This window comes from Eucalyptus grandis, chromosome 9, assembly GCF_016545825.1.
Source record: "Eucalyptus grandis isolate ANBG69807.140 chromosome 9, ASM1654582v1, whole genome shotgun sequence".
NCBI lineage: Eukaryota > Viridiplantae > Streptophyta > Magnoliopsida > Myrtales > Myrtaceae > Eucalyptus > Eucalyptus grandis.
In genome coordinates, this window is record NC_052620.1 from 17,457,579 (window position 1) to 17,529,667 (window position 72,089).

The 72,089-nt window shown below is 38.8% G+C and overlaps 4 protein-coding genes across 4 annotated transcripts in view; all 4 read left to right on the top strand.

Annotated features, from left to right (window-relative positions):
* Positions 1-19,113: 19,113 nt before the first annotated feature.
* Positions 19,114-23,624, top strand: LOC104418448 (formin-like protein 6). Its single transcript, XM_010029799.3, has 4 exons — positions 19,114-20,829; positions 20,918-21,117; positions 21,904-22,145; positions 22,264-23,624. The coding sequence occupies exons 1-4, from the start codon at positions 19,271-19,273 to the stop codon at positions 23,056-23,058; spliced, it is 2,796 nt and encodes a 931-aa protein (XP_010028101.2). The 5' UTR covers positions 19,114-19,270; the 3' UTR covers positions 23,059-23,624.
* A 3,406-nt stretch (positions 23,625-27,030) lies between these two features.
* LOC104418449 (casein kinase II subunit alpha) lies at positions 27,031-39,174 on the top strand. The gene is made up of 11 exons (XM_010029800.3): positions 27,031-27,043; positions 27,245-27,662; positions 28,029-28,158; positions 32,751-32,945; positions 34,462-34,619; positions 37,307-37,397; positions 37,838-37,903; positions 37,995-38,077; positions 38,231-38,294; positions 38,389-38,457; positions 38,750-39,174. Exons 1-11 carry the CDS (start codon positions 27,031-27,033, stop codon positions 38,804-38,806), a joined length of 1,344 nt encoding a protein of 447 aa, XP_010028102.2. The 3' UTR covers positions 38,807-39,174.
* A 22,374-nt stretch (positions 39,175-61,548) lies between these two features.
* LOC104418450 (probable N-acetyltransferase HLS1) lies at positions 61,549-64,446 on the top strand. The gene is given in 6 exon segments (XM_039301625.1): positions 61,549-61,674; positions 61,870-62,288; positions 62,430-62,653; positions 62,924-63,510; positions 63,513-63,533; positions 63,536-64,446. Coding segments are annotated over 5 exon segments (1,254 nt in total). The 5' UTR covers positions 61,549-61,674; positions 61,870-62,117; the 3' UTR covers positions 63,787-64,446.
* A 7,604-nt stretch (positions 64,447-72,050) lies between these two features.
* LOC120288168 (ribosomal RNA small subunit methyltransferase E-like) overlaps positions 72,051-72,089 on the top strand; it is a 4,115-nt gene continuing 4,076 nt past the window's right edge. Inside the window, 1 exon segment of the mRNA XM_039301647.1 lies at positions 72,051-72,089. This exon segment is cut by the window's right edge and continues 430 nt beyond it. The gene's annotated coding sequence lies outside the window, so the exon portion shown is untranslated.

Consider the following 72,089-nt stretch of genomic DNA (forward strand, 5'->3'; position numbering starts at 1 on the left):
CCTCGCCGGAGCGTTGCCAACCCTCACTAAGACACACCTCGGCCTCACGGTAACCCAACGAGGTTGAGCCTCACCAATGACTAGGTGAGCTTTGGGCAAGGTCGAGCCATGGCTCGGCCAATCCTCGCCAATCAAGCGAGGCTCACCAGTGGCCGAGGGAGGCCCGCCTGACCGGACCTCGCCATAATGGTCGCCGGTGATTAGCAACGGCGGCGGCAGTGGTTGAAGAAGAGGAGAGTGAAGAACAAGTTGAAATAAGAGAAAAGAGAAAAAAAAAATTGGGAAATTGTTCTCGGGAGTAAACAATCAACTTTTTTTTTATTTCTCGATTTTGTTCCAAATTTACTTTGGAAAAAAAAATTAGAAATTTGTTTCCGGAAGTAAAAAGTTTACCAAACGAATTTCTATTCCAAATCTACTCCCGGGAACAAAACAGAAATTGTTACTATTTGGCAAAATGCCAAACGCATTCTAATTAGCTGTTGGATCATCAAACTATGTGTCTTTTTTGTTTTTCTTTTTTTAAATATTAGTTCTCTGAAAAAAAAAAAAAAAAAAAACCCCATAAAAAATACAGTAGATGTTGACCGATGGATTAGTACTGATTGGACCGATTAAGAATTATGGAATTAAAATAACATACATAAGGAAAAAAAGACGAGTGATCGATCAAGAAAAATTGGATCTTCCTCTTTTTGCACGGGTCATGAAGTTGATATTGTTTTTGAGAGGGACTATCAACTGGGATTTATCTGTGGAAAAATTTGATAGATAGGTATCTATGGATGAATCTTAATTATAGTTTCCTCTTAATAGTTAAAATTCAGGATGTAATATTACCGAAAAAGAATAATTGTTAAAATTTGGGCCATACCGGTAATTAATGGATACGCATAATTAGCGGAAACTGAATAATCCCAAAATAAATAGGAGTCCACCATCATAAACTAAGCTTCTAGCCATCATGCTCTTATCATAAATTTAATCTTCAAGCCATCAGCCAGATGACACATCTCCTAGCGCCATCGAGTATTCACCATGTCCCGGATAAGAGCGTTGTGATGAGCTCCGTCTCACCAAATTGACCAATTTATTGTCCAATTTATCATAAAGATCAATCCTGTTACAAAAAAAAAGAAAATGAAAAGTCGTGTAAGTGAATTTTTCTTTAATGTTGTTAAGGAGCATCATAATAACTTTAGTATGGACTAAGTGAGGCTGAGTATATTTCAGCTGAATCCACCAAAATTTCCACCATTTATAAGAAAACGTGGAGTAAAAATTTGTCATACCATTTCGCCAATTTTGGATTCCACAACAAAATATCTTTCACCAAGTATTACATTTTAATTTTTATTAAAAATGACTTAAGTTCTATGTTAGATTTGGATAGAGAAGGTCAAATGCGAATGAGACTATATGCCATATAATCTTGAATCTAAAGAAGTTGCTTGATATGCTTAACACAAGCTTAATACCAATGATAATGAATGCAGAAATCTACTCAACGATGTCATCTAAACTCACCTTCATATAACAATGAAAGCCCATTAAAATTCAAGTGGTCTGACAACACCGAATACTAACAAATGCTCTTAGAAAGCACTACTTTCTAATTAGTTCAAGGACACAATGTCAAAATTTAATCGACGACGTTGGACAATGAAGATAACAACTAGTAAATACCGCTCTTAGATGGGTATGAGGACATAATGTTGGAATCTAGTTGATGACACTAGACAATAGTAACAACACCTAATAAACACCGATCCTAGTATATAAGGACACAATGTCGAAATTTAATCGACAATGCTGGATAATGGATTAACACTGCAATCTAATCAATAGCACTGTTTGGGATATGGAAACTAGCCAAAATTGAATCAACAATGGGAATCTTAAGTTACAGTTAAGCTAGACTAAGTAAGGATAAAAGCAAGATAAGTGATTTTGTGTGTTGTTTGGGGGGTTCTTTGTTAAATTGCTTGTGGTATTTATAGGCCAATTTAGTAACCGTCAATAGTCAGTTACTTCCTCCTCAAGAGTTGCTCCATGTTCTATGAACTGCCTTATCCACATCTGGTTTCTGACTTATTCAACAATATTCCCATGACTCGTCCAACAAATATCAACTATTCCTCTTGAGTCTGGCTCTCTTTCGACCCTCCTCACCTAAATCCGCTACCAATGTTATGTCTTCAATAGTGTCTCTTGGCTTCAGCACATGGCAACCAACTTGTTTCATCATAGAATCATTTGTCTTTACTTGTATATCCATCAAAATTCAGCCTAAAAATTCTTGAAATCCTTGGCTATCCTTTGTTTTCATAACCACTTATGAGTTGAGCCGATGCAAATTGCAACCCACATACAGCAACAAGGGTGATTTTAAAATTTTCTGCCCCCGTGATCAGCATGTGCTTGCAGAGGTGCTTTTGGGTGTCAACATATAACCTTTTATGCTTTGACATATCTGCAGCCAATATAAATCAACGGCTCTTGTTGCATCTTGACGCGTCGCTTCAACTTTTGGCAGATATCCTTAATTCTGAATTATCATATCCTACTTCAAATAGAATAATACGTCTCATCATCTCCTTTTGTACTTTTGTCTTCTTCCTTAAACCCCAAACCCTTCATACTCTACTTGCAAGTTTTCCATGGCTACTGAAGCCCCCAAATTCGAACCTGAATCTTATATCTCAAACTTTGATCAACTTTCTTGCACCGAAGAAGCCAACTATTGTCGATTTCAATTGTTCAGTGTTATAGAGAAGCATCCGGAATCATTGCTCCTTGGGCCTGCCCTTTTAGATCACGACAATGTTCCATCGCCTCTCAAGTCTTACATTCCAACTAGGAGGAATGAGTCCTGATACAGTATTCTTCTATCAAGGATTTCTAGATGTTTGCTCCTACCAAGTTTTAGAGTTTCCCTCTATTCGAAAAAAACTTCCATACTTGGTGCTTATGATCGCAGGATGATCTACCAACCCGGTTGACATAGATGAATGCGGGCATAGAGATGACACTAGAGGTTAACATGTTGTCCCATGACCTTAGAAGAGGTTTAGTGGGTCATGCTATCTCTACTCTTGGTCCCCATCTACTAATTGTTTCTTTTTCCCTTGGGGACCCATGTCTGTGACCCTTTTCAATATATTCACTACCTCTGGGTTTATTCCAAATGGTATTCCTACAAATGAAATCGCAGCCATCAAGAACTTTTTCATTCCTAATGATGTTCTCGCTTATGGGACTTTTCTTGATGAATACCATAAAAGCTCAAGTCTTGTTCATTTCAAAGAGCTTATCTTTCTTCTTTATTAGCTATTGAAATATGTTTTCTTTCATCCAACTCTTAAAGTCTCAAAGGGTTTATTTGGACTTACTGCCAATCTTGCAAGTGGAAAGAAAGTAGCTCTTAGTCCCCCTGTATTAGCTATCTTGTACAGAAGTCTCACCTATGCTGCCATTTCATTGATGTCTAGAGAAAGAGAAATTCTATGTGGTTCATTTTGGATTTTACAAGCATGGATGGTTCTCTATTTCCGCTTCTTATTCAACAAAATTCCTCGTGCTCTTTCGTATAGTCCGTCATCATGATCCAACCAGCCAAAATCTCAAAGCCTAGGTTGTCATAGTCACCTTACCTCCAAAGAAGGTTCTTGATGACACTTCTCCATTTATTTATTACCTTCAAGAGATTTTAAAATTCGACTGTGCACATGTCGAACTCTTCCTTTATGAGGTAATCGAGTTCTATTACTTTTTCTATGCAGAAACTCAATATCTAGATTATTTCAATGCATTATGGTTGCGTGTACTTACACCAATAGACCTTGTGATACAGCTTTATAAGAAGGGAAGATTCTACCATGGGTTTGAAGCCTATTCTCTGCAATTTTGCATTAGGCAAATTGGTTTTTATTAGCATAGAGTATCCCCTAATGAATAGGCAGGAGTACAAATCCCTGAAAAATGAGCCATTTGTCTACTGCTCTCATATAACTGCCACAATACAGGATCGATTCTCTCTAGACTTTGAATTTTTTCCAATTTTTCCAGGAGTTATAATGGAGTATACTAGCTAATGGGTTTCTGTCACATTTGAGAGCCCATATAAGAAAGCAATCAAGACTGTTTTCGATCAAATAAAGCAATATCATCCCAAGTCGCATGAAGCGACTAATAAAGGCAAAAGTAATGTTGGAATATCCTCTTGAACTTGATCTTCCAATTGTATTGATAGCACTAAGAATTGGGGCCTCATAAAGTACTGATGTTCATATAAAAGCTCCATCACAATAAGAAGATCTAGAGCAAGAAAATCTAGAAGAGGATCCAAAGCTATTATAAGAGAAGACTTTGGGGAAAGGCTAATCAAGCATCAACCTAGAGCTGTTGAAGGTATATCTGATTGCTCTTCTCTAGTCCTGTTGCGTTTTTTACTAACTCTTCTTCCTTTGCTTATTTAGATACATCTGATTCGTCACTACATGTCAAAGATGGAGACACTCTTGGTGTTATAATGTCTCAATTCAAGTGAAAGAAGAATACTTCTCCTCTTTCGATGAAGAAGCAACCTAGATTGACTACTGAGGATTTGGCCTTAGTTCTTGTTGAGGATAGTCCTATGTCTCTGAAATGAGCCTAATGAATTCAACAGTCCACTCAATGCCATAACAAAAGACTTCTAGGGTGCAGAAGCCCATCTTTTGATTCTTGGAAATACTGGAGTTGTGCTTATCCCTGTTCCTCTGGCAATTCATGGCAAGTGTTTTTCTCTTTTCTGTCATGTCATTACTTATTTACTCTACTTTTAAATATTGACATGATTTTAAAATAACAACCGTTGATGCATTAACTAGTGGCAGGGACTCACCCCAGCCTTTGATAAAAAAAAACGTCATTATGCAGCCTACTATATATGAAGACTTGTAACTCGTCTCTCGAAAAGGGAGTCGCACGCCTTCGTTCCGGCGAGATTTCCTCCGATCGGCGTCGCGGCGTGGGTGGTCGGTCGACGTGGCTTCCCGTGCCGTCGGCTAGCCTCCGGGGTGATTTCTCCTTGCCCGTACGGTGGTTGGTGAGAGAGAGAGAGAGAACTCGTCGGAGGTCTCGGCGGCTCGCCGCTTTCCCGCTTGTTCTGCGGAATCCGCTGCCGCTGATTCCATCGATCCGGCCGGCGGTTCGACCCAAATCTTGGTGGCAAGAGGCGCCTCGGGACGCTCTTCAAACCCCGCTAAGCTCTCCCGGTACGTCGCCTATTTCCGGATTAATGTGAGGCCGATGGGTTAAGGTTAGCGTTTTTCTCTCGCATCTTGCCGCTGCGATGGATGAGTCTACGCGGTTCCGGTTAAATGAGAAGGGTTTGAGTTCCCAAGCACCTCTTCTCCTAGAAATGATCGACCCTCTTTGGATGGTCCTTCGTTGGTTGCGGATAAGCGGAATGCTCCGCCCGCTTCGCTGGTTTCGCGGGTCGCGCATCGTTCTCGTAGTGCGCAAAGGTCGACCAGATAATAGGGCGATCCAAGTCCATTCGATCTCGTTCAAGGGGTGGATCGAAGAAGCCTACTCCTCGCACATGGGCGTCGGTTGCTAGTGCAGCCAGAAGGGATATAGTCCGGGTTATAGGCTGGACTACTCCCCTCCTCGATCGTGAACAATGCATCATCATACAAATGGATGAAACCGACATTCAAGCGGCGGATCCAAAGTTATATGATTGTCTTGTTGGCTATTTCATTGTAAAAAACTGCCGTTTAAGCTTGTGGAAGAGTCCCTCAAGAGAGCTTGGGGATTGGTTTTGACTGAAGTTGTCGAATGGAAGAGGATTGTTCCTCCTTCGTTTTTCGACAAAGAATTCGGAGGAAACTCCTAGAGGGCGGCCCTATAACCCCGGCGAGAATTCCTTTTATTTTACAGCAGTGGCAACCGGGTATCGAACTAAAGAGAGACTCATATGTCTGTGCCGATATGGGTGAGATTGAGAAACCTTCCTTTCGAGTACTGGTCTGCTCAGGCGATTAGCAAGGCAGTAAGTTCTCTTGGTAAGCCTTTATATGTTGATCAAAGAACGGAGCAAATGTCTATGATATCGTTTGCCCGTGTTTGTGTTGAAATAACTGCTAGGCAAACTTTATATGATTGTATTGATCTCAGTTACGGATGGGAGAACCGATGTTGTTGAAGTTGAGTATGAATGGAGACCATTAGTTTGCGCCAAATGTGATATGTTCGGCCATAGCCGCCGAATACTGCATTCTGTTCGGTTCTTCGAAATGGGTGGCAAGATGGCTCATAGTCAAGCTACTTCTGTGATGAACCCTGAGTCTGAATCATTGGTGAACAGAGGTAAAGGAGTGGTCGTACCGGCCTCATCCGAATATAATGATAATGATTCACGGGATACTCGGCGGGGTTTAGTTTCTGCAGTATCCTCTACTGATATGAATGCTTCTAGACCTCTGGTTAGGGGTGAATCCAGCTCTCAGCAGATGGCTCCTTATCGCCCAGCTGAACCAATGATTGATCATGACTCCAATGCTGATATAGCTGAGCCTGAGGATACTGAGATGTGGTCGAAACAGACCAAGCGGAAGAATAAAAGACTAAAGAAGAAACAGGCCGCTAGAGAAGCAGCTGCTACTGTTGCTGAAGCTTCTCGGGCGACTGCTGTCTCTAAGGCATCCTTTGGTCTATCACCTATCACGAAGGAGGACCACAAGGCGAGAGGAATCCTTCTAAGGGAGAAGATGATGCATTCTCCATCAAATGTTAAATCGCCCGCTATGGCGTAGAACCTACCGGTTTGGACCCGTCTATGATTGTCCAAGAGTCCTCTCGGGATGTATCCAGCTCAAGCTCGGGAGGAATCCTCTCGATGATGATCTACCGAAAGCTGACGAACGTGTGAGTAAACCAAGTAACCATATGACTGAAAGACTACAAGATCACCTTGCTGACATGCTGGAAGCTTCCCCTCTCCCTGTCGATCCGAAGAAGCCCGCTAAGGGCGCCAAGACCTCTAGGAAGAGGTAAGCCGTTCTCTCCTATGTTTTTGGATGTTTTTGGCTTCTGGAATATCAGGGGCGTCCTTGGTCCGCTAAGGCGCGCTGAAGTTAGGCGTTTTGTTGCGGTTAATAAGTTATGCTATATTGGCTTACTTGAGACTAAAGTTCCCGAAGATAATTTTGAATCTATCTCCTTCACCCTCATCAGGGGTTGGAGTTGGGTTGCAAACTATAGTTGCTCCCCCCGTGGGAGGATTTGGGTTGGGTGGAACCCGGAGCTTGTCTCTTTCCTTCCGATTTCTATCACTGATCAAGCAATTCATGGGTGTCTTAAGTGTAATGATTCTGGTATTACTTGTTCGGTTTCTGCTATATATGGAGAGCACACTTTTGTCCGCCGTAGGCCGCTCCGGCAGACTTGCAGCATTATAATGAGATATTTCAAGATACGGCGTGGGTGGTTGGAGGCGATTTTAATGCAATTAAGGACCCTTCCGACCGTGTTGGTAGCTCCACCAACCGGATCCCCGTTTTGATGAATTTGCTCAATGTTTGGAGCGGATCGACTTGGCGGACCTCAGATTTGTTGGCCTTCGATATACGTGGTCTACATCGGCGGCGGGAATTCCGAAAGATGAGAAAGATTGATCGTGTGTTGGTAAATAGCAAGTGGAATGAGGACTTCTCCTTCTCTGAGGCGACGTTCCTTAGTCCGGGCATATCTGACCATTCACCGGCCGTCGTTAAAGTTATTCATCCGCCTCGCACTTTGAAGCCTTTCAAATACTTCCATTTCTGGGAGGACCACCCTGATTTCAAATCCATTGTCTCACAGGCTTGGAGCACATTGGTGTATGGAGTTCCTATGTTTCAATTAGTCTCTAAACTCAAGCTCGTGAAAGCCCGTCTTAAGCTTCTAAACCGAGAAGAGTTTTCTGAGATCTCGGGGAGAGTTTCAGAGGCAAGAGAGAACCTTAGTTCCATTCAGACTGACCTTCAAGCTGACCCGTTGAATCTCCATCTTGCTGAAAGGGAGATGGTTTGTCGTCGAGAGTTTGTTGTTTTGAGGAATCAAGAGGAGGCCTTTTTCCGTCAGAAGTCCAGAATTTTGTGGCTGAAAGAAGGGGATAAAAACACGAGATTCTTTCATCACTCGGTGAAGAGAAGGCAGCTAAACAATAGAATTCTTTCGATTAAAGACCCCTTTGGAATAGTTATATCCGATCCTTCTTTACGCCGCAGTATTCATCAATTTTTCTCTAACTTGCTATCCCCTCATGAGACGTTCTCTAAACCGTCTTGTGAAGAGTTAAAGAGTTACATCCGTCGCCCTCTCAACGAAGAGCAGATTGCTGCCTGCAATGTTCCGGTTTCGGATGACGAGATCAAGTCCACGGTATTCTCATTAGCTAAGGAAAAAGCCCCGGGCCCAGACGGGTTCTCTGTGGAATTCTTCAAATCTAATTGGGAAATCGTTGGTCCCTTGGTCTTATTGGCTGTTCGGGATTTCTTCCAATACGGGAGGATGCTCAAAGAGGTAAACGCGACAATCCTTACGCTTGTGCCCAAGATTTCCAATGCTAGTCTTTGTTTGGATTTCAGGCCGATCGCGTGCTGCAATACCATTTATAAAGTTATTACTAAGATCCTAGCTAATCGTATAGCGGGTGTGTTACATGATGTTGTGAGTCGTTCTCAAAACGCATTTGTTAAGGGAAGGAGAATTAGAGATAACATTCTCATTGCCCAAGAGCTTTTTGCGGGTTTTCATCTTCATCCGTATCTCCCCAAGTGTGCGGTGAAGGTAGACTTTTCACAAAGCTTATGACACCGTTGATTGGGATTTTTGGAAAAGGTTCTCCTTGCTTTCGAGTTCGGTTGAGCTTACAAGACTAGTGATGGCTTGTGTTCGGTCTCCATCATACTCTATAGCCATTAACGGTGAACTTCATGGTTTCTTTCGCGGAGGACGTGGTCTCGCATGGGGAGATCCCATGTCTCCTTATTTGTTTACTTTAGTTATGGAAGTATTCTCCTGAGTGTTGATATCCCGCACGGCCAGCCGGGACTTTAAATACTTACGGAGGTGTAAACCGGTCCGATTGACTCACTTATTCTTCGCCGACGACGTCTTTCGTTCGTCAGCGGACCGGTTCTCGGTGTCCACTCTAAAGAAAGGCCTCGACATCTTTTCCTCATGGAGCGGACTCTACCCGAATAAGAGTAAGAGTGAGATCTTTATTTCTCGGAGGTGACCAATCCATTCGGAATAGAATTCTCTCGGGCATTCGGTTTTCGGGAAGGTAAACTCCCGTCCGGTACTTGGGAGTCCCTATCATTTCCTCTAGACTGAATAAGGCTGATTGCATTGCTTTGACGAATCGCATTACGTTGCTAGAATTCAATCGTGGGCGCATCGGTTTCTATCGTTCGCGGTAGATTACAGCTCATCCGTTCGGTGCTTCACGCCATTCAATCCTTTTGGTCGAGTGTTTTCACTCTTCCTTCCTCTCGTGGTAACTAACATTGAACGTATTACGAGACGGTTCTTATGGAAAGGTACGGCCTTGGGTCGGGAGGCGCTAAGGTTGCGTGGGAAGACGTTTGTCTTCCAAAAAGCGAAGGTGGTTTGGGGATCCGAAACCCGAGGGAATGCAACAAAGCTTCAATGGTAAAATTTATTTGGATCCTTTTCTCCGACAAGGAATCTCGTGGTGCCGTTGGATCTACTCCATCTTCTTATCCAAGAGGAACTTTTGAATGCACCTCAACCCGAGCATGCTCCGGGTCTTGGAAGAAAATTCTCCAGCTTAGAGGTAACTTTCGAAGCTCCTTTAGATGGAAGGTTGGTAATGGTTTCGTGTCCTCTGTGTCCCTTTGGCATGACTATTGGTTGTCGTGTGGCCCTCTTGATTCATTTGTGCCGCCATCGTTCGAACCGCTCTTCATATTCCCGATAATGCGGTGGTTGCTGATTTATTTTTTTTAGTTCTTAATGAGAATATCCCTCCCGAACTTGTCTTTTAATGACAGATTTGACCTTCACTTCTTTGAATATGGCAGCATCTGGGACAATGCCATTGTTCACCCGATTCATCCCCACTTATCGTGAAGAATCACTTCGCACCTTGGGCGATAAAGTATGTGATAGCGAAGTCCCCGATTCTAGAGACCACCATATCTTGAGTTTCTTTTTCCTTGGAGAAATACCGGAGTGAGGTCTTGCCGGAAAGTCATCCATTGTCATCTCAAAGGAATGAACATGACTTCTCAAAAACCACCTAATTAAGGTGGTTAAGGCAAGGTTAGTATTCAAGAATGTCGAGCTAGCACTATCAATGTTTTGTTCTTTGATAAAGCCACTCGTAGCCTTGTGCTCTTTTACATCGGATCCCCCTCACTTTTTAGTGTGGGTTATGGTTCCGATCTTTTGTGCTTCCCCTCTTTTAATTTAATTATTTGACTTGTAACCTGTTTTTTAGCAAAAATTTGATTCACTTCTTTAATTGGTCAAATTCAATAGATATCACTCCACCATAAAGCTAAGTCATCCATAAACATGAAGCTATTCTAGCTAGCACTATCATGTTTTTTTGTTTTAGCTTGTGATTTGACCCCAAAAATTTATTCATAATTGGTCAAATTCAATAGACTAAAGGATAAGCAACCGGCCTATCATTTTTCAGCTTAAACCACCGATGGGTGAATTGAATGAGGATGATGTTGGTGATCTCCTACCTCCAAACCTTGTAGCAAGAATCAAGAATTTGTACAACAGGTTTTCTTCTATCTTCGATACTTATCATCAAAACCATTCTTAGTTGATAGCCTTAACTATCCTTGAAAAAACTCCTTTTGAGCCAAGTGATCGAGTGAAGAAGGCCAAGCAGCAAGTGAAAGATAGATTATCAATCTCTACAAACTACTTTGAATGAAATAGATAACCTTGAAAACAAGGAGTTTGTTCTCGAGAAACAAAAGGTGGAAATTGAAAGGAGGTTGGAAGTACGCCGGAAGCTAGAAACTAAGTTCAACGGTAGAGCTTAGAGTTAAGATCGACTGTGCAAGTTTGTAACTGTTCTCAGAGGAACAAAGGCAAAAAATTACGCTTGTTGAAATAAGTTAAATTCAGAATATTGTCGTATTTCAAATGAATATTTAAACCAGAATCTTGATTTTGACCAGCTTATATGTAGTCTCTAGCACGATATAAAATCCTTATGTATCTAAAATCACTTGAATGAAATTGTTTGATCACCATACGATATTCCTTATTTCTTTAAAAATTTACTTTGTAGCACATTCATTATTAACTTCCTCAACCGCATGCCAAATAAAATTATGGCAAGACCTTCAAATGTCACGAACTCATCCACATTCCTCAAATGTAGGATAGTATGCTAAGTTAGTTATTCTCGAAGCCTGTTTATACCTAGTGGCCTTGTTCTTGAATGAACACTTCTACTTACACAATGTCAAGTTGCTCTCACAATTCCATGGGTATTGAGGCGACTTCACATTTATTGCACTTAGATGCACTCCATTTCCATGAAGAGAGGGAATGCTTTCCTTAGTGTTTATGGACCAAAGTATTGACACTAGTAAAATTACCTTGGGTCCTTATCTTAAGTTCTTGCCTCTGGATTCTCTTCTTACAGAGTGTTTTCCTCATTATTATAGAGAAATTCTACTCATACACCTCATGTGCCTTCCTCATTCTATATGCATTTTGCCTGGTCAACTCCCAATCATCACTTCACTCCTATCCCCCTTCCAACAATCGATTTTTCAACCGGTATAAGAGACTGCAGAAGGAAGTCTCAAGCATATGGAATGACATCAAGGTCGATGAATGCTTGAAGTTTTGTTGTGCACCTATCAATCCTCTAGTGTACGGACTAAGTAGTAGTCTCTGCTGTTTTTAGTCACCTTCAACTAATTGGTTTTTCCTTCCAACTGGTCCAGTGACCATCACTTTATTGGATATATGGTCTTTGATTAGATTTACGTGTCTATCGATCCTCTAGTGTATGGACTAGTTGTGCTTGTCCGTTCTTCAACAAAATTCCTCACCTGGATTTCTCTTATGATGCATTCATGATAGATTCGTTAGGACTAGCGAACCCATCTTTGCTAAGGAATATGTCGCTTTCTTGTTATGTTGGCTTTGTTGATATAACTTATGTCACCCTTTGCTAACTGTATCCCATGAACTCATTAATATGGCTTACACATTATCGAAAACCATTGACATAGTATTAGGTCGTATGGCTCTAGTGGCATTATATCAAGGTCTTACAGATGCACAAACCTCATTATTTGGAGGTCATCCCGAACCCTTCTTTGGTTCTTTATGGATTCTACAAGGATGGCTACGAGTTTACTTTCTCCCAACTCACAAGAAAAGGCAAATCCCAATTTATTGGTCTAAAGTGCATAAATCATCTATCGAAAGCAAATTTGGGCTCCGGAAATTCTATCGAGCACCTCATCCACTACCTAGTGGCTTCTCCCCATTTGATTCTCAATACATTGCTTTCTTTAACGAACTTTGATTTCTACAAGCTTTGGTTTATGATATAGCTTGTAGCGCTTTGACTACACTGGTCAAGAATTCTAGCTCCATCTAACCTTATGCTGTGACATTCTTAATTCGACTCAATTTTCAGAATGGGTACATTGGCATCCAATCTTTAGACAAGATTACAATGCAGATTGGTAGACCTCAAAAACACCGAAAATGCCACTTTGAGATAAAAATTCGATTATTTTACAATAGTAAGTAAATATTCGGATAATTGGAAATGGATCACAAATGAGGACCCACGTGGGCCCACTGAGCCCTTGGAACCTTGAAGGATGGCCCATTGGGCCTCACGCCCAAGATGGGCGGCCCAATAGACCCCATGGGCCAACTAAGCCCTTTTTGATCATTCAGGTCCCTCATTAGTAATCCATGTGCGTGAACAATATGTGAACAGTACCTAGACCGAGCAAAATTACCATTTTGCCCTCCTAGCGTAATAAAACAAAAGCCTTTTTTAATGCAAATGGTGTGGGGGCGTTCAAAGGGCTAGAGGATAGAGAAAGTGACATCATCCTAGCATAGTCTACCCTATTTCTAGCTTAGGAATGATGGCTGAATTAAATGGAGCTTGGAGGGCGAGTTTTTGCAAGGAGCAATCTTGGCCATCCATTCTAATCTTGGGGAGCAAGGACTCACTTGGCCATCCAATGACCAAGACTTGTGTTGCAATCTTTCTTTCTCTCCCCTAGCTCATTCAGCCCTTCCACTCTCTTTTTCCCTCGTTTCCCTCACTTTTTCTCTCTCTCCCACCCTTTAGCCGAATTTCCTCTCTTTCCCCTCATTCTCTCATTTGGCTCATCTCACACCCATTTCTCTCTTGTTTGCCTCTCTTGAATCTCACTTGCTATCCACCATCCACCGTTCACCATCCAGAGCCGCCAATCCTCAGCCGTGCCGCTGCCTTGCTGCCACCATTCCATCATCGAGGCATGTCCACAATCCTCACCGTGGGTTGGTTAGTGTTGGTGTTGGCCACCACAACCGTTGTGTGGTCTTGCCGCTCCTCCCCCGACGCTTTTTAAAGCTAGGACTTGGGTGTGAGTGGCTTTCTAGCCCTTGAATAGGGTGGTTGTTTCATTTTGGAGTTAGTTTAGCATTACATTAAGGATTAAATGATGTTTTGTTGATGCGATGAGTGGGTTTTGTGTGATAGGTTATCATAGGGTTCCGATAGGTTATCTCGATAGCTTATCATGTTCTAGCAATATTTTCTTATGCGATAGCTTATAATGTTTTTGTCAATAGCTTATTTTATTTTGGGCCATAGCTTATCATGTGTTTGCCGATAGCTTATCAAGTTTTCGCCGATAGGTTGTTGCAGTTTATCGATTAGTTATGCAATAAGCTAGTATGGTGTGATATGTTATATCTATCAATAAGAAAAGAGTTATTGAATAGTCTATGATGGCTTATGATAAGTGAATTTAATGATCTATGTACAAGTGCAATGACTTTTCCTATATCGATGAGTGACCTATATGCCATGAATTTGTGAATTAGATGGTGCGTTTATGTGATATAAAATGAGGTACGCATTTGACATGATGGCATATGGCATCACATTGGCTAATGAGAAAGATATGCAATAAATTGTGTGACGGTATGCCCGTGTGATCACCTAAAGACCCCGATGCATTTACACAGAGTAATGAACCCGTCCTAATGTGTTTACGTCGAATGATACCTGATTAAATTTGGATGCCTCTAAGTCAACGGGATGCCATTCATGGATGGGTTTCGAAATGAAGCTCCTTATAGGAGTACCGTCTTGATGCGTGTTCATGTGGGACGATGCCGTGCTCGACAGGGTGAGATAATGCCCGGTTGCACCAGATGACTGGAAACCTTCAAGTTAGCCTTGGGCCCTAAGTGGCCGTAATAATATGGGCATAATTGTGTGGTAAGTGCATGAGATTCGTATGTGATCATTGCGCATGATTATGGGATAAAAACTGTGAGGCATAGTACGGACGGGCCAAAACTAGTTTTACCTTATAATTGAGACACATGTAAACGCATTGTACATAAGAGTTATCGAAAGTGTTCTAATTCTACTTGATATTGCAGAAAGCTATGGCATGTTATAAATTTGATTGTATGCAATGCATGTGTCAAGGCAAGGTAAGAATGCCTGCAGACTTGGATTTGATAGCTTGGATTGGTTGTAATTTTCATGATGAGAGAGATGAAAACATACATTTATTGATAGCAAAACCTTGAAAGTATTTAATGCAAAAAAAACCAAAGAGATGAAGAAAACTGATTTATCTCCCTTAACCGACACTATTCCTTAACATATTCTATTTGATTGAATACGATGTTCTTTTCACTTTTCACGTCGTCGATATAGAGAAGACCAAATTTTATTTATATATGTTGTCAATAGGTGCCTTTCATCAAAACACGTTCTACAATCGTACATTTTCATAAGAACCATAACTTCTTATGGGTATTGCACCCTTTTCATTCTTTTAATAAGAGTTGCAACCGTAATACATTTTTGCACTTAAACATTTATTAAACTATTAATCAATAATATCATGTGAGCCATAGTAATTTTCACATCTCTCTACGGAATTTTTTGATTTCGTTCACGTCTTATCTTAGATATATCGATATATGGGAATTGATCTATCTTCCATAAAGGAGCCGAATGAAACCAAAGGTTCATGTTCGGTTTTGAATTAGAGACGTTAAAAATGATGAATCAACGTCAACTATAACCCCTAGCCTTCCAGTTAACGATGCGGGTTCGATTCCCACTACTCGCTCTATTCTATGCTCTCTATCTATATTAGATAGACTTGTATTCGAATATATATATATGGGAAAATGTCACAAATGGTTCTTGAATTTTTATCTAATGTTCAATTTCATCCCCGAGCTTTCGATTTGCTCAATTTGGTCCATGAACTACCACTTAATGTGCAATATCATCCCTAGACTTTTAATTTGTTCAATTTGGTCCCTAAATTATTGATAAATGTTTGATCTAGTCCCTGACTATTTGAAAATTGACGAATTTCATCCTTCCGTTAGTTAAAAGTTAACAGAATTGGCTTCCTTGGCTTTTAGTCTCTTAAATATAAAATAAAAAAGGACATCTGGAATATCCGCATCGAAATTACCTTTAAAACAAGTCAAATTTGGCCACCATCCCAAAAAAAAGATATATAACCACTTATTCTCTATGCTTTTGTGATCAGTGCTCTCATCTCTAGCTGACTCCTAATTTATTTTTCTTTTTTAAGATATATATTGACTCATAATTATAGTAATCCAACTTAGTTCCATGTCATCAATTAATGCTTTACGTCATCACTTAACGGTTCGAACAAATAGAAAGACTAGATGGAATATTTGTTAATAGTTCAGGAACCAAATTGAGCAAATCAAAATATCATGGACGAAATTGGTCAATTTTCAAATAGTCAATGACTAGATTGGACATTTATCAATAATTCAGGGACCAAATTGAACAAATTAAAAATCTAGGGACGAGATTGCACATTAAGTAGAAGTTTAGGGACTGTTTGTGACAAATTTCCTATATATATATATATATATATATATATATATATATATATTTAGGAATATATATATATATTCAAATTGAAGTATTTTTCAAATTAATAATTTGAATTGGATTATTTAATATAATTATCACATAAGATAACAACATGGGTTTCCATCAAGGTCGATGTGTTTTTTTATCTAAAGAATGCCTCGAATCTCAATAAGCAGGAGACTTCATGTATGTTTCTTGGAATCTCAGAGCTGCATGGATCAAGTAAAGAAAAAGGGGGTGGCTCGTCTCTACTACATTAATCATTTAATCCCATTATTCTTAATTAATGGTTAAGGAAGGTTTTCTAGGGGACTGGGTAAGATTCCCCGAATGAGAAGATAGCAGCACTGAGCACGGCAGAGTACACACCCTCCACTTGCCAAAAGGAATAAAGCAAGCACCTACTTTTGCAACGTTAAGAAGTAGACAACGAAAGAAAAACTTTGAAAAAAATAAAAAATAAAGGAAAAAGTGGAGAAAAAGGATAGAAATGTCATTACACAGTGGTGATATGCCACTAACAAAGCGGAAAGAAAAAGATGAAAGAAAAGTTTAGAAAGGCATATGCTGTGGGAGAGTCGGTGGATCGACCTGGCATCAGAAAAAGCGGAAAAAGAACGAGAAAAAAAGCGAAAAAAACAAGCGAAGGTGCACTTTTCGTGAAATTACATATTTGCCCTTTTCCCCACCAAATTCCGGTGTATTATTATTATTATGTTAATCCAGCTTGATTGCTGCAATGATAACGCGTCATGATGACATGTCTCTGTCAATCATGACCACTCCTCCAATCAAAATTGAGTGTTTCAAAGCGTGTCGCTCGGGCTAAAACCCTTTCGACCCGATCCATTTCATTTAAATTCATTTCGATTTTTTAAGGAAAAATTAAAGTTCAAAATGGTAACAAGAGGAAAATACAAATCAATATTCACGCTGACTTAGGGAGTGAGGAAATGGAGATAACATAGGATTTTAATTTTTAAGCATTTTTACATCATTCCCTAGTTTAATGCCAAGTCATTTGAACAATGCCAAATTCTTTGAAGTAGTTATATATTATGAGATGGTAACGTTGTCAAATTATAGTCATTTTTTCTTTTAATTGAATTTTTCATTAATATTCCATTTCTAAAGCCTATCCTAATACATTATACAATTACTCTTTTGTCACGAGAGAGTTGAACATTTTGTACTGCATTCTTAATCAATTATGTTGAATGAACTTAAATAGAATTAACAAGCAACAAATCAATACATAAAAGATGTCTACAAAATTTACATCTGCTAACTTTTCCACAACCATTGCAAAACTTTTAGTAGTACTGGAGGAAAATTGATATTAGGATAGAAAGGTGATAAAAATTTTGATATATTCTAATTTTAATTTCCATAACCAACAAAAAAGTTAAATTATGACTGTTGATGCTCTAATATACGAGCAAATATTGAACACTAGCTCCTACACTCGCACTATGCATGTGCACAATTTTGGAATAACATTATCTACAATTAATTTCTCACACATGTTAAAAATACATTTTTCAACAATATAATAGGAAACTAAAAGAGAGATCATCTACATTATCGCTATGATTGGGTGGAGAAAATGGATTTTAATGAGGAATTTAGAAGTTATCTTGTTTTGTTGCTCGAGTAGAAGGAGAGAGAGTAGTTTGAAGGGATTTGCTTATTCCTCCCTTGTTTAACTTTAGGAGTTTTAGAGCCAACTAACATATTAATTTATCTATATTTCGTTGGTTCAATTTTTTTTTCCTTTCAAGTGATATGACACGTAGTCAATGGAATAGGATGTCATCAATGGATTAAGGTATCAGCTCATATAATAGGAAATTATTTCTTGGGAGGCCATCGTTTACTTCAAGTCACTCTTGGAGCGAAATGATCTTTGGAAAGACTTGAGGATCCATTAATGCTTAAAACACTTCATCTATTTCATTTTATTCCCCCCTTCCCTCCACCCTTTTTTTTTTTTTTTTTACTCAGCACCCTTTATTTTTTTGATTAAGCCCAAAATACATTTTGAATATTAAAATTTTTAGATAAATTATATGAACTCTAATGCTTCAAGCCGAATTTTTTTAAATGTCAAACAAATTCCAGACTTAAATGTAACCTATATGACGTATCTTTCTAAATGATAGGAAACTCTTGAAATTAAAGGGAGCCCAAAATATAGCTTAAATCTTAAACTACTTTTGTTATATTTTATGAATCGATTCGAGCCAAAATATTTTAAATGTCTAACATATTCTAAACTTAAATTACCCTGTATGTTAAATTTTTCTCTTCGCAAAATTTTAATTTCATCTTCCAAAATAGATGAAATCTTTGAAAGTTAACTTTTCCTTAATATATTCTATTTCATTTTATTTTTATTTCTTGACATGTTTCCGTAGGCATATCTACTAGTTCATGAAAAAAAAAAAGGTTGCATTTTCTTAAGTTTTGATTAATTATTGAAATAATTATGCACCATTAATTGAAGAAAAGGATAAAACTTCGCTCGGTTTGCTCTGAAAATACCGGATTCGAACAAAATCCATATTCAAACTTATTTTTTCTCCAGGTAAACTCAGGTTGCAATTGCCGTGATTAGCTTCTGTTTCAATATACTAAACAACTAGTCCGTTACGTGGACATAAAAAGTGCATATGCGTACATTATGCGCCTGTCTCTAAATAATTACGTTTCCCCACTCCATGGTCACGATCATCAGTTGAAAATTGAAATGAAATTTTTGACAAAAAGCACCGCCACGTGTCGTTTCGACATTTGGTACGATCGAGAAAAACCAACCCGTCCATGTGTATGGGGGAATAAACGGGAAATACGATATTAAAAATTGGGGAAAAAAGAAAAACAAACCAGAATGCGAGCAATGATGACGTCATCCGGGGGGAGCAAGAAGAGCATCCAGATCTTGCAGCCAAAAGAAGCTTCTCTTCTCACTCTCTCTCCTCTTCGTCTTCTTCACCTTTCTCCCTCTAGTTGCAGAAGAATTTCCGGGGCGAGAGAGCGAGCGAGCGAGAGAGAAAGAGAGAGAGAGAGAGAGATGAATTTGGTGAGAGAAAGCAACTCATGCGAGGAGCAGCAACAAAATTCGCCATGAAAGCTCAGAGCTCGAGCTTCCTCTGGGCTCCGGTTCTGTTCTCTCTCCTGTTCAACATTCTCTGCGCTGCAAAATCCGACGGCGGCGCAGCCGGGCTCACCAACGGTCGCGATCTCCACAGGAGAATCCTTCACCAGCCCCTCTTCCCGGCGGGCTCCGCTCCGCCCCCCGCCACCGAATTGCCTCCGCCACCGCCACCTCCTCCGCCTTCCCCCGTGTTCCCCGACCCCGATCAGCCGTTCTTCCCCGAAGTGCCGGCTGGAGCGACCCCGAACCCGGGCAATCAACCGCCGCCGGCGAGCAATAATGCGACCACGCCATTCCCGACCGCGACGCAGCCGACGAAGCCGACGAAGACGGTGGCGATCGCAATCTCCGTCGGAATCGTCACCTTAGGAATGTTATCTGCCCTCGCATTCTTCCTGTATCGGCACAGGGCCAAGCATCCACAGGAGACGCAAAAGCTCGTCGGAGGAAACAATTCCGAGAGAGTTGTTGACGATTCTCGAGCTCCGCCGTCCAATTTCCTCTACATTGGAACCGTTGAGCCCTCGGCGGCGAGATCCGTCGGCGACTGCAGTGGAGAAAACTCGTCACCTTACCGGAAGTTGAATTCGGTGAACAGATCAGAGAACCCTCGGTATCGGCCGAGTCCTGAGCTGCAGCCTCTGCCGCCGTTGGCGAAGCCTCCGGTGGAGAAGTCGCCGGCGATCTCGTCGGACGATGATGAAGAGAGTCACGATACTGCGTTTTACACTCCTCAGTGTTCCTCTGTAAGCAACGAGGAGAGCTATTACACGCCAATTTCTCGTCACAGCAGTAAAAGCACCGGCGACAGAAAAGGTTTTGGAATCTTCGGGAGAAGCGATGGTAATGGCTCTGTCACTTCTGTTCCACATTCGAAGAGAACGTCTCCAAAATCACGAATTTCTGCGTCTTCTCCGGAAATGAAACATGTCATTATACCATCGATAAAGCAGGTCTCGCCACCGCAACCGGCAGTGGCTCCATCGCACAAGAGCGAAAGGACGATCTCCAGGCCTAAATTCTCCTCTCCACCTCCACCTCCGAATATGGCACTTCTACAATCAATAAGCAGCTCACCACAGGGATCAAACAAAGTTACGGCTGCACCACCACCGCCTCCTCCTCCGCCGCCGCCGCCTCCGCCTCCTCCTCCTCCACCACCACCACCACCGCCCCCGCCGCCTCCTAGACTGCCCCTGCCACCAGGGGCCTTTGCAACTCCGAAGAAAGAGAGAAGACCAGGAGCTAACGTCTCTTCTCAACAACATGCCCCAGAATCAACCAGATCAAAATCTTGGAATCCTGCTTCCAGAGTTATTGCAAGTAATGGGAAGAGCAAGGATGCCGAGGAGAGCAACAGAAGCCCCAGTTCTTCCGAGAGGCAAAACGGGGATGATGTAGATGAAGCGAGGCCGAAATTGAAGCCTCTGCACTGGGACAAAGTAAGGGCAACTTCTGACAGAGCCACGGTGTGGGATCAGCTCAAGTCGAGTTCTTTCCAGTAAGTTTTGTTACTTGAAAAAAATGTTGATGCCGCTTAATTATAGTAAACCAAATCCTGATCCATGGAAAAATTCTCTGATTTATAGATTGAATGAGGATATGATGGAGACACTTTTTGGTTGCCACTCAACAAATTCAGCTCCTAAGGAGCCGGTGAGGAGATCGGTGCTTCCCCCTCCAGAACAGGAGAACAGGGTTTTGGATCCAAAGAAGTCACAGAATATAGCTATCCTGTTGAGAGCACTGAACGTGACAAGGGATGAAGTCTCTGAAGCTCTTTTAGATGGTATGCCCCCATGTCCTTTCAATTTCTTCAGAAGATGGAAAGAGAATAGTCGGAAACTACGTTATTTGACCTTACCTTACAAAGAGGGAAGTAGGTAACTTATGGAAATTCAAACTTTGATGATGATATGATTATACTCTTGTGGTGTTGAAAGCCTTTCTTGCTAATCCTAAGGATTATTGGATTTGAGTTAATATGGAAAGTTCTTGAAGTCGCATCCCAGGCCAAATTCAGTAAAGCCATTCACCAAAATAATCCTAAGGATTATTGGATCATTGCATCATCATATGTGTTCTGAATAGTCATTGTATATTATTGGGAAAAAAGGGGCAGAGTGGGGAGTTAAAGAAATATTTCATAGTTGAAGGAAAACTAAAAAAATATCATGATTCGAATGTAGAGGGTCAATATCTTCAGATGCAGTAAACAAATGCTGGTTCTTACCTGCATGACTACATGGGCTTCAATTTCACGATTTCAAGTTGCAATCAAGTTTGCAGCATGGATGGGGAGAGAGAGGGAGAGGGGGAGAGGGAGGGTCATGATTCGAATGTAGAGGGTCAAAATCTTCAGATGCAGTAAATAAATGCTGGTTCTTACCTGCATGACTACATGGCTTCAATTTCACGATTTCAAGTTGCAATTTAGTTTGCGGTGTGGAGGTAGGAAGGGTGGGGAGAGAGAGATATATAAATGGAAGTTGATTGGTATTGATCTCTTATTTTGCATGCTTTATTACATTGCTGGTTTAATTACATCATGTGCCATATGTATATGGATCCATAGGTAATCCGGAAGGTTTGGGTGCTGAACTTCTGGAGACACTTGTGAAAATGGCTCCGACGAAGGAAGAGGAGATAAAGCTTCGAGATTATAATGGTGACATCTCTAAACTAGGGACTGCAGAACGTTTTCTTAAGGCTATCCTTGACATTCCATTTGCCTTCAAAAGAGTTGAAGCCATGCTATATAGAGCCAATTTCGAGACTGAGGTGAACTACTTGAGGAAGGCTTTCCAAACGCTAGAGGTACTATTCACAAGTTATTTACACCAACATCATGCAAGCCCTCATAATTTTTATTAGATGTGATAAATTATTTTGTTGCAATGCCTAAGACCTACTCATTGGATGTTTTTCATGGCAGGCGGCTAGTGAAGAGCTAAAGAATAGCCGATTATTCCTCAAACTCCTTGAAGCTGTACTTAGGACAGGAAACCGAATGAATGTAGGCACAAACCGTGGAGATGCAAAAGCTTTCAAACTTGATACACTCCTAAAACTGGTAGACATAAAGGGAACAGACGGAAAAACAACGCTTCTTCACTTTGTGGTTCAGGAAATCATAAGATCAGAGGGAGAAGGTACAACTTCTGTTGACGACAATCTTCAGAACAAGGTGCAACCTAAGATGAAGGATGATGACTTCAAGAAGCAAGGATTACAGGTCGTGGCTAACCTGAGCAAAGACCTTGGAAATGTGAAAAAGGCAGCAGGAATGGACTCTGATGTCTTGAGTAGTTATGTCACAAAACTTGAAATTGGGCTTGACAAAGTCAGACATGTGCTCCAATACCAGAGGGCAGATATGCACGGGAACTTTTTTGATTCAATGAAGATGTTCCTTAGAGAGGCAGAGGAGGAAATCACCAGAGTCAAGGATGATGAGAAGAAGGCTTTGTTTCTCGTGAGAGAGGTCACTAAATATTTTCATGGAGATGCTGCAAAGGAGGAAGCTCACCCACTAAGAATCTTTCTGATTGTGAGAGATTTTCTCTCGGTTTTGGATCATGTGTGCAAGGATGTCGGTAGGATGCAGGATCGGACTGTGGTGGGGTCTGCGAGGTCCTTCCGAATTTCTTCCACTGCTTCGCTCCCTGTTCTGAACAGGTATAATGCGAGAGGAAATAGCAGCTCAGATGAGGAAAGCTTGTCTCCATAGAATACACAAATATGAAGCTGAATATTACCTGGCATGGAGTCAATTGGCATAACCACTGTTTTGCCAATTGAAAAGTCATCACAATGATGAAGCTTAATAATACTTGGCATGTGAGTTAATCTTTACCCGCCGTTTTGGCATTTGAAATGGCATCAGTGACAAGAATGTTATATACGTAGCATTTCAGAGAATCAAGGGCCGAAAGGTTATTTCTCATGTGATGGGAATCCCACACCCGGAGTGAAAGAATGTTGCAGCTTCTTTATGGGTCAATGAGGGGGGACTGATCAACATCAAACTACCTCTTTTTGCCAGGAAGCTGGTGCACATGCAGCTGTAACCTGGAGAGTAGGAGGTGAAAAGCAAAGAGAGAGAAATCATTTTTGTGTACTTAATGAGTTCGACGTATCTTCAATAGCATAGGCAGTGTTTTCTTCGCTCAGATTGACAATCCCATACAGAGTTCAAGGCACGGCATATCTTGCTGTTGCTTTTGCTATCTCGATTACAATTAGCATTTGTTTTTTAGGATCATAAATAAGAATACAAATAATTCTTTTGATGCATTCTCGGATTGTACTCTCCTGTCTCAAACGAACTTTCCAGATATGTGTGATATCCAATCAAAGATGTCCAAACAGAAGAATCTGAAATTCACATAAAATGCCTTGGTCACTCAGAAATAAGTTGGGCAGTACTACGGTGTAGCTCATTTCTCCATGCTAAAACGACACAGACCTGACATGCCTAAATACACTTCAACATTGAAAGAAAAGTGATTGCTAGCAGTGTTATAGCTACCGATCTTTGTAGAGAGATGAACAAACTCAAGAAAACTTTATTTCCCCAAAACTACAAATAACTGAAGGGAAGCTACAAGGCAAATTTGATTCGACAATTCAAAGCCAAAAAGTGCATACCAGGAAATGTTTAATATAAAAACTATAACCATGATGAAGGTTATGAGAAAGATGCTCGAATACGTGACCCTCAGGACATTTGTAAAACACAGAAGTTCAAGATGCTGATTCTCGTTTAATAAAGTACTGTGAGGCCGACATTCCATCGTTCCACTTGGGAAGGAAATGAGACTATGAGAGCTTCCAAAAAAAAAAAAATTACTGTTTGAAGTGCTTTCTTCCTTCAGAATATAACATAAACAGTAATATGCTTTCCTCGAAGGTGCCACAAAAGGAGCCATTTCGGGGGTCCCCCGAGCTGACATTAGAGACCTTGCCGGACGGTTTTGCCTTGAAAGTTCCATCTTCGTTGACGAATACAAACGGAGATCTTGGCCTTGATCGAAGCGTTGAAGTGCTTTCGACCAAGGAGAGAGAATATGACGGAGTTCTGAAGAAGACCACATGCGTTGGGAGTTAGGGAGTTGGAAACTCTGGTGGAAGAGGCCCGTCTCAGGCTGGCCCATAATATGAGTACTGCCTTGGCCCATTTTGGCCGATCTGCAAACCTAACTAATTGGGTAGTTAAGGCCCTAACGATCGGATTCCCTCCCCTCTTTATGGATCGCCCCTTTCATCAATCTCTTCGGAATCTTTTATATTTGGATGCCCCTTCGTTGGGTTTTATGGCTTATCAACTCGAGATTAACTAATTTCGACGTTATTTTCAATATAAAGAAAAAGAGAATATATTCGAAACATGTTATTTATTTTTGTGATCCCGCATTTTTGGACCCACATTTTCTCTTAAAGTAGCGATTATTCCACATGTAATTTTTCAATGCTTCATACATTTTTGTGACAATTATCCATTTGGTAACCGTCTTAATGGGAGACGGTATATAAAAGGAGCAGTCATTCGTTTCTATTTGTTTCTAACGGGACAATTACAAAGTCTAACACAAACCCTTTCTTTTGGAATCTAATGGGGAATTTACAAAGTGTGTGCCCAATATTTATTTGAATTTTCAAGATTTTTCAACGAATGTAAATACAAACAATGGCCGGAGGTTACACCTAAGACTCTACCGATATGTGAGGTGAATTTGGTTAGTAGTGTGTATTAAATATTTGGGTTTGAATTTTCAAGATTTTCAACGATTCCTAAAAAAAAAAAAAAAAAAAAAAAAAACAATGGCCGGAGGTTTGTCTATAATCGATCATGGTTTCCACATTTGATTTTTATGTCTTACATTTGTACCCAAATAAAACTTCCTATCTAAATGTAGACAGTACAATCTCTTATTACAATATAAATTGTAAAAATTCTCTAATTCTTTCTCCTTCGTGCATGATTCCCGGGCCTTGATAGCTTAACATCAAATTCAACCTCAATTTTTTTTTTTCTTTTTTATCTTCTTCAACGACCAGACATGGTCTTGATGGTTGAGTCCATTTCAGCTTTGTGCTTTTATAAAAACTATTGTCTCTAGGAAACAACAATTCCGCTGACTTTTAATATGGCTCGATTTATGAGGAGTGGAAATAAACGGAAGAGCCTCCTATCATAGAGAGAAGAGAGGAGTTTTCCACCGTCGCACTTGAACCTAATCGACTGATTCAAGATTTTTCCATTCATAATTTTTATTATTAAACAAATATCAATGCTGTTTCAAATTCGACTTGAATAAATGTCCATTTTATTGGTGTCGTACAAAATCTAGTGAATTAAAGCTCATGAACTTATCTCTTATTTGATTTTTTTCAAATAGTTGAATTTTAATATGAGTGGATTTTGAAAAATCATTAGTCGAATACATTTTGAACATAACTTTCTTTAGATTTGGTAAGTGATAAATTTTTGGGATTGTAAGTTACTAAACTAATGCTAATTAGTCGAATAAAGGCTATGTGGTGCAATGATGTAATGTAGTTTGTTGGTCACGTGATTATAGGCATGTCAAATGGGTGGATCAGGTCACAAATGGTCCAACTTGAATCGACCCATTTACTGTAATGCAAAATTCTTGACTCATACCCGATCTAATTCTCAACTCATACTCGACCCATTTAACTAAATCTAAAAAGACTTATTTCTTATGATTTTTTTAAATGTTATCACTAAAACACTTTAATTCAATACAAATATAGTGGACAATTTTTATAATTTTCTTTCTTAAAAATAAGCATTCATTTGTTTCTTGGAAAATATTTTCCAAGAAGTATTTCTCTGAAAAATTACATTATATTTTTGGTTTTTGTTTGAAATTTGAAAATAAATTAAAAAAATATTTTCCGTCGTTTGGTATGAAAAATATTATTAAACTTTCCTCTTTGACTCCTTTTAATATTTTTTATTTTTAAAAATCGAAATTATATATATTTTTAAAAATCAAATTTTTAATTATTTTTATATTTTCTTTTTATAAATTTGTATTATTTCTCCTTTCTTTTTATTTTCACCTCTTCTTCGAGCTATCGCCGGCCATCACATGGCCGGCAATAGCCGAAGGTGAGCTTGAGCTCGCTTGATTCTAATTAGCCAAGCCTCACTAGCCTTGTTAGTAGTCATTGACGACCTCGAGTCTTGCCTGGTGGATTGCCATGTTGGCCATTAACAAAGGAAGATGGAAGAAGAAAGAAAAAAAAAGGGAAATATAAAAAAATAATTATAATTTCAATTTTTATAAGATTAAAGAGGGAAAGAGAGAATATGGGCCTTGAGTTAGAAATAAGTTCTAAGTCCAACCCATTTAGACTTATTTATTTTAACCTTTCAATTTTTAAACCCAATTAAGTAGACTCTTTAAGATTTAAGTGATTGAGTCATACATGGGTTTAAGACCCATATCGACACGTTTACATGATAATAACAATGACAAAGTTCAATCCCAGATAATGATCATGCGAGCACACACCTCTCTCAATTCAGGTTACATTAACAAGCAAGTTCATTTTCAAGGAAAAGAAGAGGTAATGCAGAGAGGACAAGGACTTTTGCTTTTCTAAAAGAGAGAGAGAGAGAGAATGGTATTTTCATTTTTGAGCCAAGTAGGCAAGAGAAGGCAAAGCAATGCCTCCACGGGGTATGCAATAAAATAACGAAAGAAACAAAAAGTTAGGAACGGTGGAGCACCAACAAAAGAAAAACAAAGGGAAAAAAAGGAGGAAAAGAAAAGAAAAGAAAAAATAGGGAAGGTGACAGGGGGAGGGTTAATGCAAAAGGGCAACCATCATCGTCGTCGTCCTGTTTACACTGGAAAGAGAGCGATTTTGATGGCCATAAGGCCATTACTTCATCAATTCCCTCTTCCCTCTCCACGCCATTTCCAGCCCCGGCGCTCGCTTCTCTCTTCCTTCCTCTCCTCCTCCTCGCCCCTCCCTCCCTTTCTTCCCCCTCCCCCTCCCTCTCCCTCTCCCTCCCCCTCCCCCTCTCCCTCCCTCCGATTCTCGTAGCCGGCCGCCGCCCGCATCGCCTCGCACGCCCCGCTCTCGCCGCCCAACGACCACCAGAAGCGCCACCACCCGCCGCCGCCCCCACCACCGCCTCGCTCGGCAGCTCTCGCCACCGGAAACCCTGGCGCAGAAGATCGGAAAGGCCACGCGGCGCCCTGGCGCCGCTTCCAAGGCCAGGGTTTACACCGACGTCAATGTGATCCGTCCGAAGGAGTACTGGGATTACGAGTCGCTGACTGTTCAGTGGGGGTATCGATGCTTCTTCCCCTGCCTTGTTTTGTTGTGATATCAAGCTTGATTAGGTCCACTTCGTTGGTTGGTGTTTTTATAAGAATGCGGGAATTATGAGAGTTTACTCTTGTCCATTTCCTTTTCCTTTTTCTGTTGGGTTTTTGGAAATTTCCAATTGAAGAGGACTAAAACGAACGCTAGGGTTGTAATTGGTGAGGGAAAGGCGAAAGATTGTTGTTGCTTAAGTGGTTCTCTGGTATACCACGGTAGCCTGACTTACTCCTTGTCAAGAACCAGGAGAGTGAATGAGACCACTTATCTGCCCGTATGCTGGGCCTTGGATTTTAATTTGTAATTTGTTTCTCGGATATTCCTGCTATTCAGGGAACAAGATGATTATGAAGTTGTGAGGAAGGTTGGGAGGGGCAAATACAGCGAGGTGTTTGAAGGTGTTCACTGCACGGACAACGAGAAATGCATTATCAAGATTCTCAAGCCTGTCAAAAAGAAAAAGGTGTGTTCCTTTTGCATCTCTAGAATGCTTAGGGTTCATTTTTTTTTTTTTTTTTTTTGTTTTAGCGTGCATAGGAAATTTGAAACAAATTTGTAATCATGGAGCGAAGTGGCTGAATGCAAAGGGAAAGCACTGTGAGACCCCTCATATGGGATGGGGGGGCCAAGTTCTGACCTCTTTTGCTTTTTCATTCCCGGTTCTTATGTGGAGAAAGTACTTGTAGCTGTCTCCAGCTACGATGTTGATGCTGGAATCTTGTTTGGCTCTATTTTCTTCTTTATCAATCCTCTTATGGTGTTCCTGTGGCGATCCTGATAGTTATTTGAACTTCCTATTGTGAAGTTCAAGAAACATTTTAAAGATTCTCACTCTTCTGAGAGGATTGCATGATTTACATTGCTACACATAGCAGCTACAGTGGTTTTGCTACAGTACTACACACTAGTCTCAAAGTTAGGTCTGATGCCTGGTTTTTAATTTGCAATTTTTCTGTTGATTGCCTTCTAAGGGTGCAATCCTGTTATCTTTGGTTTATAATGCTGTTTAACTCTTGTGCTGTACAAAGAATTAAATTATAAGCCTGTCTTCAAGGGAGTTGGTTGTATTCAAATGGATCATCTTGCTTTAAGAAAATGTTTGTATAGCCATAACTTAGGTTGCACTTTGTTTACCAGTGAAAAAAGGTAAATACAGGTTGCCAGAGATTTCCTTCTACTGGTTGTACTTGTTTCTCAGGTATACTATGTGATCATGTGTGTGTTCTTAAATGTTGGTTAATCAGAAAATGACTTTTTACTCTTTTGGATTATCTTCCTGTTATAATAGAAATGGCAAGTATAATTCCTGGAGAGATGTTATGTAAATACCAAGCATTTTAGAAATGGCCATGTTTCCATCTTCCTTGATTTGGCAGAAGTTGAATGGTTGGTGAAATGTTGAAGTTGTTTTTATCTGTAACTACATTTAAGTCCATGGGAAATTTAGGGCAATGGATAGGGTAATCTCTCTCTCTCTCTCTCTCTCTCTCTCTCTCTCTCTCTCTCTCTTTCTGATGGACTAGCAGAGTGAGGGTGCTTTTGCTGACAGAGATGTACCAAGGAGGCTCCTGTATTCTTGTTTTCTTAAAGGGAAAAAAAGCAAGGCGCTGGTGGTCTTTGTTTGGAGCACTTGAACATTTTGTATGTTTCTCAACCCAGTCAGCACCAAAACTTGAAACCTGAGTTATCTGGAGCTCCTTTTGGGTCGGATAGCGATCAAGTGCCTGAGGAAGCAAATGAGGATGTGTCCCCAGGCCATTGCCCTCATTGTGGGGAAACTCCCGTAAGGGAAAGTATTGCTAAAGAAGCCTTTGTTTCACAAGGGAGTAGGAAGAAACTTGGAAAATCTTTTTTTAAATGACCGGCAAGTTGTTGGACTTGGTAGAATTAATAGGGAGCAAATGCCTAAAACATCCGGCAACTTTCTGGTCCAGTTCTGTCAACAAGAATTCATAGAATGCAGCAGGAAGTTTAACAGAAAACCTATCATTCCTGTTAAGAAGGTTTTTCAGAACTTGAGGGTAAGCATTAGCCCAATCATGGAGGAGGAATTGTTCAGCGAGCATTCTCAGTCAGTGGGGAGCTAGTGTTTCTTAATGAACTCAAAGCTTATCGCTTGGAACTATGCGGAGTCTGAATGATTCAAGAAAAGGGCTGTAGTAAATAGATTTTTGAATGACTGGTGGGTAGATATTGTTTGCTTACAGGAAATTATTAAAAAAAAAAAAAAAAAAAAAAAACTGAGGAGTTTGTGAGATCCATTTGGCTGTTGAGAACTGAGAGGTGGATTCACTTATCTGCCTCAGGAATCTCCATCGGTACTTTAATTTTGTGGGACTCACCTCTAGTGGAATTGAGGAGTTATGAGTCAGGCTTTTTACTCTATCTCTTGCAATTTTCAGTTACTGTCTGACAACTTCAATTTTGTTTTCCCTGGGATCTATGGACCTGGGAGGAGGGAGGGGCAAAACCAACTTTGTGAAGAGCTTAATGAGAACAGGGAGAGGTGGTGTTTGCCTTGGGTTTTGGGGGGATTTCAACCTTGTATTTTCTGATCATGAAAGATAGGGAGCCACTGTGGGAAATCTGGGTGCTATGGAGTTCTGAGGTTATATGGAGTTCCAAGGTTATGTTTTTGAGAATGAGCTCCTCGACTCCCTCTTGTTCCGGTAATTTCACTTGGTTAAGTTTTCGAGACTCCTTTTTCAAGGTCAGATAGATTCTTGTTTTCTCAAAATTGTGATGATTTTTGCCCCAAATTTAAGCACTGCCTTCTGCCAAGATCAACCTCTGACCCTCATGCTGTCTATTGGAATTGGCGGGTGTAATTAGCCCCTTTTCATTTTGGAATCAAATGGCTGAAAGCCGGAGGTCTTTCTGAGCTTCTGAGGACAGCTGGTCTGAAATAGCTGAGTCAGGCATAGCTTGTTTGATCTTAGCTTCAAAGCTTTCAGCTTTTAAGAAGTTTCAAGGTTGAAAGAATGAAGAGTTTGATAGTTCTCCGAGGGCGAAGGATGAAATGATGAATGAAATTATTTTAGTGGATGATATGATAATTCAAAGGTGACTTGGTTGGGAGAAGGAAAAGAGTGCAGGTGCTGAAGCTCACATAGCTTAGTTGCTTTTGCTGGATGAGATTGCTTGGCGTCAGAGATTTAGAACTTCGGCTAAGAGAAGGAGATAAAAACACTAGATTTTTCCACAAAATAGCAAATGCACATCAAAGGAATAACTACATGAGCAAGGTTATCATGGAGGGACAAACCTTTGAAAAGGACAAGAGATGAATAAATCAATCTGTGCTTTTATTTGGAACTTTACACTGAACCTAGGGCTGGACACCTGGATTAGGGAATATTGTTTTCTATCAAGTCAGTGGGCCAAATGCTCATTGGCTAGAAGTTCTATTTTCTGAAGATGAAACCCAAAAAGCAGTTTTTTTATTGCATTGGGGATAAATTGCCAGGTCTGGATGGGTTCACCACTGCCCATATCCAAAGTAATTGGGATATCTTGGAGGAAGATTTGGTCAATGTGTTTGTGGGTTTTCATCATAATGGACTTTCGAGATCCTTGAATTTAACTTTTATTGTTCTTATATGGAACAAAATTGGCACATAGGACATGAAGGAGCTTAGGCCAATCAGTTTAGTGGGGGAGGTTCAATCAAATTTTGGCCAAGGTCCTTGCGCAAAGATTGAAGTAAGGTGATCTCAAAGTTGGGAAATTTCAGAATGCTTTTGTAGGGGAACACCAGAATTCCCGATGTGGCTTCCATCAAGTTTCTTTATGAAGTGGTCAATAGCTACACCAAGAGTGGGAACAAGGTAGTATTATGTAAGTTCGAAATGAATAAGCTTATGACCATGTCTCTTGGCAATGCCTCCAGCATATATTGGAGCGAATGGGTTTGGTGTCACCTGTAGGAACTGGATGTCTAAATGCATCTCTTCAGCATCTTTAACTGTTATGATAAATGTTTGCTCTACATCTTTTTCTGGAGCACCAGTAAAAGTTTTGGTTTTTTTCCCTTAGGAAGCTTGCTTCTCTTTGAAACTGATTTGGAAATTTGGAGCCCCAACTGGTGCTGCCTTTGTAAACAGGCATTGGAATCTATTGACCATCTTCTACAACGTTTTTGTTGGTCAAGGTACCTTTGGGAGCTTGGTTGGGCATCTATCCTAGCAAAGAGAGGAGAAAGATGATTCACTTGGTCCTTCTAGCAACTTTTTGGCTGATTTGGTGGGAGAGGAACAGGAGAATTTTTTTATAATGTTGACAGCCATTTCGGAAAAAAATTGGATTCTTGGCTTCTTATTTTAAAGCTCTGGATCACACATAGCACAAGTCTTTAAGTGCTGTCATTAACCTATTAGACTCCTTATCCTGTAGATGATTCTGTACATGGGTTGGCATCCCCTTAGTGCCTATTGTGGATAATAATTAGTGCAGTTCAATATATATATATATATATATATATATATATATATATATATATATATATATATATATATATAAAAGAAGAAGATAAATTACATTTTTCTTCAAATTTAGGGCTTAGGGGAGGTAAAGGGCCATAGTTTGCATTAAAGGAAGAACTTCCTGCAACAACGGGTCAACCCTGTGAACCTGAAGGGGCTAATTAGAAATGGGAGTATTCTCCTATGTGCTAGGGTAGCTCTCCACCTTATTTGTCTAGGTAAATTGTGCAAGTCTTTCGTTGAAACTTCTACTTTCTATAAAGATTTTGCAGTAGGAACCTTTGGTTCATGTTAAAAGAACAGATCAGTTTATGTTTAGTTGATACAATGTGTGACGAATTACACCCAAAATAATATATTCATGGACTGATGAAGGAAGAAATTTTGTATATATGTGATGGATGAATGAGAGCAAATATGTTTGAGTAATTATTTACAGAATTATAGATGAAAAAATGCTTTTCGTTTAAAAGCAGGCCAGCATTCTTCAGCAAGTTTATTACTATGTATATGTGAGACATATTCCATGATGATTGCGAACCTTTAGTAAGTACTCTTTTTGTACTATGTGCAGATTAAGAGGGAGATCAAAATATTGCAAAACCTTTGTGGTGGACCTAATATTGTGAAGTTGCTTGATATTGTTAGAGATCAGCAGTCGAAGACCCCAAGTCTGATTTTTGAATATGTCAATAACACAGATTTCAAAGTGTTATATCCGACCCTTTCTGACTATGATATTCGCTATTATATTTATGAACTTTTAAAGGCAAGTCTCTCTCTCTCTCTCTCTCTCTCTCTCTCTCTCTCTTGCCCACACATTTAGAATTGCTTTTGTCCTTAGCTTTTTCTCTCTACTTGTTTCTTGGGGCTCTTGTTGTTGACTATACTGGTAGTTGAAGCCTGTAACTTTAAGATTTGTTTTGATTTTGATCTTTCTAACAAATGTGAGCAGTGAAGAAATCTTATGACTTGTTTTATTGATGTTTATAACAATATTGATGTTTAACAGCCCAACACTTGCATAAGGCATTGCTGCCTTATTGCAATCCTTTAGAATTTCATATATGTTTAGTTTTGCTTTTTGTTTAGCTTGGTGAGCTTATTTTAGGAAGCGATCAGTCTGACATTTGGTTGTTAGTCTTTTTCCTCAAAGATAGAGAACTAGAAAGATATAATTGAATTTTTCATAATTGATGTTTCGAGGGATATTTTTACTTTGTTTTAATTGAATCCCAAAACCACAAGTTGAAGTCTCCCTCACGATGTTTACATCTCACTATTTGATTTCTTCGGAAAAAGTTACTGTTTGGACCGTACAAGGTGAACGTTGTCTTAGTTAAACCTTTTTAAGGACATATACCTCCTACCAAATGTATTGGATATATAAAACCACACTTTCATTAAGTTTTTATATAATAAGGAAAACTATACTTTTCTTTCTTATACTTTCATGCTTTTTCTAGTCAGGTCTCGATACTTTTAATTTGTCTAATCGAATCTTTCTACCATCACAAATTTTCTAATCACGTCCCCCTGACATAAAATCTGACTAAATTCAACTGACGTAGACATCAACGATTGCAAAGTATGATGAGGAGAAATTATGCCAATGCCCACATGGATTTGGGGGGAAAAATTTAGCCACTGTAGATAATGTCAAAGTATGATGTGAATAAATTTAGCCAATGTGGACACCCGTGTGGACATCTCAATTGGAAATATTTTGTTCCAATGGCCACACAGCTAAATTTGGTCGGATTTGGCGTTGGAGGCACTTGATTAGAAAATGTGTATCACCAGAATAATTTGATTAGACAAATTAAAGCTATAGGGACTTGATAGAAAGAACATAAAAGAAATGGGCCAAAAGCTGATTTTTTTTTTTATATGAAAGCCACTTATATTAAGCACCTAATTTATTTATTTTTTTTAATAAGAGCTAAATGCATCCTTGGGGAGAGGTCATAATGATAGGAGCACTCAAAAATGTTGAGGACATTATCTTGTTACTGTTCTATAATAATTGAAGAAAGTCAAGTCAGTCATGGAAATTTGTATTCTGGTTCTTTCACACTCAGCCTTTAAGGATAAGTCAATACTGTTATTGTTCCCACCCATCAACCCCACCACTTGGTGCTGAGAGGAGGGTGCAGTGCCTTCCCTTAGGGTGAAAAAGTAACAGAGATACTTACTTTTGGCTAGCTTGTTATGTCTTATTTACTAATGTTTTGCTCTTCTTCTTCTTCTGTTTTTTTTTTTTTTTTTTTGATAAACATGATTAGGCATTGGACTATTGCCACTCACAAGGGATTATGCATCGTGATGTCAAGCCACATAATGTCATGATTGATCATGAGCAGCGTAAACTTCGTCTTATAGATTGGGGCCTCGCCGAATTTTATCATCCTGGAAAAGAATACAATGTTCGCGTTGCTTCCAGGTTTTTCTTCTCTTTTATTGTCATAGTTGTTGTTTAAACGCACGCATGCATCTATATATCTCAATTATTAGAATGTTGTCTTCTATTCTCAGTCGTACTATTGATTTGTTGACAAATTCTAGTGACTTTATTAATTTATAATTTTGGAGTTGAAAGGAATCTTTTGTTTGCTTTTATTTGGTTTAATTACACTTTGCATCCCAAAAATTGAGTTTGTCAAGTTATGTCCTATGTTTTTTCATTCTTTTAATTTGCTTACTACATTAATTGTCTCAATTTGTCCGACTCTTAAGTTATATTTTAATCATGTTCAACTGACTATGGCTTAAGCAGAGGGTTATATCTGTTACTCAAGTTATACAAAAGCCGAACTTTGGCTTTTACTTTGGACTTTAACAGCAACTGCAGGTAACAAAATCAATTAGATGGGCATTGCTGACTAATTTTTTAGAATTAAAAAGATTTAGGTGGGTAACATATGAAGCTTGGTGACAAGTTTGCTCCAGGTGGCAGAAACTCGCGGATGGTGATGATTGTTAATTCTAGGGATTGAGTGTAAGTGAGAAGGAGGGAGGGATAGATTTCAAATTGAATTATTGTGGATTTTGAAAATTTTAAGATTTTACTAATGGTGTGGAGACTTACTTTGTGTTGTGATGTTATTCAACTTTGGATCATGGATTCATGGGTTACTCTATATGCCATAATTTTCATTAAGAGATTTGCATCGTTTGGTTGTAGAAGATGCAGAGAATTTTAGCAGGGTGTTGAACTTTAGATTGACAGCTAAGAAAATATTTTGTTAATTAGGTTGCTAAGAATCATTGTTACGTCATCAAATCCCAATTGAAGGCTAATATGTCACTAGCATTTGCAAATGGGTTCCATGCATCCAGTTTAATCTAATATCTTGTGAATTATGATTGCAAGAAAACAGTATGGCATTTTACTTTTAATTTGGAGGGATAGACATTGAGAATTAATTATAGATGATTTGCTTATGTCTAACTTGCCAGGCACAGCCTTTTGGCTAAATAAATGCAGAAGGAAAGAGCAAGGATGTGATCCTTGGGAACCTTAAGCAAAGGATTAGAATTTCAAAAATTCACTATCTTTTAAGTTTTACTTTTATATCTTGATGCGTGCATAGGTGAGTGATTCTGGGATGTAGGGATTTTTGTGATTAAGTGTATTGGAATGGTGTGTATGGGATTTGTTGTCGAAGGATGGGAAGCAAATGAAGGGATAGAAAACAATTGCCATCAAGGTATAAAGGAAGTGCCACCAACCAAGGATGAGGATTGGGATCGACGAAGTTCACTACCAAGACTTAAAGGATGAACCACCTGCTAAGGATTAAGGATTTCTGGATAGAGAAGCTCACCACCAATACCTAAAGGAAATCCGCTAGCCAAGGATAAAGTGCTTCTTGGCTCACCACTAAGGAGCAGTCCACTCTCCAGGATAAAGAGACTGAAATAGGAGTTATCCACTCTCCAAAGATAATCACTCACGGAGGAAAATCTCACGTATTTTCATTCATCAAAGTCTAGTCTAGTCTTACAATGGAGAGTCTTCCTCTAAGTATAGGAGAGATGACACCTAGGAAATAGACGACAATTAATTAGACATTGGAACCACTCGAGCAATAATGGACACGGGAACTGGAAAGCATAATAAAGAGCCTAGGAAATTAGAACTTTGAGTCTTGAAACTTATATAACATTAACGACTTCTAGGAACTTAGAGATGCAATTAATAACATGGGAACTTCTATTCTTGACTCTTGAATCTTGTGCCTTTGTCTTCAAAATTCGTCCATCAAGCTTGACCAGAAGATAACCATTTTAAAAACTCATCGAATATGCATAGAAATTGTCTAGAATAGCCTCCCATCGATGGGTTGTTGATGAACTTCGAAATTAGCAACTAATATAGTGTACCAAGAAGTATCGGTAACTCTTTACTTGATAAGCCATGGGTAGTCGTCTTACTGATAACTCAGTAGGGGAATGATTTGGTACCTCTTTATTCGAAAACTTCATTCTCGATCCATTGAAGCACATTATGCTCAAAGTCTATCTTTGTTTGAATGAGCATTGATGGTGCTGAGTTGGTTGATGAATCTAAGTTGGATGCTTCCACATCATATTTCTTCGTCCTTTGAACTTAATTAGCGTGATCACTTTTCCTCTGTACAACTTGTGCTAGTACCTTTATTTTACATCCTTATTGTTAGTGTCATTAGGTGTACTTAGTGCATTGGGAACCTCTTGTTCAAAAGGCCCTAAAAGTGGTTCAGTGCTGATCTCTACAAAAAAATTGCAAATGAGGAGGTGGGTCGATCAGATGCAGATTATGAAAAATGCAAAGGCATAGTAAAACAAAATAAGTTTCAACATCAAAATTGATATGGGGTGCATATTTCATAGGGCACAGTGCATTTTCCTCCTTGGGATGCACATTGACATTGTTTGAGTAATATCTGCAGAACTTAAATCACGCATTACTGAGAATACAGCTTCATGGTTAAATAGTTCAGGTCTTTTGTGAATTTTCAATCTGCTCACAGCACTTGGAGAAGCATGGACATTGTTTTTGGTCCTTTTGCTGTGTCTAATAATTGTTATGTCTATTCATGAATGTGAGTTATAGTCCCTCATAAAACCTTAATGCCTCACTTGTAGGTACTTCAAAGGACCCGAGCTGCTTGTTGATTTGCAGGACTATGATTACTCTTTAGATTTGTGGAGCCTTGGGTGTATGTTTGCAGGAATGGTGAGTGTGCATGCACCATATCTAAATATCTATTGCTGGGTTTTTCATTTATATAAGTTACTTCTCTGTCATGTTGTCATATTTCATGATTTACCTTTTTCACAGTCCCAAATGAGTATTCATTCAGTTAGGTTCTTTGGCAGAAGTCAGTCTTTGTATGTTGATCTTCAATGAATGAGAGCAAGTTCTATATGGATATATGTATTGATTGCAGGAAATCTCCATTTAGAAAGATCTTTCACGATTTTTTTGCAAGAGAATTCTTGGTGTTACAATAAATTAGTTATTTGCTTTTTACATTCTTCATGATGGAGTGACAATTAAGGGTTTTTCAATATATTTTTTTTTTTTTGGGTTCAAATGGGGATTTTCAAATTTGAGAAGTTAGGTTATGTGCTAGTGCCTTCTCTGATTCTAACCATGAGGCTTGTGCCTTGTAGATCTTCCGTAAGGAGCCATTCTTCTATGGGCATGATAATTATGATCAACTGGTCAAAATAGCCAAGGTATACAGACTGATTGGTTGGAGTATAGCTTAACAAATAAGTGGCAGCAACAATGAGATAAATCTCTCAAATTTTTGCTATGTTGCAACAGGTACTTGGCACTGATGAGCTAAATGCTTACCTTAACAAGTATCGTATAGAGCTTGACCCACACCTTGCATCACTTGTTGGGAGGTCGGTCATATCACCAAAATTGTCGTTATCATCATTGCTGTTATTGTTATTATTTTGCTGGGATCTGCATTGTGTAAATTTTGTGCATTTTTCGTTTTCTTTTTTTCAAGATATTTCTGGTTTCACCTGAGATATTGTTTTACTTAATTGTAGACATAGCCGGAAGCCATGGTCAAAATTCATAAATGTTGACAACCAACATTTAGTTGTCCCTGAGGTAGATCGATTTGTCTTTTATTGTGTAGCAATTTGAAACCTTTCTAATAAGGAAGTATTCTCTTATGGTTTGTTTTGTCCATTTCTTGTTGAAGGCCATTGACTTTGTGGACAAGTTGCTGCGATATGATCATCAGGAGAGGCCGACTGCAAAGGAGGCAATGGTATGATCCAATTCTGAATTCAAGAGAGGCCATTGACTCTTTTAAAATGGGACTTTGCTCTAGGCACCAGCGCACTTTTTAGTGTCTCTGACATTGTGTTTATGTTGCTCTGGCTCAGTGTGTGCTGAAGTTACTGTTTTATAGTGTTTCTGGTCAAGTCACAGTGCCTCAGTTGTCCCTTCGACTTGAGAAAAGTCGCGTGAGATTAGATTGATGTATTGCTTTTCCAACGCTTTTTAAAGGGGTCGTGTCTTATCATTTCATGAAAAAATTTGTGTTCTCTCTCATGCAGGCTCATCGTTATTTTTCCCCTGTAAGAAATGCAGAAAGCAGCAGAAATCGTGCCTAAAGATTTGAAGCTTTGCCGGCCTTTGATTCATATGGCTCCTTGGATTGTTGGGACCTCTCTCTGTAACCTTACTGGACTGTGGACTGAGGTTGCAGGTTGAAAGTTTAAACATGCGTTACCCTTGTCATTAGACAATCAGCTTATTCCTATTATATTTACTTGTTTTTCTGTTTTTGTGAGAACTTGTTCAGGCTAGTGGGGCTCCTGGTGGACTTGCATATTCAAAGTCTTTTGTGGTTTGAAATTGGAACTTTGTGCTGCTAAAAAGTGAATAACCTTAGCCTGACGTAAGGCAATGGGATTATTCTCATGCTCTTCTTAACGCTGTACATTTTCATAGAAATCTTTCTAGTCAAATATTTCCTTGATGTGGTCCGGCTATTGCAAAGGACACCTGATCTAGCTATGCTGATGAATAAGAATGCCTGATTGAAATCGAATTGCCTCGTTGTAGTAGAGTCCTGGCTAAAGAAGTTTTAAGTGGCTGATTGGTGGTAACTTGAATTGGATCAAGCTATTTAAGGGGAAAATTATGACAACCTGAGACAGCATTGATACATTTTTCTTGGAAGACAGTCGGATGTGTGAACTTTGTCAACCAGGGCTACAACATTAGCTTTTCATGTGACAAGGTGGATGTTGGAATCGAGAGGAGAATGGTGAACCGTTGCCGATATTTACATGACACCACATGCTGGTGGTTTTGCATCTCGCATCTCCTCATTTGCGAGAGCTTACGAAGATTATTCATTATATGTCCACTTGTTCCATGAAAAATGTCGTAGACAATCCCTTACTTCAAAAGTAACATAAATCATCGCAAAAAGAGGAGAAAATTTTAGGTAATCAATTCCAAAAGATACCAAAATTTCTATTAGTGACTCGATTAAATTTTTTCAGCGTTGATTTATTTTACCAAATCAATTTCTATTGTTTGGGGTTATGCAGAAAGTTTTATGATGGAACAAGAGATTGACCTGCCCTTGGTGCAAAATTAAAATTAAAACAATCTGTATCATAAAAAAAATCATTTGTCATACTTATAAATGTAACATTGTGTCTTCACCTATAATTTGAAATTATTAGAGTGAAAATTAGCTTCGATCATTTTCCCTCCTATGTGACTTACATCATTTCTAATTTCGATGTATTTCCCTTGCATGACCTATTATCAGATTTATTCAGTTAACTCGTTTTTTTAAGTACAGACAAATAAGTGGTAAATTGATGATTCCCAGATGTTATCTAATTTGGGTATTCTTTTTCTTTAATGTAATGTCAAACAATTATATGATAATGCACAAACAGTAAGAAGTTTCTTGCGTATGGAAATATTTTTTCAAGCATGACTTTTTATTAGTTGTCATAAATCCATCAAATAAGTATACCTGCAATATGTTTTGCTTTTGTGACTTTTTCTGATTTTTACCATAAAATTTGTAATTGGAATCAAGATAATATTGATGCTATTTGAATTTTTTTTTTTATTTGGACTATAATATCTATCATAGCAATTTTAAAGAACTGTTAATCACTTAGCTGTTGTACTGGATTTTTTTTTTCTTTCAATGAAAAATTGAATTGTCTTTTTAATTTCCAACTTTATCATGCATCCTACCAATTCTTTTAAAAAAAAAATTCACATCTCTTACTCACACATAATTGCTGGTTACTCTGTAAGTGGGTCAATAAATAGTCGAATTATTAGAAATTGATCAATCTATGAGCATGAATGTTTATATATATATATATATATAATGCGTGTGGGTCAAATTGCATTTTCATCATATATATCTGGGCGTTTGTGCACTTTTTTTTTTTTATGTAGAAAATAAACTGCTGAATCCCTATTTCATTTTTCCTTCACAAGTGATTCTTCTCCCTTTTTAGCTCAATATTTTCATCCACAAACCAATATTCTACATGTTAAACTTTTCATATACCATAAGCTTAATGAAGTTTGCAATTGAACTATTGAATTGGGCATGCTTGCGTAATAAATTAGTTATTATAAGTAAAATTGTTCTTTTACCAAAAAAAAAAATGGTTCGTTTTCCTTAACATAAGAAATTCTCTTTATACTGCCTGTCTCGTCTTATCCATTGGTGGCACATTGGTAATATGAGAAACTGCGGTGGGCTTGGTGGAGTTGGGTTAAACTTGTTTCGGATCTGGGTGGGCCATTGGCATTTTCATCATCACTTCTGGACCCACAAAGCTCTCTCCCAAGACAATGATTTTCCCCCTTTTTTAGCTCAAAAAATTTCTTCCTCAATTAAAGTGTTGGATTTGGCATGTCTTCTTAATGAGTTAGTGAACTCATTCGGTCGTTAAAAATTTCTTTTAATTCTATATATTTTATGTAACAAAGAAATTTTCATGATCAAATGCACTTTATTAGATAAACAAATGAACCATTTTATTTCTTGTATGCTTAGACTTGAAGATGACAAGCTATAGAATACAGTTCTTAAAGCTTGGTAGGAGCAATCAAGGGTGAGCATCTTATAGAACACGAGTACGTCAATTTCCTTGGCAGGACCTATTTATAAAAGGTGAACATATCACTCAATGAAAACTCATGAAAAGTCTGAAAAGACAACTTTTCAAAAGTAGCTCATGCTACAGATGGTGTAAGTGGTTAGTTATACGAGCCTCTATAATCTTGAAGAGAAAACCCCGTACTCTTTAGCAATTTGATTTGAATTCAAATTGGTGCGTCACAGTTTTGCTAATTTTGTGAAGGCAGGATGTTAAGCAGAGTGCAGAAACACAGAGCTCTACTCAGGTGAAAGGTCTGCATTGTCAACAGACAATCCTTTTGCTTGCACAAAAAGCAGCTCTAATGGTCAAGGAGGTCAAATCAACAACTTTTTGACTCAGACAATTTCTTACGGACACCTTTGAAGATTAGAAGTGTTTTTAAACAGATCCAAGTGCAACTATCGAAGCTTTGTGTTTAAGTAGCACTTTTCCACATGCTACAAAATGTCAAGAATTATATAGTGACTTTCTACTTTATTGGAGCTGAAAGAGTGGAGTTGGCTAAGTGTAAGGCCAAACCAGTATAATCTTATTGCATATCTAAATCTCTTTAACTCCTTTAACGTATGTTTGATAGAAGATTATGTTTTTGCATGATTGATTCTCATTTCAGCAACACATTCCACGTGTCTTCCACAATTTTTCTTTTTAATTTTTATGGAATAACCAATTGACTGACTCCCTCTTGATTGTTGTGCCTATTAGGGGTGAGCATGGTCCGGATTGGGCCGGTCCGCCCCTTAACTCTAGGACCAACTCGCACAATGCTAGTCTTCAAATTTTGAGACCGAGGATTGACCTTATTGAGCTTGGGATCAAGGACCGGACCGACCCAATTGGTTCGGCCTAGTTCCAGGGACAACTCGAGACCAATTGACTCCCTCTTGATTGCTGTGCCTATTAAGGGTGAGCATGGTCCAGGTTAAGCTGATCCGCCCCTTAAATCTAGGACCAACCCGCACAGTGCTAGTTCTCAAATTTTGGGACCGAGGACCAATCCTATTGAGCTTGGGACCATGGACCGAACCGACCTAATTGTTCGGTCCGGTTCTAGGGACAACCCGAGACCAATTGATAATTTTTATTTCATTTTTTGTATTCCTTAAAAAAAGCGATTAAAGACCAAAACTAACCCAATGGGTTTAGTCCAATTTCAAGGTCAACTCAAGACTATCCAATAATTTTTTATTTCATTTTTTGTACTTCTTAAAAAAGAGATTGAGAACTGAACTGATCCAATGGGTTCGGTCCGATTTTAGGGTCAACCCAAGACCAATAAATAATTTTTAATTTCATTTTTTGTACTCCTTAAAAGGACAACCGAGGACTATACCAACCTAATGAGTTCGATGATAAGTGAGGTCAGCTAAGAAAGGCAAGTGGTGAGGGTCAAGTGGGGTGAGTATTGAACATAATAAGCATCGAATGTCGAGCGGGAAGTAACAAGCCAAGCGAGCATCAAGCGGCAAGCGGCATGAGTGACTGAAAGCGAGCGAGGCGAGTGTCAAGTGATGAGCGGAGAAGTTTTTTATTTCGATTTTGGTAAATTGAAGACTAAGAAGACAAATAAGACAGAAGAGAACGAATATTAGAGAATGATGCCATAAGGAGTTGTTTATACTAGGGGTGAGCGGGTCCAGGGTGGGTAGGGTCTAGACCTGGACCCTGTTCCCTACCCTGTTATAACCGGTTCTCCTTTTTTGGACCCTGTTCCCTACCCCATTTTCATTGGACCCTGTTCCCAGCCCCCACCTGTTTTTCGGTCCGGGAACGGGGTTGACCCTGTTTTCATTGGACCCCTGTTTTGCATAAAAATTAACCTTAGAAAAAAATTCTAGATAAGTTATCCGCTTAAACAAAAAGGTTGGACCAAGCACGTCCTTCGACCAAACTCATTGTGAACATGTATAAAATTTGGACTCCTCTTGAAAAAAACAACCAAGTATATAATTCGACCATCTCACATCCCCATATCCCACAAAATACATCGAGTTTCTCATATTCCAGTAATATACAAGCTAGCAATTTAGCCAATTAACTAGTTGTAATACAATTTTTGGCTGATCACATATCAACATGGTCCTTCATGTGCTCGATCTTCTTCTCCTTCTTCGGATGGTACAAAATCTCGACAAAAACCTAAAATTCATATATAAAGAAAAATCAACAATAATCCATACTCTAGGATTTAATAAGATCGAAGTGAAGAGTCTTAACTAACGATGGTTAACTATTAAGAGGAATTTTGCATGATTAAACTTGTAAACTACATAGATCAAACAAACAAATTTGGTGTCATTCGGCTTCACCAACGGTCGGTATACATAAGATCTTTAATACTCATATCGGATCGAAAAGGGGACAAAAAAAAGCGCCTCATCACCCTAAAATTACAAAATGCCCAAACTTGGGCCTTTGGCGAAGGGCTCTTCCTCTTCCTCTGTGTGCATAGTACTAATAACAAGCAACAACCCATTCTGTTTTGCTTCCAAGACGGAAGAGAGATTGTGTCGTGATCCGGACTGGCTGGCCATGGGGTTACGTTGTCACTAACACTTGTCCCGAGTTGTTTGTCCGTAAAAAAATGTTCGGTTTCGCATCCCGAATTAAAATTCCTAACTTGCACCGGGAAATTAGGAAGGAATCCTTCAACTCGACTCCCGGTTTGTGCGAACGTGTGCTGCGCGTGAGCGACTGCATATGCGCCGTCTCTAACTTTTCTTAACAAGTATGCGTAGTTTGGCAATCAATTGAGAAAATATGTTAACAAGTTATAAGATATGATAATATCATGTATCATTTCTCAATCATGCCTTAGGGGCATTTTATCAAACAGATTTATGGCCGACGATTTGAGGAGTAGATTTTCTTGATCCAATTCTAGACTCGTGGTGACTCAAATGCCAATGATTCGAAATCAAATGACCCAATTCATTCAAGCCCGACACGAAGGTTGAACGCAGAAAGTTGAACTTCGGTTCCAACTACAATCAAACCAACGCATAGCAGCAAAGAATCAGACGTTACCTGATTTAAAGACGATGACGAAGCCGCGACCCGTGAGTCAAGGGGAGTACAAGGCACTGTCAGAAGTTGAAGGCGCTGGAACGAGAAAAAGGCCTTTGCCGGTCGCGGTTCCGGAGAGGAAAGCAGGAGGTGGAATGGCGAGATTGAACGGAGGCAGCGTCGGCGCTCGGGTGCGAGCTTGGTGGGGGTCAGCAGCTTCGTGATTTCGGGAAGCGAGGGCAGTCCGGCAGCTTCGCGAACGAGATCGTCGACTCCTCATCGGGCCGGAGGAGGTCCCGCCATAGGGCGAAGGCGATGGAGAGCCCGAACGCGCCGGACGGCGAGAAGACGACTCGCGGGACGCCGCGGTTGCGGGCGAGCGGTGGGTCCACCCGAGGAAGAAGTCGGAGAGGAGCGGGAGGTGGAGGTCGCGGAGGGCCCGGACTTTGGCGACGAAGCGCACCCGCGCGGGGGGCTCTGGGGAAGGCAAGACGAGAGGCTGGAGCGAGGAGGAGGAGGCGAGGAAGGGGTCGAGTAGGTGGAGGTTGTCGGGGGTGACGACGACGGTGACGGTGACGGTGATGGCGGGGGCGGCGGGCGGGGGAGGAGGAGGAGCTTGGCGGCGGTGGTGCGAGCGCGAGGTGAACCGGGAGAGTCTGGTTCTCTGCGTCTGCGCCTCTGGCCCTCTGCAAGTAAAGAAAGAAATAAAATTAGGGTTTGCTTTAGGCGTAAAAACCGGTTCTCCAACCGGTTCCCAAACCGGGCGGGGGCCGGTTCCCGGGTGGGTAATCCTCGGAACCGGTTCCGGACCGGTTTAAACAGGTCTGCGTTTCGGGAACCGGTTCCGCCCGGTTTTAACGGAACCGGTTCCGACCCTGTTTTCCGGGTGGGTCGGACGGGAACCGGGTAAACCCGGTCCGGTTGCACACCCCTAGTTTATACCTTTTTGGATGTCGTGAGGACTTCTCACAAAAACATTTTCCTAATTCGTAAATTATGACTATTAATGCCGTAAATGACATTAAAAATCTAAGTTATTAAAGAACAATATAGAATTACTTGAACTCCTCACTAAAGAGCTGTTTAATATTGTTGACGCTATTTATTTTAAGGTTTTCTCTATATAAAAAAATTATAAGTAATATTATATATGTATTCAGGTTTGGTCCAAGTTAGACTGACCCGAAATCTCAAGATCGAGGACCAACCCGTACAGTGTTGGTACAGGAATCTAGGACCAAGGATCGACCCAATCTCCCTAGGAACCGGACCAAGATCGACAGGGTTGGGCTAGTCCAAGGTCGGTCTAGGGTTGACCCTGGACCGATGCTCACCCCTAGTGCCTATTCATTTCATAAATATGGACATATAACATTGCAACGTGCCCAATTTGGTCTGGGGATGTGGCACATTCAACGCCTTACTTGTGCTAACCAAAAAAAAAAGTCTCTAAATTACAAGTCATAACAAAATTCAAGTATAAGAATGACGAACAAACAAGGCAAAGTTTTCTCAAACCTAAGTTTTTTTCCCCGTGCATGAGTGTCTTTAATTCAATTTGCTCGAATTCAAAAAGGTACTTATTCAAATGGTGGTAACCTTCTTCATAACTGTCTTCACGATCCTTTCTTTCCTTGTGTGTAGATTTCTGTTTTGTAAAATACTCATTCACACAAAATAGATACTTTCCAAAAATATTTCATTCATTCACCAGATTCCATAAACAAAATCTGCGATTGAAGTCATCTTTCACATCCTAATTTCAGTGCTCATGAACATAGCTGATGTCGCAACCTGTTTTGAAACACTAGAGTAGCAATATGAAGCATCACTTGTTAGAAGGTTAGCATCAAGGTTCTTACTTATAATAGAAGGATAGAAAGGAGATCTCTCAACAGTTAGAGCTACCTCCTAAGTTGACTGCAACTGTGTTCTGACTTCAAACGAGGATGCTTTCCTCTACCTCTCGAGAGACTTGCAAGTCGTATCATACGTACGTGTAGAACCAAATGCATAGCCAAAAAACAAAAACATAGTTTATTGGCTAATTGGATTACGTTAAAAGAACCTTTAAAGGGCCACTATAATTATATAGTAGAAGGCGATATAAACCTCGGGATGCGGCGTTCAATCTGTCTGCGATATTTTCTCAAGGAGACATGTCCAAACATCTACCAGAAGAGCTTTGGACCATGCAAATAGTCAAAATGTGCAGGTGCCAGAGAGGCAGCTGTAAGCAGAGTCTGTCCATACGCATGCATGCCATACAGATAATTAGTATTTGTTTATTATTACAGTGAAGAAAGCTGGACATGTAAATGAATTCAAAACTGAGTTTCTCTTCATGCATATCAAACCAGGTATTGCTTCGCTTACCTGAATTGTCACCATCCCGAGACAAGGGATTGTTGGAGGGTCGAGATTTGCTAGAAAGGAGTCAATGCATGTTCCTCCAGTTGTCAAGATAACGTGATTGTGATAGGTCATTTCGGAGGTCATGAAATGCATGAACATCAACCCCTGCAGACTATGAGATTTTTAGAGAGAGAGAGAGAGAGAGAGAGAGAATAGAAGAGAGAGAGAGAGAGAGAGAGAAGAGACATAGTGCATAATATGGGGGATTCGGCTTCTCTATCGTGTCGGACGCTTACCATGCAAAAGCTCAAAAATATGCATAATACAACAAAATTTAAGAAATGACAGTTCCTCAGCCAGTATATCCCACACACACATATGTCCTCTCTCTCTCTCTCTGTCTCTCTCTCTCTGAGCCCAACATTCAAAGCTGGACCACATTAAAGGAACTCGACACGAATCTGTAAATATTGCCATATAAATATACTTATGTCTAAACTTGGTCGCCTGCTCAATGTTTTCCCATTTAACTCTATTTTCTTATCCAACTTACCATACGTATCGTTTTCTCACTTGAGTACAGGGAAACTTTGATAAGAGTAGATGAATATTGTGGTGCTGTCTCATTTTTATTCTTTTGTCCACTGCCTTAACACGTTTTGGTCCTCAACAGCACTATTTTTACTATAACGTGCATAGACATGACGTATTTTATGAAATGTTAAGCAAAAAACCCACATCGCTAATAATTATATGCATATTGTCGTCTCTCTATTAATTGATTTAAGCCTTCAGATGGGACATACTAGCATAGTATCAAAGCACATATCAAGAGCACTCACTTTTCAAACTTATTACTTTTAGTGGGTTCCTAATAACAAGCTCACATAATGGGAGTCATGGCCATTTCACAATAACCGAGCCGAATCAAGCGCATGGAAGAGAGTGACTCTCGCTATCTATTGGTTTGATTTTTGAATTGGATATTTTGACATAAATGACATAGTGATTGGAGCTTATTTGTTAATGATTTGGTGATAGATGTACTCCTTTAAGTTATTGCAGGGAAGAAGCTGCTCATTTTTTTCATCCTTAGTCGATTAAATTAGTTCAATAGCTTTATGTCAAGGTTTGGATGATGGTATGGTTCGATTTCTTGGAACACGCTAGTAGTCAACTAGAGGGTTGATGATTATGTTAATGATGATGGTAATGGCGGTGGTATTGATGATGATGATGAAGAAGAATTTTCCCAAGTGCTCAAAGAGGAAAGTATGGCAGTTTTTTTTTCTCTAAAGAATATTGTCATTTTATTCTCATCCCTTTCTGTAGGCAGCGCCACGATATCATAAGCCTTTGATCATACTTCATTCATGATCGGATTGACTCTGCATTCATGATTTCATAACATGATGATGGAGAGTCTGGTATCTGACAAAACTAAATCTTCTCACTAAATACATTCTTTCCAAGAGCAAGTACGTTCTGTAGAACTTGACAATTAATTTAATGTGAAATACATAAATGTCGAGCAAATTATGGAGGTTGATATAGGTCTTCCTAGGTCATTATCTTTGGCCCACGGTCAAGCCTATTCTATTTGTAAGACCGACCCGAAAAACGTGTAACGAGAAGGGAACAAGGGTCTGATTCGGGGTCACTCATTCGAATTAAAATACCCATTTCTGTCGGGTCATTTGAAGGTCTCGATGCCCTAAAAACATAATGCCTAGGTTGAGCCTGTCCAAGTCATGGGGTCACCTTGAATTTTCTCTCCACCCCAACAACACCGAGAATCAAAACAAAATAACAAAGAAAGAAGAAGAAAAGGCAAAATGGAGAGTGTGAAAAGGCCACTTTAATTCATTAAAACCTAACTAATCCCAATCTATCATTCCTCGAGCCACACCATCCACTCAATTTTCTCTGTACTTCTTTTTGGGTCAACTTGCCCTAAACCCTACTTTCGAACTCTCCCAATTATTAAAACACCCACCATCAACAAACCCCTATTTTTAATTGTACTTTGACGTTGCCCTCAGATCACCCAAGACAAAGTTGCAAGATCATTGTGGACATGTTGCCCTACTTGCCATTTGTTATAGCGTCTTTTGTTGGTTCGCCACGCATAATAATGATTTCTAGCCAAAGCATAGTATAAATCTCGACTCGAAAACAATATAAAGAACATCATTCACTTATGAATAATATATGGAAGACACGTATATATATAAACTCCACAGAGTCTGATATGTCATTGAGTTTTTGATAATTATTGATAAATGATTTATCTAGTTAAGAGTACAAAAAAAGTCTTAAACCTTTTATATTTGTATCAATCCAGTCATAAACTTTTCAATTGGACCAATTTAGTTCTAAACATTTTTTACATTGGTACTAATTCAGTCCGTCCAGCTAATTTAAACTGGAAATTACTGACATGGCTACCGGCGGTCTTACGCAGTACCATGTGGACAAATTTTATAATTTTTTAGGTTTTTAAAATTATTTTTTTACCTTTTTTTTTCTCTTTTTTTTCTTTTTCCTTTCTCCTTCCCCTTGGCCGGCTAGGTTGCCGACCATAGGATGGTCAAGGTGAGGGCCCCAGCGACCTCGCTAGCTACTAGCGAGGGTTGCCACGCCCTCGCTGGCCACATATGAGGGCGTCGGCCCATGCCCAAATCTAGGCGAGGGCTAAAACCCTCGCTCGTTGGCTGGCAAGGGCCTCTGCGCCCTCGTCAGCCATGGGCAAGGGCACGACGGCCTCACCTAAGGCGTCGCGGCTCTTTCCCGCCACGAGTGTGGGCCTTCGTGCCCTCGCCTATGGCTGATGAGGGCGTGGAGGCCCTCGCCCTTGGCCGGCGAGGGTTTGGGTCCTCGCTTGGATCTGGGTGGGGGCTGACGCCCTCGCCTGTGCCCGGTGAGGGCGTGGTGGCCCTTGCCAATGGCCAACAAGGGCATGGGGGCCCTTGCCTTGACCAGCCTATGGCTGGCGATGGTCGGCCAGCGACTTCGCTGGCCAAGGGGTAAGGAGATAGGAAAAAGCAAAAAAAAAAAAAAAAAAAAAAAAGGAAAGGAAAAAAATAATTTATAAAATTTGTTCACGTTGCACCACATAAGACCACCAGCAGCTACTTCAACAATTTTCGGCTTAAATTAGTCAGAATGACTGAATTAGTATCAATGTAAAAATGTTTAAGACTAAATTAGTCAAATTAAAAAATTTAAGACTAACTTGGTACTAATGGAAAAATGTTTAAGATTATTTTGGTACTTTTCCCGATTTATCTAGAATGGCGATTTTGAAATGTCAATGTTATTCATAAGCATTTCTAGGGCAAAAGCAGTTTGCTTGTTGTCACTCTTGATTTTGTCATGTGGACATCTTAGGAGGGACATGGCCTAATATGTGGACTATTGGTTTCGCACCGGCCCTACAATGTTTGGTTGTGCTTCACAAAACATTAGTCGTTAGAATTATCATGTAGGGATTAAAAGGTAATGGTACGGATGACTTAAGCTTAGATTACAAGCGAGGGAACAAGATCCCCACAATGATCCTCCCCATGCATCTGTCTTGGTTTTTGTCTCTTACTGTTCTCTCTTTTCAAATCAACCCCGGTGCGACACTTTACCACGGTACGTGTCGCTTACCCAATTCCTCTCACTCGACCAGAAAAGATATTATAATCCCATAAATTACGTCATTAGTGATATGGCCAGTGCATTGATTCTAGAGGAGTTACATTGGAAACGAAGGGTGGTCCTGCTTCAGCCATTCTTTATTCTACTTTAACCTTAGCTTACTGCACTTGATTGGACAGTTTGGAACAATTAACATCGAAATTAGATGTTGTGTTGGTTATGTGTGATCCATCATCGACGTAATCGACCTTTTTTAATATGAATTCTTAAAGCATTCTGCTGAAAGAGCTAACTGGAGCTAACTGGAGCTATTGAGAATGGTGAGCGAAAAGCCGAAAGCTCTGCGAGAATCATGTGTTTGATTATGATTTATCGTGCTCCTCGTCCCCTTCAATCAAAGTATGCGCACATTAATCTAATGCTCAGTCGTGTTAATAATTGCGATCAATGCATATTTAAATTAGATTATTCCAACGATTGTCCTATATCTTAGAAGATATTCTCTAGCTGAATTCGTCAGTCAACAAATGATAGTGTGAAAACTTTTTAAATAAATTGGATAGAGATCAACCCCAGATATCTTCTCTGATTCCAAATCTTAGGGAGTCTCGACAATCGTCCAGACACAGAATAATATGGTTAGTGAAATTTCGTTTATGGGTTCTTAGGATCATCTCAAGCGAACAATAATAAGTTATTATTTATGAGCAAGAATATTAAATATTAATTACTTATATCACCATCACTTTATTCTAATCCCCCTCCTTTTTCTTTCCCACAAAGAGCGACGAATATCATGCTTAAGTATGCTTCTTCTTTTTTGACTATCAAATGATCGTTTGATTAAAAAGACAAAAGGATTACCATTTTAAAGCGCACGGAATTTGATATTTTCCCAAAGCTAAATTGGGAAATTCCCTGGAATTACTTGTGGATTACATAAGATATGAATGTGGGTCTCTTAGTCAAATGATGATCATCACCCCCATTGTCAGCAGCAACCGTCACTTTCTTGTAACATCACCGTTTAATTGATATATGTGAATTCCCTAATCTATTTCAGTCACCATCTTCACCTGCCATTTTTTCCTAAAACAAGCGCCACGTTTGCTTCAACCCAAAAGTTGGATTGAACCGGCTCGAGCGACTTATTTAACACTATTTCTATAGAGAAGCGGTCTGTAAACCTAAAACCAGTTCTAAGCTGAAATTGCTAGTTTTACTCGAAAGATTGAATCGATTCTGAACAGTTTTCAAAACCTCTTTTCAGGAAAAAAAAAAAAAATATGCATCCGTTGAGAATTTGAATCATAAGTCTCAAAAACAATATGATCAACTTGACCAACAAACATTTCATAGTGAAATGATACGACTTTTATATTTATTAAAAGAATTTGATTTTGATATATATATATATTTTATTTTGGAACATAAAATGAGCACATTCCCTAATAGAACTAAGAACCGAATCGAAATCAGCCAGTTTAGGAATTAGAACATAATCACTTTGAAATCTATCACTCCTATCACACGCTACAAAAGAAAAAAAGCATTTTGTCACAACAAAAAATTGTGATGGCAAAAAGCTATAAACTTGGCGAGAAATTTGTTGCAGAAAGAGTCTTAGTCTCGGTCGCCAGAGGACGTCTCTGACGACCAAACATTTTGGTCGCCAAAGAGAACTAAGAAAATCTTCCCAGTTATCTCTAGGGACCAAAGTTTTGGTTGCTAGAACAACTTTCTAGCGACCAAATGGTAGCCAGAGGGGCTTTCTCTGGCGACCAGGTCCCTTTCTGGCAAAGACATGTTCTAGTTGGTCGCCAGAGACGTGTTCCGTTTGGTCGCCATAGACTCTCTTTGGCCACCCAAACTTAGGTCACTACAACTGTAGCCAAGACTAACTATTGAAATTGTGAAGAAAAAAGACTAACACTTCTAGCGACCAGTGTCCAGCCTTATTTCTTTTCATTTCTCATCCTATAAAAGCCATTTTACAATTCAAAACGGTAGTATCTGCAGTTACAGTATTAATTCATCTAATATTCAGTCACAAATCTCATCCAAATGCATAAATTAGTCGATATTATAAAATAAAAATCCAATTCATTTTTTTTAATGATTATCACGAGTCCAATATGTCATCATGAAGAAAACAAATATATCATTTCAATTCTGCATACATTGTCCGTTGTCACATAGGAAGAGACGTCGACATCTTGAAATTACTTGCTTTCAAACAAGATATATCATGTTTATTATTAAAAAAAAAAAAAAAAATTATTGATTTCACATATTAAATAACGTACATAAAAATATACAATTACTTTCAATTTCACAATGTCATCTTCTTCACTGTCGTCATCTTGGTGTCCTGTGTTGGACTAAATCAAAACAGGTACAATGAAGTCCACATCTTCCATATTTTCCGCCTCTTGGGTTATGCAATGGCCCTCCAACTCTTTCATTCGCTCCTACATAAATATTATTGCCACACTGTCAATGCGTATTACATAAAAATGATGGTTGAGAATATATAATTATGGCATATTTATATATGTAACTCTGTTCTTTTTCTTAAAAGGCTCACACTCCCTCACGTGTTGCCTGGCCTTTCTTATAACCCTAATCAAGCTAAGCCCTTGCAAATAAATTATGGAATTACAAAAAATCGATATATAAAATCGTAAATAACGTAAATGATATTTGATATTAAGCTAAAAGTGATGGACATCAATCACATTTGAATAATTAAAGTTAAATATGAGTGATATTTATGCCTATAACATATTAATTAGAGCATAGTTGGAGCATTCTTTTTTTCCCTTTTGTTCTCCAAATGCTTGTCTTCAGGTATTTGCCCGATAACTTAAAATTTAAAACATGTACGTTCTAAAAAGTTTAGCGTATTATATTCGTTTTGTCTCTCTCACACACAGACGTGTAACAAGGAAAAGGAAGAAGGATAGAATCGGAGGAGGGGACACAAAGAGGGGGGAAAAAGAAGGGAAGAAACACATTTAAATAATTGAAATTACCTGTTTTTTCCTCTTAAGGATATATAATTAATATGTAAATTTACCCGTTAAATTTTAAAAGATCCCTGGTCCTTTTTTTATGCCAAACTGCGTATCCACTATAAATTTAGACCCTTTTTTTTTTTCAAATTTCTTTTTGGCACTGTGAACTTTAACATCATGACATCAATCGGGCATTCAGGAGCAAAATGTTTTTCAATGTCTAATGTGCACACATTCTACTCAGATTTCAAGGGGATGCTGCCTAATTTGGTGTCATCATTGTGTTATTTTAATTTTTCGAGTGACGTTAATAACAACAGGAGAACAATGGCAAACATTGAAGTCTGCCCCCAGATGGAAGAGGAATCCCAGATTAATTGGAGTTTGCACAAAACACTTTGTTTTGGGGTGGTTTCGTGCCATTCAGCTACAGTGGGTTGGATCCGGATCTGATCCGTTTTCGCGAATCGATGCGCACCTCGCGATCGCAGGAAGTTCGTTCGGCCAGCAATACATGCTCCCCCTACTGACTCCTCACGTTTAGTAGCCCCATTAAATTATGGAAAAAAATATTTTGAAAATAGAAAGTTATACATTGACTCCACTAGTTGTGCCTTTCTTTTTATTATTAATTTTATGTTCACTCTTTACGATATCTTCTATGACTTGCATAATTTGCACAATTTTAAAATCAAAAGGATTTTATATTTACAATCGAGACACGGTGCATCTCCGGAACAATCATAAGAATTATTAAGGGTGCCTTTTTATTTTACGAAAATTAATAATTAAGAAAATATTCTCTTGAAAATGATCGCTATGCACGAAAATAGATGAATGAAAAATATACTCATCGTGCACGAAAGTATTTAGACATATATTGTTGTCAATAATCAAAACATTTTTCATTACTTAATCATTTCAAAAGATACAAGGGATTATTATAAAAATAATTTTTAAATTATTCATTCTTCATGAAATAAATTGAGCATTAAGATTGATTCGAGAATTAGCCAAATTAGTTAGATTGGCATAGTGAAGCCTTTGAACCCAACTAAAAATTTCATTTAGCTTACTCGTGTAAGTTCAAGTTGCGGCTTAATGAAGAGTTTCAACAGACCCGAGCAATAAAAAAATAGTTGGTTAATTAATAAATTCAAAACGTTTTTATTTGTCCTAATGCGATTCAGATTCTGGAGAAATTATTTAGTTTCCCAATATTTTGCTCCTTTCTTCATTTTGAAACGAAATCAATGTATTGATGTCATTTTTTTAATTTGCCGTTTCTTTTATTGTTCTTCATTAAATTTCATCATTCATAATTTCATTATTGCACCGTTGACAAGTATATCCTAGAGCCGCCGCACCGCCAATAAAAGATCTACAATTCGTCCGCTCCAATCTCACGCGGATGTTGTTGGTCAGGGGTTCATTTTTCTTTATTGATATAGTTGAATAAGTCCAACTTTTGATTATTGAAAATTTTCTCTGACTTGTCGGTATCTCTGATAAGCTGATTTCGACTTCATGAGTGAATGTCATTCACATACAAATTGATTATAATTTACAAATTTTTTATAATTAAAAATCGAGAAAAACATGACCTTTGTCGTAATTTAGCTTATACTGAGAACGCATGTTAACATGGTCATCACGTCATGTTCAATAAAAATGTTTTCCTACCATCCATTCACATTAGGATAAACAAGTAATGGAATATTGAGAAAAAAATTGCAAAAAAACCTAAAACTATACCTACCGTAACATATTTACCTTGAATTTTTTTATGTTGTAAAAAAACCTAAACTATATTCATTATGATAATTTACCCTAATTTTTTTTCTTGTAACATAAAAAGAAAAAACCATATATAACACATGGGGACGCATATCAATCTAAGGTTGAGAACCTAGACCGACCCTAAACCAACCTAATTTGGTCCCATTCCTAGAGGAATTGGGCCAGTCCCTAGTCATACGATCGCTGGAACCTGCACCATGTGGATATCCTAGGGTTTTAGGGTTAGTTAACCCTGGAGTCATCCTTTTTGTTTTTGGTCCAAATCCTAGTACAAAACATTAAGTGCCCCTCCACTTCTTCCACTGTTTCCCTCTCCCACGGTCTCACTCTCACCCTCAATCTCATATTATTGCTAAATAGAGTTTACACGTTGAAGTTGCACGAATATAAGTGGTGAGATATTCTATCAATTGCACTTATAGTAATTTCAATTTACATCTATTGTTAAGTATTAACTATATCTGTTTTTTGTTTGTTTTCAAATGTTCAGGATTTGAAATAATCTTTTAAATATGAATAAGATATGAAATTCTGTAATTCATGTTTGATGTTACGTATTTTGAAATTTTTAATATTTATTTTATTTTACATATTCATCTTCTTTGGTTTGTTATTTTTCGCAAGTGAAAATTTCGATTCTTGCCTTATTTTAGATTTCTATTTGGTACCAATGCTCACCGATTGATGGCTCAGTATCGTATTGTAATGGATATTTAATTTCAATAGTGTGTTTTTCCTTTCAAGGAATATAAATTGATTGGTCTTAAGTTGACCTTGAAACTAAACAAGACCCACAAGGTTAGTCTAGTCTTGGCAGTCTCAAGTTCAGAGTGCATTTGGTTCAACTTTTGCAATAGGCTTTCAGTCTTTAAGGCCTCTTGAGGAAATACCGAGGTATTTGGCCAACATTTGGTTAGCATGTATTTTGAAGTAGCTTTTAGCAAAATGCTGATCTTGGGAATGCTGAAAACTCGAAGCTACTCTTATGTAGCTTAACATTTATGGAATGCTAAACTAAGGATTAAAATATTTTTTCCAAAACTATCATCACCAAGTCTTTAGTTTTTTGATTTTGCCCATCCTTATTAATGTTCATTATCTTTTCGTCGGGCGGCTAACGAGGGCCGACAAGGGTTGCACAACCTAAGCAATCGCTGCCTAGGTCTTGTGACCTTAGGCAACCCTCGCCCAAGGTCATGTGACACTAGGTGGCCATCGCCTGGGTCACAAAACTCCTTACAAAACCCAAGCGAGTGTCGCTAGACCCAAACGACAATTGCCCAAGTTGTGTGCCTTTGAGTTGCATAACCCTCATTGGAGGTCCTTTGAACCCAGCTGACAAATGCCAACGCTAGATCTAGCTCACTAAGGACCTAAGCCATTTGTTCGAGCTAAAGAATGGTTTGATATTTTTTTTAAATAAAAAAATATAAAAAATGCAGCCAAAGCCCCGTGCAATTTTTTTTTTGGCTAAACACTACTTGAACCCAAAGTGGCTTTGCAAATAATTTTATTAAACACAATTTGCATTTTCCTAAAAGGTTTTGACTTTCAGCATTTGTATTACATCCAAAATCCATTTCCAAAGTTGAACTAAAACCACCCTTAATATGGTTGGCCCTTGGAACTAAAAAGTGGGGATTATTAATTTGCTGGTTGGTTCTTAGATTAGATGTTGAACCAACCCAATCCGAATCATACTCACCCCTAGTGACACACCCTCTCTCAAAATTTTGTTAGATGGTCTTTCAGTTAAAACCATGTCATTTTCATTTTACTTAAGCCATTTGAGCATCATGTCAGCAGCGTTTGCTTTATAACATCAATGGAAGAAGATTTTTAACAATCCTTATTAATGGAGCTTTGAAGGAGAATGAATGTGTCACACAAGTATAAGTTTGTGATTTTTAGTGTCATAAAAGAAATGTTTAAGATAAATGGGTCACAATCAACATAATTTGGGGATTTTGGTGGTTTTTTTCCTTTTTAAATTAGGTCATTGGATCGATTCATCTCTTTTTGTTCTCAAATTCTTTAAGTTAGCTGATGGTATCTTTTTTTTTTTTTTTTTTTTTGAGAAAAAAGAAATTAGGTCATTGAACTGATTTTTCAATTACACAATGGAAGTTTTAATCTTTAACAAGTGATGCAATTTGATCGGAATCAAACCAATTTTCCATATTCTAGATAAACAAATCTAAATGGACCGAATAGTTGCTCTAGCTAAACGATGCCAACCATTATTGGGTACCCTCCACATTACTTGATAAGCTTACTTTTCGAATATCTGATTTTAGCAATGACGACACCAATTATTTTTAAAGAAGGAACCACCTCACTTTTAAAATAGGGAAATTCCTACACTACATACACAAAACACAAATACATATAGAAGAACTATTGCCGGTATATTCTCGAAGATACCTTGCTATTAGCTAGATCCCATGTCACTTATTTAACGGGAAAATAAACAGCTCTGCGGATATAATTAAGAGGTAATCTCCTCACCATTTGCGTCAACCTGAGGCATGAGGTCATTTACACTATTTCCTAGATAGTGCCAGAGAATTTTGTTTTCTCGTGTTCACACATTAATTTAATTTAATTTAATTCTATTTGACCCCAAAATTTATCATTTCCTGCGCGTGGACACTTCAACACGACCCGTCAAGTCGCGGGGCCCATCGATCTTCTGCTTGTCAGCTAAGGTTTCCCAATTAACTATCTTCTTGTTTAACATTCGACCTTAAACTAATACGAAAATATTAAGAGTCTCTTGGAGAGGTGCCCAGAAATGCCTTATTGGAGTTGGTATATATATTATATATATATATAAGGAAGGAAACTTCAGTTATGACTTCGCGCAACTTGTCATTGGCTTTCCTTTCATTTTCCTCTGACTTAATAATACACAATTATTCGTGCGTCTTTTTCGATATGCAATATAATAAGAAATACTAAGGTATTGATCGGTCTTTCGCCCCGCACGCGTACCCATCATCCGGTGTTAAATACATACCGAGTTTACGTGGAAATGATTAGATGATTAGTTTGTTAATTAGGAGCTTGGCTCAAGGTGACGTGTCGATTTTCTTGAAAGCCCGGTCAATTTGTCCAAACCGTTATAATCTCCAAATTGATTTTTTTTTTTTTTTTTTGGGGTCAAAATCTCTAAATTGATTGAAAGGAAGCATTATTTTTCCTTTAGCTTTTAAAATTATTCATTCCCCTCGGAGAGCACTTCCCACAGGCCACGGTAACATTTGTTCTGACACTAAAAAATTCACATGCCATGGTTGTTTTTGCACGAAATATCTGCGTCCCATTTTTGGAATTACCAAGAAATGTACTAAGTTGCAGCAATGTCACCGCTGAGCAAATAAAGTTTAATTTGATTTGGCCCAAAAAATAAAATAAAATAAATAAAGTTGCCAAATGTGGCAGTGATAACGAATTTATAAAACCCGATACTCGAGCTTACCGTGGATATAATTTTCCTAGAATAAGTAATTAGGAATATTTGATGAAGGAAAGAGAAGATTTAAATCTCTTGAAAATATGAGATCCTCCTTACTTTATACAAGAGTCCAAATAGGAAGTATTGGCCTTTTATAATAATAACAACAAATGGGCTCGGGAGAGAGTTTTCAGAAAGTGGACTCGAGGGTTGGTTAAAACTTTCCAAAATAGTCAATGTGTAGGACAAGGTGGAGATAAATTAGATGGAAAAAACAATTTTCCATGTTTCTTGCATAGAGAAATTTCAAACTTGCATCTTGTAAGGCGCAGTGATTGTTTTAGGACTCATTTTTATAATTTTATTTATTATCATCTGCGTTAATTTGCTATCAATGTAAGAAATTTACTGTTAAATGAGTGATATGTGTATTTAAAATTATTTTTGTGACCAAACTTTTCAATTTGTTAACTCATTTAATGGTGAGAACATAAATTATTTCTCACCCTAGTACAGCCTGATAAAAATCCTCTTCTTTGGACGTTAGGACCGAGCAGTGGCAACGGGCATCAAGCAAAACTTGCGGACTTCGGGGAGGAAAATGGCGAACGCCTAAATTAAAACATAGGCATGGGACTCTCAATTCTATCCGAACGTAACGATCGAGCAATCGGGACCGTACATGTGGACCGAGATCTATCGCAATCAGCATTAATGCTCCCGCCACCGTCGTTCAGTAGCTGAAAAACTAAGAGTAGCAGTAAAAATTTGGTAAATAGCATTAATTACTGATTACACATCATCAACGGCCGAAATTCCTGGGAGTTGCCTCTCGGAACCGACGGTCTCCTTTGGCCGCGTAGCCAGTATTTGCTTACATTAACTAATGGAGAAAAAAAGGCGTAACTTTTTATTGATTATATTGGAAAAAGAAGAAGAAGAATAAACTTTACTGAATATTCCAAAAAGACCGAAACCTTTTACGCTATGGCTATATTCTGTGCCATATTTAGGATCACCAAATACCATCCCAAGTCTTACTAAATGGACTTCATCAATGAATGAGTCTAAAATGGATTGGACTTATTACAGAGTCTTGCATGTTTTACTTTAATTTTGTACTGTGAATATTCCATACTATTCATTCCTTTATTTAAGTGTAAATTACTCAACATATTAAAATTTTAAAAAAGAATTTTTTTTTATCAACAATTGCTCCGGATTTTCAGAACATTAAATCACGCAATCTCTGTAAAATTAGCTAATGCACGGTCCATTTTCTTGAAGTAATTAGATGAGTACATTCTTTGTGCACGCGACATGTGTTGCATTCATTATGCCTTAAAGCACAAGATTTCCTCAAGGTGGCTTCAATTGATTCACGAGAGGAAAAAATTTGGCTCGTTCATTGCAATTCATTATTAGAATATAAAGGAGTTTTCAATTATTCACGTCAATAACACCCTGCAAAATCAATAAATAGATTAAATTTACACATATGACTTGTGTGGGAGATTCTAAGTTAAAGCAATTCAATTTGAATAGTTAATCTCTAATTTTTGAATTAAAAAACTCCCAACGTTCTAACCAATTGTGCTATCAAAGTTTGTTTGGTGCTATTAGATATCATTTTAAGAAAACCCACGATGCGTACATCTAGGGTTTAATATAACCGTCTATAAATTTCTTTAGTGAGGGTTAATTATCTTAAGACAGGTTTCTAGGGGGCAAAAAAGTATGGCAAGACCACTCAAATCAACCATTGAGTGTCGAGTTTAGTATTTTGACAAAAAATTAGGAAGTTTTTTTGGTTGCAAGAAAAATAGGAAAATTACTAATATTTAAATGTGCGGAACATTTAAGTGAATGAAGGTGCCTTACTCTAGGAGAATGCGATTCTGTCCTTGATTAAGAATATATATAGTATTCTAAACGAACACGTACTAAATGGAAATTTTTCGACCAAAAAACAAAAAAGGAAATATATTCCAAAATTATTGCAACCGGCATAAAAACTATCTAACTCTAATATTCAAATGGAAAACATACATCTCCATATAAATTGAAACACTCATTAAGAATTACTCAAACATAACTCGTGAATCAATATACATATTTTGAGCATTTTTCCATAAGCAAAACAAAACTATTTTCTCGGGATAAATTTTACCAAATAAAAAAAAAAAAAAAAAGGCATGGTCCTTTCTAAAAGTCGAAGAAATCCATGAGTTTCTTCTGGTTCAGAAACGACATGGATGCATGTCCATGGTGAAATGGGATGATGGTGATGAGGATGGTGTCAATGGCCATGATGGAGATGGAGATGGCGATGATGATGATGATGATGAGTGATGATGATGATGCGAAACCGGGAGAATGTGGACGGTGCGAGAAGTGGGATAGTGGCAATGATTACAAATGGGGTCATGATGGCAACGCGCTCTCTCTCTCTCTCTCACAAAGAAATAAATGATTAACAGAAATAAAAAAAGAAAGTAAAAAGAAAAGAAAAAGGAAGAACGATGCCCACAAGACTGCGCAGCCACAGCCGCCATTTCCTCGTCCCTTTTCCTCTCTCCCTACCTTTTCTTTGTGATGATGATTATATTTATGATTATTAAGTACCCCCTGTTTATTTCCCTATCAAATGAAAACCTTTCGATATATATCTTAAAAGAAGTGCTAATTTACTTATTCAGGGTATTGTTATTTGGCCCAGTCTTGCAGCTAGAAAAGAGACGCTAAACAGAGAAAGATTCAGAGACAAGACGGAGACTGGAAAAAATGGAAATTGAAAAGAAAAAGCGGGGGAAAAAAAGAGGGAAGAGAGAGAGAGGAACTCGAAAGAGCACGGAATTTAATCTCAGAGAGAGAGAGAGAGAGAGAGAGAGAGAGACAAAAGCCCCGAAATCAGGTATTTAAAGGCGCCATTGGAGCAGGGCTCGTACCTTTCTGATGAGCACAGTCACTGGCTACCATCCTCAACACACACTGGCTACCGAGCGGAAAGACGAAGAAGCTCGACCACCGGCCCATTAAGAATCGTATTTTCCCCAATTCTCTTTTCTTTTTTTCTTTCCGATATTATTCGGGCCCGTTTCATCTTTTTATCAGACGACTCGTATAGTCATCGTCATGGATATGAGCTGGTTTTTCTGTTTCGGTTGCGCTCTCTAGTTTCGAAGCGCGAGTAGGCAATTTTTAATCCCCTTTCTTTGCTTACGAAGCACGTTACACAGCCTATCTTCTTGCGGCCCGCCCCTCTTAGAGCAGCGCAGCTCTCCATCGCTCCCCCTCTGCTTCGCCTATATAAAGGCGAGCCCACCCACTTCCCTCTTATCTGTTCACGGCGAGTGACGACCCGACTTCGGTGCTGAAGAAGAAGAAGGGAGAGAGAGAGAGAGAGAGAGAGAAGAGAGAGAGAGACGCATACACACACTTACACACGGAGAGTAACACGCAGAGGCAGAAACGCGCATTCATTGTGATGGCGACGGTGGTGGTGGTGAGAGAGTACGACCCAGAAAAGGACCGGGAGAAGGTGGATGCCGTGGAGAGAGAATGCGAGGTCGGGCCCAGCGAGGAGCTCTCCCTCTACACCGACCACATGGGCGACCCGATTTGCAGGGTCCGAAACTGTCCTGCCTTCCTCATGCTGGTACTCTCTCTCTCTCTGCTTCTCTCTCTCTCTCTCTCTCTCTCTCTCTCTCTCTGTGTTACGTGTCTATGTGTTACGTGACTCTGTTGTTGTTATGAATGTGGATTTTCATTTGGGTTTTCTCTTTTTTTCTTGGATTAGGTGGCGGAGATGGGTGAGGAAAAAGAGATAGTGGGGATGATCAGGGGTTGCATCAAGACCGTTACATGCGGCAAGAGGCTGTGCAGAAATAGCAAAAACATCAACAGCAACAACAACAACAACAACACCATGGCTTCGCTCGACTCCTGTATTCCCACGAAGCAAGTCCCGGTGTACACCAAGGTCGGCTACATATTGGGCCTGCGTGTCCCTCCTCCTTACAGGTGCGCACATAGAACCTCCTTAACTTTCGATTTTAAATATCTGAAGCCGTACACGCGGGCGCATGACGTTCTTCACCAAAAACGGTCCTTGTATGGAAACGAAAGACACGCGACCCCCTTCATTAGCCCTTTGATCATCCCAATTATTAGCTCTCTCTCTCTCTCTCTCTCTCTCTCTCTCTCTCTCTCTTCAAATAAAGAAGAAATACACATTATCTTGCCCCCATTTACATACGAGAACTCATATTTCGCATAATGTGTAATGTACAGGAGGATGGGAATAGCGTCGAAACTGGTAGAGAAAATGGAGGAGTGGGTGAGGGAGAGCGGCGGCGAGTACTGCTACATGGCCACCGAGAACGACAACATCGCCTCCGTCAAGCTCTTCACCACCAAATGCGGTTACTCCAAGTTCCGGACTCCCGCCATCCTCGTCAACCCCGTCTTCGCCCACCGTGTCCGCGTCCCCCGCCGGGCCACCATCCTCAAGCTCTGCCCCCGCGACGCCGAACTCCTCTACCGCCTCCGCTTCTCCACGTCCGAGTTCTTCCCACGCGACATCGACGCGGTCCTCAACAACAAGCTCACCCTCGGCACCTTCCTCGCCGTACCCCGCGGCGGCGCCGGCGAACGGCCTTGGGGCGGGGCGGCCGAGTTCCTGGCGGACCCGCCGGAGTCGTGGGCGGTGGTGAGCGTGTGGAACCTACAGGACGTGTACAAGCTGGAAGTGCGGGGCGTGCCGGCGGCGCAGCGGGCGCTCGCGAGGGCGACGCGAGCGGTGGACAGGGCGCTGCCGTGGCTGGGGCTGCCGTCGTTCCCGGAGCTGTTCAGGCCGTTCGGGGCCCACTTCCTGTACGGGTGGGCGGGGAAGGGCCGCGCGCGGGGAGATGGTGAGGGCGCTCTGCTTGCACGCGCACAACCTGGCGAAGGAGCACGGCTGCGCGGTGGTGGCCACGGAGGTGGCGAGCCGCGAGCCGCTCAGGTTAGCGATCCCGCACTGGAAGAGGCTATCGTGCGACGAGGACTTGTGGTGCATCAAGAGGCTTGGGGAGGACTACAGTGACGGGGCTGTCGGTGACTGGACCAAGTCACCGCCTGGGCTTTCCATTTTTGTTGACCCCAGAGAAGTCTAACCAGCGAAGACCGAAGAGTGGCAAGACTTCAAGACCCTCTTTAATTTCTCTCTCTTTCTCTCTCTCTTCCCTTTTTTCTTTATTAAATCAAGAGGAGAAAAAGAGCAATATCAGAGTAGAGAAAAAAAGGAACCCTTTTTTTTTATTCCTTTTTTAAAAAAAATATATTTTCTGGGTATTTTCATCTAGTGTAGGTGTAGCCATTTCGGAGAAGGACAAAATGAAAAAGAGGGGAATGAGAATGGGAGAAGATATGGGTTTTTGTTGTAAATGGGGGCCGAAGAAGAATATCCTAATTCCTACTCTTGTTATAATCTTTTTGTTTTCTTGCTTTAATTACTATATTTACTTTGATTTTGGATATTTGGCTTTTTAAGATCCTCCGGCCAAGCGCAGCCTCAGGTTCCTCATGTGGGGTCGGTTCTCTTTTCGAAGGAGGGGTCTTCTTCTTATTCTAAACGGGTTCTTGTTGGTGATGATGAGAGATCGTGAGTGTACCAAGAATATGAATATCCCTCCAATCCAATTCCGACCCAATGCATATCTCTTTCGAGCTTTGAAGATGTGATGATTTGTGTAGAGAACTTTTGAGTGCCCCCTTTTGGGCATATCATATGTTCTTGATTATATTCCCATGGGATGACCATATCTTTTTCTCCACTCTCTTAAATCTCCTTTTTGTTTATATCTTTGGTTGATGGGGTTCTTATCTTAGGATCTTTCTAATTAGGGATAGTGGGTTGCAAGTAATGATGCCCCTCGAGTCTAAACGCTGCCCCATTGGGACCACGTTGCTGGATGAGAACTGCCCTTAAGAATTTCTTTTGTTTGGGTGGATAAAAGTAGATTCTAATGTATATATGTATGTGATGCTTGTGGTTAATTGATTGGAGATTCGGCTTTTTCTTATTTTTTGCATTTGAAAACTCATGTGTCACGCATAGTTTGATATGATAATATGATTAATATAATAAGAATTGATACTATCTTAATATTTTATATGGTATTTTGATATTCTTCTCCTCCTCCTTATATTTTAGAGTAGGGATTGTAATTGTTAGAGAACGTGAATTTATTAAGAGAACTCAAATCTTACACGGAACCGTCGATATCCATAAAAATCTAACACAAAACTATCAATTTTTCAAATCCAACACAAACATGAATTTATCTCTGTATTGGAGGGCAAGACGGGAAAGGAAGGTACGAGTGGCATCTTGTGATTTGCTACCTCGTCTTTTTCTCAATAAGAGCACTTTGGTTTTGCGGGGTCCGCTTCTGAAGAATCATTTTTATAATGGGGTTGGGATTTTTTTTTTTTCTAACTTTTATTATTTAGTCTTAAATTCAGGACAAATACAGGACAAGACGTCCTGTGATGGCGACGTTTGAGGAAACCATACATTGGAGGCTTTGGAGCAGAAAAGGAAGGAAAGAAATTATATGTGTCCTTCTAAAAGCGTGATAGATAGCTGCTGCTCAAGCTTCTGTCATTGATTACACCATCAATTTGAAATGTGGCTCGTGTTTTTTCAACTGTACATGGGTCCCCACCCCGTTGTTTCGAGACGATGTGATCTAGGTACGGAAGGAAAGAAAAAAACGAAGAAAACTTAACATTTCATAGTTGTTAATTTCTTGGAAATTTTATAATATAATCAAGTGACTTGACATTTCATAGTTTGTTTACTCTTAGATGTTTGACATTTAATAATCATTAAATTTCTATGTCAGCAAAAAGATTAAAAAATCAATTGTAAAAGGGATAGGTCACATCACATTTGTTTGGTTCTGCTTTTCCTAAGGACAAATTGCTTTCCCATTGAATTTTGAAAAATGGGTCGACAGGTCCTAAGTTTAGAGATTTTTATATCTATATCTATATATAGTACTTATATGTTCCGAACGATTCCATGTGTTTTGTATCAACAAAATCAAATTGTAGAATTCAGAAGGTCTGAGTGAAAAACAACAAATGAAAATTAACTCTTATCAACCATAGTTAAAAATATATAATTTGAAGAATATAAAACATGGAATTAAAAAAATCAAAAGAACCTTTGAATATTGAGGATAAATTCATAATGAAATATTTTGGACATATCAACATCCATTTACAGTTTTCAATGCATGATATGATTACTCACGTTATGTATAGTCAATGTTTGGAGAATTGCTCTATTCATAATTAGATATGTTTAACAAGTTGTCTAAAGATATTCCTTAACATCAATCTCACATGATAAAATCACTTTAGATAAGTAACTTTATGTATACACGCTATGATGTGATTTTTTTAAAAATAATTATAAAATATAATGACAAGTATATTGCAATTCTTAAAACTTCTTGCAAAAGTATAATTAGGCCCTGAAAATTTTAAAAAATGCAATCCGGTTCTAAAATTCGATTACACTTTTGTGATAAATTTTAAGACTTAACTATAATTTTTGACAGTTTTAGGATTCGATTACATTTTTATGACAAGTTTTATGATTTAATTGTATTTTTGAAAATTTTAAGATTTGATCACATTTTCATGACACGTTTTAGAACTTTTAATATACTACATATTTCATACGGTTATTTGCTCTCAAATTTTCCATTTTGTCAAGAAAGACTTTTAGCAAGTGCAAACGGAAAAAAAAAATTATAATAAAAAGAGAAAGGCAAGGTAAGCAGTGGGAGCAATTAAAGTCACCAACCAAGGCAAAAACAGAGTAGCTAAGTTTTAAATTTTTTTTGGCCAAAAGTGAAGCTATTAGCTTCACGGGAATGGCAACGGTTCATCATGTCATTCATGAGGATAAAGGCCAAATTCAGTAAATTGCAATTAATGCTTTCGGTTCCACCGCCTGCCTATTTATCCATTCCTCATCTCACCGGAACATCGGACACATGTTTTCCTTGTATGCTAGGTCACATCACATTTAAATGCATTATGCGTCTATGCGAACCCATTACATGCACCACTTACCTACCGGATTTAACTATTCATATGAACTTAGAGCATGCATTGTTATGTTACAACTTTTTCATGTCACGTAAGTGGTGATGTACTATGGTTGTACGAAATGATATTACTATACTATGATCTCATTTGATTAAACACTTTATTTTCCTTTGGCATATGATATGAGGATCAATCGGATTATTGCAGTACACGACATACTCGAGTCCTTCGTGTAGTCCCCAGTGATCGGAGCTTCAATTGACTTGAAGTGTAAAAGATTAATTAGATTTTGTGAAAACAAAATTGCTGTTTTTGCCCTTACCAAAAAAAAAAAAAAAAAAAATTGCTGTTTTTGCCGTATAGGCGTATTTGATTGACTTTTACCTTTGGTCTTTTTGGTTAATCCAAATCATGCAGCTCATAAATTTTGACTTTTCTTTTTCCGAATACGCTTGAAAGTGTCAAACGTAGATTCTTTTGCGAATAGATTACGATGAGAAAAAGAAAAAAGAAGTAACTTTTGCTTATAAATAGATAAAATCATGCTAAAGAGAATTGTATAATTATGTGTATGTCACAATGAAGACTGCAGTATTTAAAAACTCCATAAGATGAGGTATTCGAAAGATGACTATTTGAGTAAACATTACAATATTGATAATAATCAAATATGATCAATCAAGAATATGCACAATTAAGGGAGATATGAAGAATTAAGTAAACTTCGGAGCTTCTAATTATCTCTAGCATTGACTTAAACTAAAGGTGACATGGAATAAGTCAATTAAAGCTTGGAGAAAAGTTTGAACACATAAGTGGAGAGAGACTACATGTATATAAATAGCATGTAAACCTTATATACAAAGCAAGGTAGTATACTTTAAGTACCCTCTTTTACATGCAAGTTAAATTAGGAACAACACATGGAATTTTACAAACGGCAGCTTGCACATGCAAAATAAACTAAGGGTAGAACTATACCAAGATATAAATATCCCTAATAGAACTGTATAATTTCCGTGTATATCATAATTAATAGTACATGAGATGTTTATAGGTTTTATAAGATGACTATTGAAGGTAACAAGATATTACAATATTAATTATAAACAATTTAGATTAATTAAGAATATGCACACATGCGCAACAAAGGAGTATGAAGAATCAAGGGAGATACTCAAAGTGATGTAGAAGAAGGTAACTGGAACTTGGAGAAAAGTTCTAGCCCATAAGTAGCAAGAGATTATATGTATATAAAAGTATGTGAATAGTATATAAATCTCGTAAAGAACATGAAAAAAAAATGTAAACAAGTATAAAGCCGAATTAGGAACCACACATGGATTTTAAATATATTCGTGGCCTACACGAGATAAAACAAGGCAGAATGGCACTAAGATAAAGAATATGTGGAAATAGGATTATATAAGTTCCATGTGTATCATAATGAAGAGTATACATGATACTTATGAGTTTCATAAGATGACTATTAAAAGTAACAAGATATTACAATATCAATTCCGATCAAGTACAATTAATTAAGAATATGCACAATCAAATGAAGATATGAAGAATCAAGGAAGATATGGAGCATCTCCTAATTATCTCTAAATTTAAGGATGAACAACAAGCCAAATACATGAATAGTGAATAGCAAATGAGGATTCCATCAATAACTTTCTAACCAATTGTAAAGATATGAGAATAATGAAAGCTGTCACGCCATGTCAATTACAAGTGACCTTTGTTTTCGGGACCAGAATTTTGAATACTAGAAACAAATTGGGGACACATTCACATTGAGAGGTCCCACCATACATTGAACGACATTTTTATAAAGAAAGCCACTTTTGCTGGAAGACCCGTAAGGAATCTTTTCGAAACGGATTTATCGGCACTCTCAAAATCATTAAACTAGAAAGTCACTTTTAGTCCAAGATTAACTACGCCACTGAATTGACAAGGATTGAAAATTTCCCGATGTGGTTGGGCCCAAGATAGTGCCATTGTCGACTCTTGGCCGCCTTGATATTCCATCGAATGGACGTGGGGAAATAGTGCGATGAAAATAACCTAAGTCAATATCCAAAATATTATCTTGGCCAAAGAGATTCGCAAATAATATGGTTGTTGCTATTGTTATAATAACGAAGATACATATGCAACATAATCTTTCATCTCATTGCAAATCTCACCTTCCTCCACCTAATTTTTTGCCTCCTCTGAATCTGCCTGGCTGATCAAAAAAATTTATTATTGCATGCCCTTAGTTTCGGAACGTGTGATATATACGATGATGGGCTAGCCCATCTCAAGAGCTAGTTGTCGGGACGTTGCTATTTCGAGATTCGTATAGATAATTTTTTCTTGGTGGTGATTTTCTTTTAGGTGTTGGAGGAGCATTGGCGACTTTGCCTTAGTTGGCAAGACCGCAGTGAGAATAAAGAAGTCCATTGATTCAAGAGAAATGCTAGAATATTATCAAAGGAAGTTAAAGGAAAAGGTTCAACCCCCTCCCCCACCAAAAAAAAAAAAAAAAAGGGCGGAGGCGTTGTGGTACTTAAGTTATTTTTAATCACACTATAGTATATCCGCCGAGAACAAGTCTTGTTAGGGAAATGGGGCTGTTAGGTGATGATCCTTGCATTACTAGCTATAAAATATATCAATTTTCACGAAAAACTAAGTTGAGATGGGAGGAAGCCTATATATAAATTCACATTAAAGAATATGTTTATTTTAATAGTCGGATTGGATTGACCCATCATGGGTGCCCCAAATTTTTCTTGTTTGAAAAATTTCCAACTTTCACTGGTCTCAAATCTAACTATGGATCCAAAATTCGCCACTAATTTCTTCAAAATTATTAACATTAGCGCCGGGTTAGAGGTTCATTATTAGAACTTACGTCTTTATTAATATCCTCACTCTCATATGAAATAATAGCAGTCTCCTAATGTTGATAATCTCAAAGAAACTAGTGGCAATATTAGACTTGCTAGACTGAAAGTTGAGGATTTTTTAAAACTAAAAAGTTCGGGATATAATTGGAATTGAACCTAAAATTAATATTGGCCATGTCTAATACATGGATAGAGATGAATTAACGACATACAGTCTTTATTTGAGCGGCTTACCGACTTTTACTTTAAAAAGTGTCATGTAATTTTTTTTATCTATTATTCTTAAATTAAATATTTTGCAAAGTTTCAAGTCCAGTCTCCTTTAGCTTAGAATTCTGAGTCCATCACTATGTAAACGAAGTTTCATACGTGCCCTTATTGGTCCTATGTTGATTCACCTGTCCGAATTATGAAAGAAGCAATCTTGAAACATCTTATTTGATCTGAACAAAAAGGATAACGATTTTCGTACTTTGATTTAGGAATTCAATGTTCAAAGGCAATAAATTGCTTGACTTAATCGTATATATATTATTTTGGCCAACTATAAAGTATGGCTTTACTAGTTGCTATTAGCGCGTAACTTTCTCGGAATATATGCTGATGTTACCGGGAAAATCATATGCATCTCAGCTTTGACTTCCATCCGTGAAGCGAAGTACCTTTTCTAATCCGATTCCAATAAGGGGGACACAGACATAATATATTCAGTAAAAAGTTTCGTTCAAAGAATGGTGCCGAATTGGCTTGGGCAGTGCCTAAAACGAAGCATCACGATAGTGTGGTTGGTACGTAGAAGCTTTCACAGTCAAAGTTCCTTTGGATTCTAAAATCCTATAAATAGGGTTTCGACAGGAGATTATAAAATGTTTGTGTTGTCTGGTCTTTACGGCCAATTCGGCAACGACACATGACAGCATGCCATCATAAAAAAACAAGTACCAATATGGAGTTAGGGATCTAATAGCGTGTGTTAGGCAAGTTTTGACTGCCATTCCTTCCTTTTCCCTTATCATGCTTAAATTAAACTTGATTGCACCTAATTTGGCTTTAAAATTTCAAATTGATGGTAGACTAATTTTGTGGGTGGTTTCGTCGGGGAAGAGATTTAAAGTTAGGGTTTCTAGTCAAACTTGGTCGGCACTTTGCTTCCTTGTGGATGAAGTGATGTTAGGTGGCGTGTGATGTGTATGTTGTGCCTTTGATAAAATCAATATGAAATGTTTTTTGGGAGAGAAGCATCTTCGTAGAAAAGGACTTTTTCTAACGATATGTGTACCTTATCTTTGGAATTTGGTTGCAAGCTCAGACGTATGAGAACTACCCACGTTGACTCAAAAACATGTTCAATCTATCAAGTCATATGAATGTGTCGAGGAATTCTATATTATTAAGGTTGTTTTCTACCGGGTCTATTGGGTGTTCGTGGACAAATTTACATCTAGTCAAGGTCAATTTGAGTGCGGTTCAAAAGGCCAGAAATCGCCAGGAAGATGCATGTGTAAGCATCATCCTAGATAATGCTTACACATATTATCTAGGACTTGATATTTGTTTTCTCTTTTCTAGATAATGAAAGATTCAGCATTGTCAAATGAAAGAGATGTATTGAGGGAAGTTACTGGCACGCTCCTCTCCATGGACATAATCATTTGCATTTTCCTCACACCTCGGTATGTACATGCATTTGGTTGGGTACTTCATGGGCGAAAAATTGTACCAAATGCAGAGGTCCAAGCCATCAAGAACATAAACTAAAGTTCTGGGAACAGTTAGGGTTAGGTGAGTCTCCAACGTCCGTGTAACGGTGTTAGCCAGACCCTCTTATAGTGTAAAATGTATATTGAAATGTCAGACTGAATTTAATCTTGTCTTCAACATGGTCCAAGCCTTTATCAATCCCAAACTGCTTCTCCATAACTTGTATTATCTGGACATATATCTCAATGACCATTTCACTAAACAAGTCATGCCATATGTTCATTTGAACTTTTGAAATAGACATCTTTCTAGACTAGTGATGCGAGGAGATATTTTACATCACAAGTGGCCTTATACTAGGACATGTACATGGATTGTTTCTTGTGATTTCTTTTTGTATTGTGTGCAAATTCAGTGTACTTTGCACAATTTGATTGCTAACGGAAAGCCTTAAAAAAGTGATTTTCTCATCGGAATTTTCACCCTTATAAAGGTCCGATTGGTGCCTAGCAGGAAATGTTTTTCGCCATCCACAAAATGCCTCGGTTCTATTAAAATTTAGAATATATTTTAAGTCTTCGTTTATTTAATAAAATATACAAAAAAACATGTAAAACGTTTACCGTGAATTATTTTAAAAAGGGAAAATAACAATATATTTGGTTTTAAAGAATTCATCTATTGTTCTTTGCTTTGAGTGGGAAAGTTCTTGACAAAACAACGAGTCGACCAGCAAACAAATTCCA

Bases quoted from the DNA above. Each gene is read 5' to 3' on its own strand.
- LOC104418448 (XM_010029799.3), top strand. From the start codon at position 19,271: ATGCGAGGAGCAGCAACAAAATTCGCCATGAAAGCTCAGAGCTCGAGC. The intron at 20,830-20,917 runs GTAAGTTTTGTT...TCTGATTTATAG, and splicing joins CTCAAGTCGAGTTCTTTCCA to ATTGAATGAGGATATGATGG. The intron at 22,146-22,263 runs GTACTATTCACA...TTTTCATGGCAG, and splicing joins AGGCTTTCCAAACGCTAGAG to GCGGCTAGTGAAGAGCTAAA.
- LOC104418449 (XM_010029800.3), top strand. The intron at 37,398-37,837 runs GTGAGTGTGCAT...TGTGCCTTGTAG, and splicing joins GGTGTATGTTTGCAGGAATG to ATCTTCCGTAAGGAGCCATT. The intron at 38,458-38,749 runs GTATGATCCAAT...TCTCTCATGCAG, and splicing joins CGACTGCAAAGGAGGCAATG to GCTCATCGTTATTTTTCCCC.